Source organism: Lissotriton helveticus, chromosome 7 (assembly GCF_964261635.1).
Source record: "Lissotriton helveticus chromosome 7, aLisHel1.1, whole genome shotgun sequence".
NCBI lineage: Eukaryota > Metazoa > Chordata > Amphibia > Caudata > Salamandridae > Lissotriton > Lissotriton helveticus.
In genome coordinates, this window is record NC_136068.1 from 33,632,057 (window position 1) to 33,704,145 (window position 72,089).

The 72,089-nt window shown below is 48.9% G+C and overlaps 1 protein-coding gene across 1 annotated transcript; it reads right to left on the reverse strand.

Moving 5' to 3' along the window:
* Positions 1 to 3,463: 3,463 nt before the first annotated feature.
* Positions 3,464 to 47,187, reverse strand: LOC144767960 (cornifelin homolog A-like). Its single transcript, XM_078651314.1, has 4 exons — positions 46,319 to 47,187; positions 22,241 to 22,351; positions 12,689 to 12,825; positions 3,464 to 7,238 (listed from the first exon to the last, which is right to left on the reverse strand). Exons 2-4 carry the CDS (start codon positions 22,341 to 22,343, stop codon positions 7,149 to 7,151), a joined length of 330 nt encoding a protein of 109 aa, XP_078507440.1. The 5' UTR covers positions 22,344 to 22,351; positions 46,319 to 47,187; the 3' UTR covers positions 3,464 to 7,148.
* Between the last annotated feature and the right edge of the window lie 24,902 nt (positions 47,188 to 72,089).

The window sequence follows — 72,089 nt, forward strand, 5'->3', positions numbered from 1 at the left end:
CATCTACATGAAGTTGTTACCAGTACTGATCAATAAATATCACCTCACGTTCTATAACTATGCAGATGGCACGCAAATACTCCTTCAACTGGAATGCCCCAAAGACATTGGAAAATCACCAATTTTCAGCTGTTTCCGAGCCGTGGATCAGTGGATGACCTGGAGCTATCTCAAATTAAATGCTTCAAAAACTGAAATACTCACGTGTGGCAATTGGAAACATTACAACCCACTTGCCGCATGGCCTGATGAACTGGGATCACTGCTTAAAGTATCGAAGGAAGTAAGAAACCTCGGAATGACCATAGACTCCAAGCTGTCAATGAATGCCCAATTGGATAAACTAGCAAATTCAAGCTTTGCTACTATAAAACCGCTGCGATAAATTTTTCCAGCATTTGGGATATCCACACAAGGTCCAAGCTACCATCTCCCTTGTTCTGTCCAAACTCGATTACGCCAATAGCCTCTAAAACGAATCACCGTTAACGACCATGAAAAGACTACAACGGATTCAGAACTCGACTGCCAGACTACTCTTGCATATCAAACCACGAGACCACATCTCCCCTGCCTTGAAAGCTTTGCATTGGTTACCTGTTGCCAGAAGATCCACGTTCAAGCTGCTTTGTATCACCCACAAAGCAATAAAAGGAATGGGACCGCTCTTCATCAGGAATAAAATCACCAAACGCATTCAACAAAGGAACCTCCGCTCTAAAGGAACATCTCGCCTCAAAATCCCACCATAGAAGAAAAAAAAAACATGGGTGGCACATCCTTCTCTGTTCAAGCAGCCAAACTATGGAACTCTCTACCCCCAACATAAAGTCTAACGACAACCACCTTATCTTTAGAAAACTACTCAAGATTTCCCCACTTAAACACCATACGCAAACAGAAATTTACAGCATATCCCTCTGTATACAAGCATTTTTTTTCACTATAGATATGTACCTATATTTGTGTATTACTTTATAAAACATGTAAAACAATTATGTTGTTGAGAGAAAATATAATAATAAATACATAGAAATCATCTTTGGTCTACATGTACATACTTCCATTGTGCATCTATGTACCTTGCATGTACTTGGATCTGTGTGTCTGTTACTTTTCTCCTGAAAAAGCATATCCAATGCACTACCCTATTTCTCATCCTGTGCCTCTATCAATATCTTTAATCTACATATACTTACCTCCTTTATGTGTCTATATACTTTCAATAAAATTTATGGATCTATATATTTATCACTTTCTTCTAATTTAGCATTTCCAATGCACTACCCTAATTCTCAGCCTATACTTCGCTCAATATATCTTCTAGCCCAACCTTCTGACTCATCTCAAACTTCTACTACTCCTTCCAATGCACTACCCTATCTCTCATCCTATACATCTATCAATATATCCTCTACATCCACTCTCTCATTTATCCCAAACCCCATACCACTATAATGATTGCCAAAATAACCCTTTCTAGACTCTCTCCTACTCTACCCCTCTTTGCATCATCTGACACCTCTTTTACTAAACCGATCCCCTAAAACAAACCTTTCTAAACTCTTTCCTGAGTCCTCCCCTCCAAAACTTCTTTTTACTCACCCAAAAGCCTCCTCCTATTGCTAAGACCAAAAAAAAATATTTCACTCTTTTATCCCTCCACTATCCTTTTCAATCGAAATTAACAGACTAACATGTTCACTTCTCAAATTCCATATTAAACTATACTAATATACTACGCAAATAACTGAATAACATATCCGCTACTCAAATGACTTCATATTTTTTTTTACTATACTAATTTTTAAGAGTCATACTTTATGGGTTACGGAGTGGCGTGCTACTCACCAGAAAAGCGATTCATCACCCATCAGGGGTAACAAGTGCTATATGAATGCAAATCTTTCTTCCCCTTTTATCCCTCCACTATCCTTCTCTCTCCAAGTAACTGACTAATATCCACCACTGAAATTACTTCATATTTCACCATATTAATTCACCACTAATCCTTTGTAGGCTTCCTGAATAGCGTGCGTCAACAAGCGCTATATAAATACAAACCTTTGTCCTCCTCTATCCTTCTGCTATCATTCCAAATCCAAATAACTGACTAACCTATCCACCACTTAAAATGTACTTGCATGTTTCACTATACTAATTCAACACTAATCCTCTATGTTCCCGGAGTAGCGTGCTACTCGCCGAAAAAGCGCTTTGGCGCCACGTCAAGGGTAGTAAGCGCTATATAAATGCAATTACAATACAATACAAAATTGAGTGAGTTTCCTATATAAGGAAACTGTGTACATCAAGATCCTTACGACCTCAACAATTAGTAGATTTTCAGGAAGTGGAAAGGGTATAAATCCAGCCAGTACGTGTAGTTCCTATGGGCCATATGTATCAAGCCGTTTTTGAATCGCAAAGGCCGAAATTCGCAGAATTTCAGCCTTTGCGACTCGCAAACGGCCGTTTTGCATGTTTTGGGATGTATGAAACATTCCCAAAATAAGGAATTGCACAGTTGTGCGATTCCTTATTTTGCCATAGCATTTAGGAAATCGCAATTTTGCGATTCCTTAAATGCTATGTATGTAGCATTTTTGGCTAGCGAATTATGGTTAAGAATTCGCAAATTACCACCAACTTTTAGTTGATGGTAATTTGCGAATTCTTCAAAAAATGCATATTTTGGCATTTTTTAAGGTGGCATGTGATGCACACACATGCCCATAGGGCATGTATGTGAGCCATATGCACACACATGTACATTTCAGGGGCGCAGCAGGGTGTCTTTGAGACATCCCTGTACCCTTGAAATAATTCTCAAATTGCGATTAGCAAATTGCGAATTCGCAATTTGTGAATTATTTCGCAATCATTCCTATGGGGCTCCTGGCCCATAGGAATGCATTGAAAATTATTCCTTAATTGCGAATTCGCAAATTGCGAATTCGCAATTTGAGAATTATTTCGCAATCATTCCTATGGGGCTCCTGGCCCATAGGAATGCATTGAAAATTATTCCTTAATTGCGAATTCGCAAAATGTGAATTCGCAAATAAGGAAGATTAAGGAATCGCTAAAAAATAGCGATTTTTTTTCATACATACCATTTTGCAATTCCTAAATAGCGATTCCTTAAAATTCGCTATTTAGGAAATGCAGAATAGTTTGTTGATACATATGGCCCTATATTACCCATACAGGACCTGCGCGTTTGGATAACATAAACTGTGGGTTTGGTGGCAGACTGGTTCCGTACACCCCCACTGAGAATGTTAGCCTGTCTGTTTTAGCTAGCTCGCAGTGCCACTAGAATCTCCTCTTATCAGAGAGAGAACAGTTTCTGGCAACCTCAGAACATGACAACCCTGATCCCTCAGCACTATGGAAACAATATACTACTCACTCGTGCTCATTTATTCAGTCTCAGAGAGTTATACAGAAGAAACAGTCGGGCGTGTTACAAAAAGAATTTATTGTACATTTGTTCTTCTAGTGTAAAATAGATGTGCTGCAACAACAGTTAGACAGTAGCAGATGTATATGATCAGCAGTACAATTAAAATAAAAGCATAGTACATTCTACCATCTTGCAATAAGCATGAATACAGACATGAATATAAAATGCAGGACAAAAGTGTGCATACTCCTACGATGCCTATCTAGATGTGCCTAAGTGTATCTACCAGGTGAATAGGTGTGAAGCCAAGAATCCCTCTAGGATTTAGTCAAACTCCATTTCCTGAAGTGAGAGAGCATGAGACCCAGTCCTGGTCTCGAGTTGGACACCCACAAGGGATGTGTTAGACCACTGTCAGCTGGAGCGTCTGCTAGCAGGAGCCTCCGCGTCTTTGGTCAGTGTGTCGGTCTGAGAGTCTTGGTTCCTTCTACCAACCCTAGCAAGATGTGCAGTATTTATACAAAAAGTATCTAGGGTTTCTTTGTCCCTTGTTTCATGTATAAGCCATTGTTGGATTTGAGGATGACGTATGGGATGAACCTTGTAGGTAGATAAGGTGGGGTAGGTGGTGTAACCCCTGCCTGGGTTCCAAGAACCCTAATGAATATTCATTCATACTGTATGAGTCCATTGGACGCTATTGTTCAGGAAAAACCCTCCTTCTGCACCTAGGTCTAGAACTAGGTAAAGGTTCAATCCTAAAGGCTCGTCACTGTGTAGTATTAGGGAGATAATGTAGGTGAAGGTGTATGATCTTACCCGGGCCTGTATTAGGGTACCTATATGAAACATAACAGTACTAGCCACGTAGCCCCTTCATTACTAAAGGAACCCACTCTAGCGTGTGTGTGTGTGTGTATGTGTACGGAGGTAGCATACCAGCAAACCAATGTTGGTGCTCATGGTAAATCAAAGGGGCTACCAGATACTGGCATGCCCTATATTCAGGGCCACTGGAATTATGCGATTGTACGTCAGCGGCAATTTCTGCATATTATAGATTTGCCACATAATCCATCATCTGCCTCATAACCTGCAGATTTTAACAATAAAAATGTTGGTCCTAGCTTAAACAGTTCAAAAGTTACTAAAAACGCAGGAACACATGTTGCCCTGTAACGGAAGACTCTTTCTAAAGGTTGGCTGGTCACCTTTCGGTTGCGTATTACTATATTAGTCATAATTTGCCTTTTTTTGCAACATAATTTACATAACACGGCCACATAATTTGACCTCCCCCTGCTGCATAGTTCCAGTGTTGCTGCCTATAATGTGCGGGTGGTGCTGTCGGTTTCGCTGCATATGCAGCTGTTACATATGGAACTGTTGCCCCCCGTATCGGGACACCTCTATTCCTGAGAAGTTGTATTATTGTCTCGCTGCAGTTTACTCCTATCACAACAGGAGTCGCCATTTTAATCAAACAAATTAAAAAACATCTGATTCAAAAGGCACACAAACCAGTAGGTGGGGAATAACCGTTTAATATTCAAGCTTAAAAAAAATACAGCAATAGCAGCTCCCTTATTGCTTGTAGAAGGCAACAATAACTACTACAGACGTCTCCGTGTAAGTGTAATGGTGGTTTTCTCGCGTGTGCGTATTTAAACAACTACTCAAAGGTCCAACGCATTTTAATGCTGGAGTTGGGCGTCATGTTGCATAAATTGAGACTTTGGCTTAGTTCTACAGGGTTTGACTTTCCCACCCAGGGGTTCCTGTACTTGGTTCAGGGCACCAACACTTGAGCGTGAAAATCCAAGTCATTTAGGCCCGCACAACCCCACTCAACACGCTTGTTGATGTGGTATCCTTGCTTTTTGGGTAACCAACAGTTCTCTTAAAAGGGGGTCAGGGACTCCTTGGTTATTCACATCCAATTTGGCTCAACTTTTTGTGTAAATTTCTTCATTGAGTTTTTTAAGTCAGTCACAGGTTAGTCCTTTAAAAAGGAGGCACTGGAAGATCAAACTCATTTTTTTTTGCTATATATTATCACCCACAAGTTCCGCACTAAGAAAATCCACTTTATGCTTAAATGTTTAATTCAACAGGCTCATCCTGTTGCTTATCACATGAATATTAACCACACAGAATATTATTAAAACAGCACTAACGCATGTCACTAACAATGAAACTAATATGCACAACTCTAATATAGTTGGAATGTCATTCGGCAACCTAGCACCGCAGGACTACTTCTATGTGCTATACTATGAGAGCATGGAGGAGCTTAGCTTGCATTTAGAGTTTATTGGGATTTAGCGCACTGCATGACTATTTACAGCATGAAGCCGTAATATTCCGAAGAGAGTGTTCCCTCGAAAGGAAAACTCACATCAGCGGGGCTCAGTTCTTCTTCTGCCGCCATTGGATCAGTGTCGGCTCTCAGGATAGGGATGCGGCTGCCGCATTTTGGCAGCCTCCGGCAGGACCTCGTGCGGTTACCTGGCACAAAGACTTCTCTGAGTTAGTGGGGTTCTTATAGTACTGGCCACTGATCTTTACCCCACATGGGGGAATTTTCATCAAATTCTAGACATACCTTGTAGGTGTCCATGTGACAGTCTTTAGACAAACCAGTATGACAAAAGTATGTCAATTCAGACTACATTGTTTGCGTCATATTTACTGTCTGAACTTCAAGAATAGATAAAACAGAACTTGTCCCAGATGGATGTCGCATTAGGTGTTTGCCAAGGTCATCTGGATGATTTGACACTTTCACAGGTTCAAATGTCGGCTGGCCAATGACAGAGCAGAAAATGAAGCCTCGTCAACATAGTATGGAGTCTGGCCTTTGGGTCTTTATGAGACTACGGAGGCGATTAAAAAGTAGTGTCTCCGTTACCAGCAAAACACAGACATGGTTCTTCCAAAAAAGCTTATTCACATGAATAAAGAATAGTTGTAAAGGCAAATAGTGACGTCACTCAGGACATGTGACAACAGTTTTGCATAAAATGACAGTAATACCAGAACCTGTCCTAGTCGGGCTCCCTAAGCCGTTGCGGGGGTCTCCATACATGGGGTGTAGGGCAGGCGGTTTAGGGGGTGAGGCAGGTGAGGAACTTGTAAGCAGCTCTATATCTTAAGGGAGAACAACCTTTACAACGCAGTTGTTACACTGCGATAGCTTTGCAACTCGGTTATTACAACGCAAGTCATTACAACGACTTGCGCTGGATGGCGCTCTACACTAAGGAGTAGTATGATTTACTATTCCATCACCTTCCCTACTGTTCCACACACTGGAGCTGGAATAGTAAATCATGTAACGACTTGCGTTGTAACGAACGTGCTGTAAAATACTACGTTGTGAATGTATGCGATGTAACATCGTACATTCATCTTAAGGGTTACTAGTAAAGCACAAACTTGTATAAAGTCCTTATCTGCATGTTAACGAGGTAGGGGTACTAGAGAGAGAGCACGGAGGTAGCAGAGGCTTGAAAACCAGGCCTTAATTGGTATATAATGGACCTGCAGAGGCTTACATGGTATGTATCTGTACATTAAAGCAGTAGGGCTGCTTCAATTAATCTTTGTTCATTTGTTCATTACGATGAAGGACCCGCATAGCAAGCCGTGGCACAGTGGATGTTGTGGATCAGAAATCCGGAGCAGACCCATTCTTTGGGAAGAGTTGGCCAAGCACCCCGTGGCCTTTTGGGGTGCCTCACTGCCTTGTCTTCAGCTCCCTCGCCATCTGGCACAGCATGCAGTGCCCGCAGAAGCACTGGCAGCAGAAGTCATGACAGATGGTGCCCTGTGGAAGGAAAGAGAGGAAGTGAGCAAGTGTGCCCGACTGATGCCACCCCTCCTGTTGCATCTTACTGGGTGTGCCCCCTGCTGCCACCCCTTTAGCTGCATCTCACTGGGTGTGCCCCCTGCTGCCACCCTGCTCCAGCTGCATCTCACTGGGTGTGCCCCCTGCTGCCACCATGCTCCAGCTTCATCTCACTGGGTGTGCCCCACTGTTGCCACCCTAATGCAGCTGAGTCTCACTGGGTGTGCCCAACTGCTGCCACCCCCTGCAGCTGCATCTCACTAAGTGTGTCTCACTGCTGCCACTGTGCTTCAGCTGCCTGTCACTGGGTGTGCTCCACTGCTCGAAAACCACCCCTGCTGCATCTCACTGAGTGTGCCCAACTACTGCCACCCCGCTCCAGCCTCGTCTCACTGGGTGTGCCTCACTGTCTCCAACCCCCTCCTGCTGCATCTCACTGGGTGTGTCCCACTGTTGCCACCCTAATCCAGCTGAGTCTTACTGGGAGTGCCGCACTGCTGCCACCCCCTGAGGGGGTCTCCTGATGCCACTGTGCTTCAGCTGCCCATCACTGGGTGTGCCCCACTGCTGCCACTGTCTTCCAGCTGCGTCTCCCTGGGTGTGCCCCACTGCTGCCACTGTCTTCCAGCTGCGTCTCCTTGGGTGTGCCCCACTGCTGCCACCCTAATGCAGCTGAGTCTCACTGGGTGTGCCCCACTGCTGCCACCCTAATGCAGCGGAGTCTCACTGGGTGTGCCCCACTGCTGCCACCCTAATGCAGCTGAGTCTCACTGGGTGTGCCCCACTGCTGCCCCCCCTCCTGCTGCACTTCACTGGGTGTGCCCCACTGCTGCCACCCCTCTTCCAGCTGCGTCACCCTGGGTGTGCCCCACTGCTGCCACTGCCTTCCAGCTGCGTCTCCCTGGGTGTGCCCCACTGCTGCCACGCCCCCTCCTGGTGCACCTCACTGGATGTGCCCACTGCTGCCACCTCCCTCCAGCTCAGTCTCACTGGGTGTGCCCCATAGTTGCCACCCCCTTCCTGTTGCATCACTCTTGCTGTGTCCCACTGCTGCCACCCACCCTTCAGCTGTCTCTCACAGGGTGTGCCCCCTGCTGCCACCCCTCCTCCAGCTGCACCTTACAGGGTGGGTCCCATTGCTGCCACCCCATTCCAGCTGCACCTCAGTGGGTGTACTCCACTGCTGCAACCCTCTCTCTAGCTGTGTATCACTGGGTGTGCCCCACTGCTGCCACTGTGCTTCAGCTACCTGTCACTGGGTGTACGCCACTGCTCGAACACCACCCCTGCTGCATCTCACTGGGTGTGCCCCATTGCTGCCACCACTCCTCCAGCTGCATCTCACTGGGTGTGATGTACTGCTGCAACCCTCTCTCTAGCTGTGTATCCCTGGGTGTGCCCCACTGCTGCCACCCTGCCTCCTGTTGCGACCCCCCAATTCAACTCCACTTCCCACAAACCAAGCTGATTCTTGCTAACGAGACTGACCAACCCCTGCTCACAAAAGTCTCAAACACACTGCAACGTCCACCCCTTCCCTCCTCATTTTACTGCCCAAGATAGATTCTCTAGTTCTTCCACGTGCCGACCTCTCACCCCTCTGACTCCATCACACTAATTAGACCATCACCACATGATGCTGCTCAACCCCAACCCTACACACAATCGGCCGAATCACTCTGACTTTAATCCCCTTATCCTCTCTTGCTACACCCCCTCTGCATTTGACTCCCCCCAATAGCCACTCCTCGCCGCTTCTACGCCATGCAATATCCTCCCTTTGTGAAGAAATCCCCCAGACCTTCTTCAGTCCCCTTACACACCACACGCACTTGTCCTAACTCACTACCTCAATCCATATGCTCTCGACTCACAACTGCGACTCCTCCCCCCATCTGCACTATTTGAGCCCCCTTGCATGCCATCAATACTCACTTACACCCGACAAACCACACCTGTCAGTATACCCTCCACCCCACGATCTGATACTCTCCCACACCACTACACTTTCCTCCCCTCCCTAATCTTCCATGCAAATAGAACTGTAATCACAAATTGACTGTCCTCCCAGACAAACATTTCCTCCCACTCTCCCCGCTCCCACTCTTGAAGCATTCTCATCGCGTATGACCAAGACCCCACCTCATGCATGCACCGTAAACCCACCCATCGTAACCCATTGTCATCCCACTTCACCAAGACCCAACCTCATGCATGCACCATGTACCGTAAACCCACCCATCGTAACCCAGTCTCACCTCACTTCACCAAGACCCAACCTCAAGCATGCACCATAAACCCACCCATCGTAACCCAGTCTCACCTCACTTCACCAAGACCCAACCTCATGCACACCCCATGCACCGTAAACCCACACATCGTAATACATTCTCTTCCCACTTCACCAAAACCCAACCTCATGCACATCCATGCACCGTAAACCCACCCATCGTAACCCATTCTCATCCCACTTCACCAAGACCCAACCTCATGCACATCCCATGTAAAGTAAACCCACCCATCATAACCCATTCTCATCCCACTTCACCAAGACCCAACCTCATGCACACCCCATGCACCGTAAACCCACACATCGTAACACATTCTCATCCCACTTCACCAAAACCCAACCTCATGCACACCCCAGGCACCGTAAACCCACCCATCGTAACCCATTCTCATCCCACTTCACCAAGACCCAACCTCATGCACATCCCATGTAAAGTAAACCCACCCATCATAACCCGTTCTCATCCCACTCTACCAAGACTCAACCTCATGCACACCCCATGCACCGTAAACCCACCTATCGTAACCCATTCTCATCCCACTTCACCAAGACTCAACCTCATGCACACCCCATGCACCGTAAACCGACCGATCGTAGCCCATACTCATCCCACTTCACCAAGACCCAACCTCATGCACACCCCATGCACCGTAAACCCACCCATCGTAACCCATTCTCATCCCACTTCACCAAGACCCAACCTCATGCACGCACCATGTACCGTAAACCCACCCCTTGTAACCCAGTCTCACCCCACTTCACCAAGACCCCACCTCATGCATGCACCATAAACCCACCCATCGTAACCCATTCTCATGCCACTTCACCAAGACCCAACCTCATGCACACCCCATGCACCGTACACCCACCTATCGTAACCCATTCTCATCCCACTTCACCAAGACCCAACCTCATGCACATCCCATGTAAAGTAAACCCACCGTTCGTAACCCATTCTCATCCCACTTCACCAAGACCCAACCTCATGCACACCCCATGCACCGTAAACCCACCCCTTCCCTCCTCAACCTCCCACTACCCCCTCGGGTACCCATTCCCCCTCGGGCACTCCTTCCCTCCTCAGCCTCCCTCTACCCCCTCGGGAACCCACCCATCGTAACCCATTCTCATCCCACTTCACCAAGACCCAACCTCATGCACATCCCATGTAAAGTAAACCCACCGTTCGTAACCCATTCTCATCCCACTTCACCAAGACCCAACCTCATGCACACCCCATGCACCGTAAACCCACCCCTTCCCTCCTCAACCTCCCACTACCCCCTCGGGTACCCATTCCCCCTCGGGCACTCCTTCCCTCCTCGGCCTCCCTCTACCCCCTCGGGAACCCACCCATCGTAACCCATTCTCACCCCACTTCACCAAGACCCAACCTCATGCACACCCCATGCACCGTAAACCCACCCATCGTAACCCATTCTCATCCCACTTCACCAAGACCCAACCTCATGCACAGCCCATGCACCGTAAACCCCCCCATCGTAACCCATTATCATCCCACTTCACCAAGATCCAACCTCATGCACACCCCATGCACCGTAAACCCACCCCTTCCCTCCTCAACCTCCCACTACCCCCTCAGGTACCCCTTCCCTCCTCAACCTCCCCTTTCCCCCCCGGGCACACCTTCCCTCATCAACCTCCCTCTACCCCCTCGGGAACCCCTTCCCTCCTCAACCTCCCCTTCAGTCACCCCTTCCTCCCTTTCCCCCCCCGACACCCCTTCCCTCCTCAACCTCCCTCTCCCCCCTCGGGCACCCCTTCCCTCCTCAACCTCCCTCTCCCCCCTCGGGCACCCCTTCCCTCCTCAACCTCCCTCTCCCCCCTCGGGCACCCCTTCCCTCCCCAACCTCCCCTTTCCCCCTCGGGCACCCCTTCCCTCCTTAACCTCCCTTAAACACTCAAAGTCTCAGACATACCCCCAAAAATACTGGGATGCCTAAACACACACAACATATTGATACACCTAAACACACCCCAAAACACACTGAGACACCTAAACACGTGCACGCAGACACAGACTGATACACCTAAACATACACGCAAACACAGTGATATACACACACAAATACAACTGACAGGCCTGAAAACACACACAGACATGCCGATACATCTATACACCCAGCCAAACACATCCCAAAAACATACTGAGAAATCTAAACACACGTACACAGCATAATGATACACCTAAAAACACACACCCAAAGACACTCCAGAACATACGGAGACATCTAAACACACGTACACAGCAGAATGATACACCTAAAAACACCCCCAAAACATTCAGAGATGCCTATGCACATACACACTCCCTACACATGCTTCTGAACCCATTCTGACACCCCAAAACAAATAAAGAAACGGAAACACTTGAACACTCACCCAAACACACCCCAAAACATACAGACGCCTAAATACATGTGTGCGCACACATACAGATACACCTAAACATACACTCAAACACACCCGAAGCACTCGTAGATGCCTAAACACATGTGTACACACACACATACTGATACACCTAAATATACACCCAAACACACCCCTAAACATTCGGAGATGCCTAAGCATGTTTGCACACACACGCACACATCCAAACACACACACACACATACTGATACACCTAAACACAGCCCAAAAACACTCAGACATGCCTAAACACATATGTATACACACTCGCACACATACTGATATACTGAAACACCCATCCAAACACACCCCAAAACACTTGGAGATGCCTAAACAAACATACAAACATTCTAAACAAACACCCTACATACTTTTCCAAACACATTCTAAAACCCCTAAACACACAGAGATACTGAAACACCTAAACACCCATGCAAGCACATCTCAAAACATGCTGATACACCTGAACATGTGCACGCACACACACAGGCATACTGGCACACCTAAACACACACTCAAACATGTAGTGATACCCAAATACATATAACTGACAATCCTGAAAATACACACACACATGTTCACCATTCTGTTTTGACCCATTTCCCTCCACTCCTTCTTCTTATGCCAGGCCTTGTATACCCAAAAATATATTGTCCAACTCAGAATATCAGCCCCTGAGAAGCCAGTAGCAATCATAGCACCCTCTTACCTCAATGCGCCATCGCTCCCTCATTGCGGCTCGCAGGGCGAGGAAGGCCCCAGGCAGACATGGCAGGCAGAAGTGCTCCCCAAAGTCCTTGGAGACCCGGCACATCAGGATGCAGGGTACGAAAGTGCCACACAGACCTGGAAAGAGAGAGGGGGTTAGGACAATGCAAAGAAGTAACTTCCTGTACTAGTCTTCCAGACGCCCTTCCATTCTACCCAACCCATTTACAGATGGAGGGGGGATTCACCAAACATGCTACAGCTTCACTGTGCCCCCTCTCTCTTGTGGCCTTTCCAGAAGGCGCCAGACTAGTTTGTCTGTGAGGCCTCAAGAGGTTGGATCTGCATCAAACCAAGGGCTCAGTAGCCCCCGGGGTAAATCCACAACCTTGGCGCAGTCCAGCGGTCAGCAGGGTAGAAAAGTGGGCTGAGCCAATACTGTTGCAACTGTACCCAAGCTACCAAAATCCGCTTCCCAGTAGCAAAGCAGAGGCCATGTGCACTATCGATGGGTCACAATGTATTGGTCACTATTTGCAACCAGTAAAGTAATCTAAGAATCGACTTGTGCACTAGTAGGTCAGTTCGAAAAATTCCAAATCGTAGTAGTGCAGTGAGGTACTTCAGTGCCTCCTCTGAGTCTCCATTTTAGTTTCCATTTTAGTTTCACGTTTGACTTGACATCTTTTTCTAATGGTGACTTTTTACATGGTTTACACTTACACGACAATGTACTGAGAATCTATTATACATGCAGTTAATTTCTTAGTAAGTATTATTATCATGTTCTTTGTACACTCTGTACAAGGCTAGGCACATAGAACGTGATGTCCTTGTATTTGGTTGTCCGGTTGGAGACATGTCCAAGGCTCCAGACAAACAACTGTATCAGCTCTGCACCTTTGACACAGTGTGGTTGGAATGGTGTTTTTATTATATAAACAGCCTCTGTGCAACATTTGGCAGAGGAGCACTTCTGCCGGGATGGTCCCGGAATACGGTGCAGTGTGACTGCTTCTGACCTCTATCCTGAAAAAGAGGGTTGTCTGCTCTCCATCAGACCTGCTTCCTGGCACATCGTACCCAGGTATGTGGGGGTTAGGCTATCCCAATGGATCTGGCACAGAGTACTCTCACTAGGCTCTCAACAGTATAGGTAGTACTAGATAGGTGGATAAGAATAATCACATAGTAACGATATGATGGTTGAATTGTTTATCCTTTTCACCATTCTAGTACTGCTGGTTACAATGCTTTAGTTTCATCTGCCTAATAATTGCAGCTCACGCTTCCTATACAAGAATGCGATTGTTTCAAGAATTGTTTGAAAAGCCATATTCGTATCTTTCTTGTGTTTTACCTTGGGCATGTGAAAGTAAACAATGAAAGGGTAGATCTGTTTCCACCATTTCCTTGGGGAATAAGAGTGGTCATGTTTGAGGTTGCTGATACCATCTGGTACCCTGGTAAGGTTATGGGGTTCAGATGGGGCACTTGAGCCAGCTAGAAATTGAGCCAACATCTTGTGATGATCTGTGTGAACTGAGCTCCCCTGTTCCGAAGTTTATGTTGCCCAGATACAGAGTTCTACTTAATTAGTAGGAATTGTATAACAGTAGGTCATTATATTATTACGGTTGGACTCCAGATTCCAACTCCCTGTAATTGGAGGCCATCACAGGGATGGCAGCCTGCTGGGGTCAGCCGACCACCATGTCTGTGATTGTTTTTTTAGTAAGACAAACTTTTTTTTTCTTTAATGCAGCTCATTTTTCTTAAAAGAAATGGGATTGCATTTACAAATGATAGTACATTTTATTCATGTTTGTTCAAGAGAAGGCAGTGCTAATGTAGTCCCCTGCCTACTATTTTTTAGTTTTTTACATTCATCTTTGCAAATGGATTAACACCTCCTTTGATGTGTCAGTTAAATATCAATGTTTTGCTAATGGGGTTTGGCCACAGAACATTGCTATATTAGGCAGAGATTGGTATTTGGAAGGGACGCCTTACAGCCTGTCCTTTCCAGATACTGTATCAACATCCATTCAGAATCTCATTTCAGGAGTCTGAGAAACTTTTCCAATTACTAAAATAGGATAAGATAATAAGAAAAAGCTTTGTAACAGTTGCATGTGCCAAACCGTAGCATTTGCGACCATTACAATGCTTAGTGCATCCGGCCCTAGGACCCCAGCTAAACTGGAAAACAAACAGCGATTCCTCGTTGGCAGTTGGTTGGTGTCTGGTACAGCGGGGGCTATGAGATGGTGAGGGAACAGAGGTGTGTCTGTGTGTGCGCCTGAGTGAAGATATGCCTCTGTGTGCACAACCTGTGTGTGCACAAAGTGTGTGTACGGGATGTGACTTATTGATGCCCGTGTGTGTTCCTGAATGCATGTGTCTGTATGTGTACAGTGTGAAATATTCAGATACCTGTGTATGTGTGCCTGTGTGTGCACGTCATGTGTGTGCATGTCATGTGTGTATGGGGTGTGATACTTATAGATGTCTGTCTGTGTTCCTGAATGCATGTGTCTGTATGTGTACAATGTTAAATACTCATAGACACTTATGTATGTGTGCCAGAGTGCAAGTGCGCCTGTGTGTAACGTGTGTTGCAATATGTGATACTGCATTATGCCCATGTGTGTGTGACTGAGTTGTTGTGTGCCTGTGTGTGCTGTTTGTGTGGACTGTGTAAAGCTCACAGATGTCTGTGTGTGTGTATGCTTGAGTGCACATGTGCCTGTGTATGTGTGTGCAGTCTGTGATGGTCATACATGTGTGTGTGAGTGCACAAGCACTTTTGTTTGTCATTTGTGTTGCAATGTTTAATTATCCCAGGTGACCATGTGCCCAGATGTGCAGTGTGTGATACTCATAGATGCCCAAACATGTGGAAGACTTCACATGTACTTGTGTGACATGTGCAGTGTGTGATACTGCCGGATTCCCATGTGTGTGTGCCTGAGTGTGTTGTTTGTGTGCAGTGCATATTAATCAGCAGAAGTCTGTGTGTGCAGTGTGTGATACTTGTAGATGCCCGTGTGTGTGCTGAAGTGCACGTGTGCATGTGTGCATCATGTGTGTGCAGTCAGTGATGCTCACCGATGTCTATGTGTGTGTGCCTGTGTGCATCATGTGTGTGCAGTCGGTGATGCTCACTGATGTCTATGTGTGTGTGCCTGTGTGCATCATGTGTGTGCAGTCGGTGATGCTCACTGATGTCTATGTGTGTGTGCCTGTGTGCATCATGTGTGTGCAGTCGGTGATGCTCACTGATGTCTGTGTGTGTGTGTGCCTGTGTGCATCATGTGTGTGCAGTCGGTGATGCTCACTGATGTCTGTGTGTGTGTGCCTGTGTGCATCATGTGTGTGCAGTCTGTGATGCTCACTGATGTCTGTGTGTGTGTGCCTGTGTGCATCATGTGTGTGCAGTCGGTGATGCTCACCGATGTCTATGTGTGTGTGCCTGTGTGCATCATGTGTGTGCAGCCTGTGATGCTCACCGATGTCTATGTGTGTGTACCTGTGTGCATCATGTGTGTGCAGCCTGTGATGCTCACTGATGTCTATGTGTGTGTGCCTGTGTGCATCATGTGTGTGCAGTCGGTGATGCTCACTGATGTCTATGTGTGTGTGCCTGTGTGCATCATGTGTGTGCAGTCGGTGATGCTCACCGATGTCTATGTGTGTGTGCCTGTGTGCATCATGTGTGTGCAGTCTGTGATGCTCACCGATGTCTATGTGTGTGTGCCTGTGTGCATCATGTGTGTGCAGTCGGTGACGCTCACCGATGTCTATGTGTGTGTGCCTGTGTGCATCATGTGTGTGCAGTCTGTGATGCTCACCGATGTCTATGTGTGTGTGCCTGTGTGCATCATGTGTGTGCAGTCGGTGATGCTCACCGATGTCTATGTGTGTGTGCCTGTGTGCATCATGTGTGTGCAGTCTGTGATGCTCACCGATGTCTGTGTGTGTGTGCCTGTGTGCATCATGTGTGTGCAGTCTGTGATGCTCACCGATGTCTATGTGTGTGTGCCTGTGTGCATCATGTGTGTGCAGCTCTGTGATGCTCACTGATGTCTATGTGTGTGTGCCTGTGTGCATCATGTGTGAGCAGTCGGTGATGCTCACCAATGTCTATGTGTGTGTGCCTGTGTGCATCATGTGTGTGCAGTCTGTGATGCTCACCGATGTCTATGTGTGTGTGCCTGTGTGCATCATGTGTGCAGTCGGTGATGCTCACCGATGTCTATGTGTGTGTGCCTGTGTGCATCATGTGTGTGCAGTCGGTGATGCTCACCGATGTCTGTGTGTGCCTGTGTGCATCATGTATGTGCAGTTGGTGATGCTCACCGATGTCTATGTGTGTGTGCCTGTGTGCATCATGTGTGTGCAGTCGGTGATGCTCACCGATGTCTATGTGTGTGTGCCTGTGTGCATCATGTGTGTGCAGCCTGTGATGCTCACCGATGTCTATGTGTGTGTACCTGTGTGCATCATGTGTGTGCAGCCTGTGATGCTCACTGATGTCTATGTGTGTGTGCCTGTGTGCATCATGTGTGTGCAGTCGGTGATGCTCACTGATGTCTATGTGTGTGTGCCTGTGTGCATCATGTGTGTGCAGTCGGTGATGCTCACCGATGTCTATGTGTGTGTGCCTGTGTGCATCATGTGTGTGCAGTTGGTGATGCTCACCGATGTCTATGTGTGTGTGCCTGTGTGCATCATGTGTGTGCAGTCGGTGATGCTCACCGATGTCTATGTGTGTGTGCCTGTGTGCATCATGTGTGTGCAGTCGGTGATGCTCACTGATGTCTATGTGTGTGTGCCTGTGTGCATCATGTGTGTGCAGTCGGTGATGCTCACTGATGTCTGTGTGTGTCTGCCTGTGTGCATCATGTGTGTGCAGTCGGTGATGCTCACTGATGTCTGTGTGTGTGTGCCTGTGTGCATCATGTGTGTGCAGTCGGTGATGCTCACCGATGTCTATGTGTGTGTGCCTGTGTGCATCATGTGTGTGCAGCCTGTGATGCTCACCGATGTCTATGTGTGTGTGCCTGTGTGCATGATGTGTGTGCAGTCTGTGATGCTCACTGATGTCTATGTGTGTGTGCCTGTGTGCATCATGTGTGTGCAGTCGGTGATGCTCACCGATGTCTATGTGTGTGTGCCTGTGTGCATCATGTGTGTGCAGTCTGTGATGCTCACTGATGTCTATGTGTGTGTGCCTGTGTGCATCATGTGTGTGCAGTCGGTGATGCTCACTGATGTCTATGTGTGTGTGCCTGTGTGCATCATGTGTGTGCAGCCTGTGATGCTCACCGATGTCTATGTGTGTGTGCCTGTGTGCATCATGTGTGTGCAGTCGGTGATGCTCACCGATGTCTATGTGTGTGTGCCTGTGTGCATCATGTGTGTGCAGTCGGTGATGCTCACCGATGTCTATGTGTGTGTGCCTGTGTGCATCATGTGTGTGCAGTCTGTGATGCTCACTGATGTCTATGTGTGTGTGCCTGTGTGCATCATGTGTGTGCAGTCTGTGATGCTCACTGATGTCTATGTGTGTGTGCCTGTGTGCATCATGTGTGTGCAGTCGGTGATGCTCACCGAAGTCTATGTGTGTGTGCCTGTGTGCATCATGTGTGTGCAGTCTGTGATGCTCACCGATGTCTATGTGTGTGTGCCTGTGTGCATCATGTGTGTGCAGTCGGTGATGCTCACCGATGTCTATGTGTGTGTGCCTGTGTGCATCATGTGTGTGCAGTCTGTGATGCTCACCGATGTCTATGTGTGTGTGCCTGTGTGTGTGCCTGTGTGCATCATGTGTGTGCAGTCTGTGATGCTCACCGATGTCTATGTGTGTGTGCCTGTGTGCATCATGTGTGTGCAGTCTGTGATGCTCACCGATGTCTATGTGTGTGTGCCTGTGTGCATCATGTGTGTGCAGTCGGTGATGCTCACCGATGTCTATGTGTGTGTGCCTGTGTGCATCATGTGTGTGCAGTCTGTGATGCTCACCGATGTCTATGTGTGTGTGCCTGTGTGCATCATGTGTGTGCAGTCTGTGATGCTCACCGATGTCTATGTGTGTGTGCCTGTGTGCATCATGTGTGTGCAGTCTGTGATGCTCACCGATGTCTATGTGTGTGTGCCTGTGTGCATCATGTGTGTGCAGTCGGTGATGCTCACCGATGTCTATGTGTGTGTGCCTGTGTGCATCATGTGTGTGCAGTCTGTGATGCTCACCGATGTCTATGTGTGTGTGCCTGTGTGCATCATGTGTGTGCAGTCTGTGATGCTCACCGATGTCTGTGTGTGTGTGCCTGTGTGCATCATGTGTGTGCAGTCTGTGATGCTCACCGATGTCTATGTGTGTGTGCCTGTGTGCATCATGTGTGTGCAGTCTGTGATGCTCACCGATGTCTATGTGTGTGTGCCTGTGTGCATCATGTGTGTGCAGTCGGTGATGCTCACCGATGTCTATGTGTGTGTGCCTGTGTGCATCATGTGTGAGCAGTCTGTGATGCTCACTGATGTCTATGTGTGTGTGCCTGTGTGCATCATGTGTGAGCAGTTGGTGATGCTCACCGATGTCTATGTGTGTGTGCCTGTGTGCATCATGTGTGTGCAGTCGGTGATGCTCACCAATGTCTATGTGTGTGTGCCTGTGTGCATCATGTGTGTGCAGTCCGTGATGCTCACCGATGTCTATGTGTGTGTGCCTGTGTGCATCATGTGTGTGCAGTCGGTGATGCTCACCGATGTCTATGTGTGTGTGCCTGTGTGCATCATGTGTGAGCAGTCTGTGATGCTCACTGATGTCTATGTGTGTGTGTGCCTGTGTGCATCATGTGTGAGCAGTTGGTGATGCTCACCGATGTCTATGTGTGTGTGCCTGTGTGCATCATGTGTGTGCAGTCGGTGATGCTCACCGATGTCTATGTGTGTGTGCCTGTGTGCATCGTGTGTGCAGTCCGTGATGCTCACCGATGTCTATGTGTGTGTGCCTGTGTGCATCATGTGTGCGCAGTCGGTGATGCTCACCGATGTCTATGTGTGTGTGCCTGTGTGCATCATGTGTGTGCAGTCGGTGATGCTCACCGATGTCTATGTGTGTGTGCCTGTGTGCATCATGTGTGTGCAGTCTGTGATGCTCACCGATGTCTATGTGTGTGTGCCTGTGTGCATCATGTGTGAGCAGTTAGTGATGCTCACCGATGTCTATGTGTGTGTGCCTGTGTGCATCATGTGTGTGCAGTCGGTGATGCTCACCGATGTCTATGTGTGTGTGCCTGTGTGCATCATGTGTGTGCAGTCTGTGATGCTCACCGATGTCTATGTGTGTGTGCCTGTGTGCATCATGTGTGTGCAGTCTGTGATGCTCACCGATGTCTATGTGTGTGTGCCTGTGTGCATCATGTGTGTGCAGTCGGTGATGCTCACCGATGTCTATGTGTGTGTGCCTGTGTGCATCATGTGTGTGCAGTCTGTGATGCTCACCGATGTCTATGTGTGTGTGCCTGTGTGCATCATGTGTGTGCAGTCGGTGATGCTCACCGATGTCTATGTGTGTGTGCCTGTGTGCATCATGTGTGTGCAGTCTGTGATGCTCACCGATGTCTGTGTGTGTGTGCCTGTGTGCATCATGTGTGTGCAGTCTGTGATGCTCACCGATGTCTATGTGTGTGTGCCTGTGTGCATCATGTGTGTGCAGTCTGTGATGCTCACCGATGTCTATGTGTGTGTGCCTGTGTGCATCATGTGTGTGCAGTCGGTGATGCTCACCGATGTCTATGTGTGTGTGCCTGTGTGCATCATGTGTGTGCAGCTCTGTGATGCTCACTGATGTCTATGTGTGTGTGCCTGTGTGCATCATGTGTGAGCAGTCGGTGATGCTCACCAATGTCTATGTGTGTGTGCCTGTGTGCATCATGTGTGTGCAGTCTGTGATGCTCACCGATGTCTATGTGTGTGTGCCTGTGTGCATCATGTGTGCAGTCGGTGATGCTCACCGATGTCTATGTGTGTGTGCCTGTGTGCATCATGTGTGTGCAGTCTGTGATGCTCACCGATGTCTATGTGTGTGTGCCTGTGTGCATCATGTGTGCAGTCGGTGATGCTCACCGATGTCTATGTGTGTGTGCCTGTGTGCATCATGTGTGTACAGTCGGTGATGCTCACCGATGTCTATGTGTGTGTGCCTGTGTGCATCATGTGTGTGCAGTCTGTGATGCTCACCGATGTCTGTGTGTGTGTGCCTGTGTGCATCATGTGTGTGCAGTCTGTGATGCTCACCGATGTCTATGTGTGTGTGCCTGTGTGCATCATGTGTGTGCAGTCGGTGATGCTCACCGATGTCTATGTGTGTGTGCATCATGTGTGCAGTCGGTGATGCTCACCGATGTCTATGTGTGTGTGCCTGTGTGCATCATGTGTGTGCAGTCGGTGATGCTCACCGATGTCTATGTGTGTGTGCCTGTGTGCATCATGTGTGTGCAGTCTGTGATGCTCACCGATGTCTATGTGTGTGTGCCTGTGTGCATCATGTGTGTGCAGTCGGTGATGCTCACCGATGTCTATGTGTGTGTGCCTGTGTGCATCATGTGTGTGCAGTCTGTGATGCTCACCGATGTCTATGTGTGTGTGCCTGTGTGCATCATGTGTGTGCAGTCTGTGATGCTCACCGATGTCTATGTGTGTGTGCCTGTGTGCATCATGTGTGTGCAGTCGGTGACGCTCACCGATGTCTATGTGTGTGTGCCTGTGTGCATCATGTGTGTGCAGTCTGTGATGCTCACCGATGTCTATGTGTGTGTGCCTGTGTGCATCATGTGTGTGCAGTCGGTGATGCTCACCGATGTCTATGTGTGTGTGCCTGTGTGCATCATGTGTGTGCAGTCTGTGATGCTCACCGATGTCTGTGTGTGTGTGCCTGTGTGCATCATGTGTGTGCAGTCTGTGATGCTCACCGATGTCTATGTGTGTGTGCCTGTGTGCATCATGTGTGTGCAGTCTGTGATGCTCACCGATGTCTATGTGTGTGTGCCTGTGTGCATCATGTGTGTGCAGTCGGTGATGCTCACCGATGTCTATGTGTGTGTGCCTGTGTGCATCATGTGTGTGCAGTCTGTGATGCTCACTGATGTCTATGTGTGTGTGCCTGTGTGCATCATGTGTGAGCAGTCGGTGATGCTCACCGATGTCTATGTGTGTGTGCCTGTGTGCATCATGTGTGTGCAGTCTGTGATGCTCACCGATGTCTATGTGTGTGTGCCTGTGTGCATCATGTGTGTGCAGCCTGTGATGCTCACCGATGTCTATGTGTGTGTGCCTGTGTGCATCATGTGTGTGCAGTCTGTGATGCTCACTGATGCCTATGTGTGTGTGCCTGTGTGCATCATGTGTGTGCAGTCGGTGATGCTCACCGATGTCTATGTGTGTGTGCCTGTGTGCATCAAGTGTGTGCAGTCTGTGATGCTCACCGATGTCTATGTGTGTGTGCCTGTGTATGCATGTTGCTCTTGCGCAGTGTGGTAATACTCACACACGCCCATGTCGTCAAAACAGTCCGTCATCTCGGAGCTCCAGTTGCTCTTCTGTGAGCTGTAGCCCAAGCTCTGAGGCTGGCTGTTGATTGGCTGACTCATGTCGGATTCTGAAAAAAGACACAAGGATAACACAAACTTGTTAACTGTAACTCCTCTGTCACAATGGACATATTGCCTCAAATGAAAGCAGGTCTGGGCGAAATGTGTGAAGCTTCCTTTGCAGAAATGATGTAAAATGCCAAACAAGTATGCAAAATGGCAGTCTGACATTTCACAATACTTTTTAGTGTGAAGTGCATCTATGTTTGTGATGTGAGGACGTATTTTGTGTCAGAGAATAACACAAAATCTCATGTGATGTGAATAACAGTTGCTTGTGTGCTGATTGTTCACACTGTGCGCCTCCAATGTGTTTTTTTTACTCACTCGATTATGTGACACGCATTCCAATCTCAGAAAATACATGTTACAACAGTAACATAAAATGCTGGAAATGAGGCAAGATCAAGGTGCATTGTGGCAGAGTAAACACGTTTGTGCATGGGTCTAGACTAGAGGATAGACAAGAATTGTATCCCAATGTACATGCATCCAAACAGTTAGGACCAAACTTGAGTAACACACAGAAGCACACACATCCACCCAAGAAGTCCACTTCACACTACACCTCCAAAGAGGGGACGCGCCCCATGTGTGCACCCACAAACAAACAACAGAAACACAAGACTCAAGTTAATTCTCCAGTTCCAATCACTTCTCAAACACATTCACTTCCCTGTTCCTACAATTGGCCACTCCTACTTTCACCTCAAAGACTTAGGGGTCCATTATGATGTCGGGCGGATTTCCACCGCCAGGCTGGCGGTGACTACCGCCAGCCTGGCGGAGGAAATCCGCCCGACATCATCAGCACAATTCCCCTCCGCCATATTAGGATGGCGGAGGGGACCTTGGCGGTGCGAAACACCGCCCGCCTGTTTTCCGCCCCGGTCGCCTAGAGGCCGGGGCGGAAAACCTGTAACATGGTGGCGGTGTCTTGTAGACATCGCCCGCCATATTACAATGTGCTTTTCACTATGCATTTCCGTGGCGGCAATGCCGCCACGGAAAGGCATGCGGAGACTCCCTGCGGGGGCCCGTTGCGGGCCCCCTGGGAGTCCGTGGCTTGGGGGGTTGCACATGGGGGGTACCTATGGTACCCCCCCTGCATTTCAAAGTGCATCATGGCAGGCACCGCGCGATGCCTGTCATGATGCACTTTGAAAAGCAAAACGTGCACTTTTCACATAGCAGCGGGCGGAGATTTCTGCTCCGCCCGCCGCAATGGCAACCATACAGGATGCGCCCGCCTGTGTGGCGGGCGCATCCTAATGCCCTGATCGGGACCCCCGCCCTTATGGCGGGCGGTCCCGGGTCCCGATGTGATGGCGGGCGGACTAAGTCCGCCCGTCTTCATAATGGACCCCTATATGTCCAAAGACGCCAAGGCGAATAACCCCATCAGACTCAATGGGGCTCACAGCTAAAGGCCATAATATTAAATGTCTCTTTGTAATGCACACTCCATCCTATTAGGCATCTTGGCACAGAATAACAGTTATTTCTTTTTTGTAAGCTCAGAAATATGTATTAATTGTAAGTATAATATACAGTGAACGCAGTAAAAACAACAATACTGTAATAGTTGAAATATTATAGCAATTACTTGAGAAAAATATGAACGTCAACATACATCAATATACTGAACCATATCAATAATTAATTAGAAACAGAGGAATTAAATCAAAGAAGGGCTACAATAAGAAACAGGAAATATAATAAAATAAAATAGTATACAGTTTATAATGAGTTACATGTATTAATATGTGAGTCCAACGTACGTCACATATTGGGCCTAATAACAGAACAGCCTTTACGAGTATGTATTAATGAGGTTTGTCCATGTCTCAGGAAAATAATCCATTCCCATCAAGCATTTACCAATAATAGCTTTTTATCCTTCCAATTTGAAATAATGGATTTAATCGCAGTAGTAATAAGAAAATCCAAATTTTAACAATCATTAGGAGATAATACATTTTAAAAGAATAGGATTTGTAAATTAATAAATGAAAGGATAAAGGTCATTGGATTTTAAATAGCTGGGTAATAATATTCTAAACATCAGACCAACATTTAAAAGTGATAGGACAAGTGTATATTATATGCTGTAAATTTCCAGTAGCAGCTTTACAATGCTAATAGTTTGGTGCATCTAAGAGTTTAATTGTGAATAATTTAACCGGGGACCAAAAACATTGATATAAAAGATAGATATTAGTTTGTATAAGCGTGACCGGTAGATAACGATCGATATTGGATATCCAGATAGATTTAATTTGTACATTTGAAGATAGTATATTTATACCTGAAGACCATTCTTGATGTAGAGGCATAAAAGGTTGGATGAACACAGAGTTTTTATATACTTTAGAAGCTATGCCCCGTTCGGCTGAACAGGTCTAGATAGAATTCCATATTAGATACCTTATTAGAAGGTAGCAAATTAGAAAAAGTATTAAAGACGGTAGTTTAAAGAAATTCATATTTAGGTAATTCAATTGAGGTAAATGGAACTTGCCGCTTAATTTGATGAATTAATTAAATCTATTTCCCTGACAAATTTCAGTAACATTCAAAATATCAGCATTAATACTTGAACTCCCGAAATAAATATTCTTATTCAATTTGAGTTTGGGGTTAAACCTAAGGAGAACTATTTTAGATGATTTCATGTTAATAGGAAAATGTTCATCAAAAGATAGGAAGGCCATTTTAAAGGCTGCAATAGTGGGTAACATTGACCAACTTCTCTGTTGGCCATTGTTAAAAAAGCTCGTAAAGAAAAAGCTGTAGTAGGATTTTTTTCTGTAAGTAATTAAGGGGAGTTTCAAGGATCAATATTTTAAAAGCATAGTAAGCTTTGTGCGAAAAGATATGTGGTTTTTCTTTAAAAAAAGGCCAACTCCTCCTTCAAGTTTCGGAATTTGTAAAGTTTTAAGACTAAGGGACTGATTTACATCTCGGCGGACGGGATATCCGTCACCGTTACGATGGCGTAGCCCGTCCACTGAGCTCTACATCAGGACCCCCTGGCGCGCTGGTTTGTTGTTCCAAACAAACTTAGTCATTCATTTATATATAGTTTGGCAAACAAAGTAGAGGGTACACCTAAGGATAGCATAAATAAATTGTAAAGAAGTTGTGGGGTACCAGTCCTTTTAGGTGCTTCAATATGTATCCACCAATTTAAATGAAGGGTTGACCATTTATCCAAGTTCTCTTTCGTGGTAGTTAGCATTTTAGAACAAATTTTTTTGTTTTGTTTTACTTTTTTTAATTAATAATTGATTTCAATTGTATTTTTAATAGAATCTGCAAAAGGAACCCACAAATACTTTAGCATTGATGGCGACCGCAAAACTTTGGTCTTTGCTATCATTGTAGAATTAGATAAAATAAGAAAAGCCAAATATATATGCATACCGTTTGAATAATATCAAGTATAACAAGTAGAGAAGTAACAGGCGCATTTGCATATAATAAAACCTCATCCGAATAGGTAAAAACTTTGACGATAGTATTTCTAAAAACAACACCACTATATTGTAGGTTAATAAAGAAAGAGCATAAGAGAGGTGTAATGCCAACAAGAAATAATAGAGGGGTTAGTGGGCCACCTTGGTGTATACCTCTACAGAGATTGAATGGAGTAGAAAGGGTACCATTGATATAAATGGAAGCAGATGGTGCTGAGTATAGTGCTTTAACTATTATTTTTTTTTAATACGGGACCGAAATGAAAGGTTTCTAGTGTTTTCAATAAGAATTGCTAATTTACTCAAATGCCTTCTCTGCATCCAAGGCCAACAAATGCACCGGGTAATTGAGATATTCATGCAGTGTGGAACGTTGATTCTGGCCGTGGCTGTGTTGTCCATCAGGGAGAGGATGAGTTGGGTGTCATTGGCGTAGGGGATAATGGTTATGTCATGTGATGGGATTATGTTGGTGAACAGTGCCATGTGTATATTGAAACTAGTGGGGCTGAGGGATGATCCCAGCATATCAATTTCTTGGTCTCTGATGTGAAGAGTGGCAGCCTGACTTTGGGTTCTTCATGTGAGGAAGGAACAGATCCATCTGAGAGCGGATCCTTGTGTGCCAATCTCGTGGGGTCTTCTGATGAGGGCATCAAGGGAGACAGTGTCAAGGAGTGTGGGGAGGTCAAATAGGATGATGGCCACTGTTTCTCCTCAATCCAAGATGACTCAAATGTCATCAGCGGCCGCAAAGACTGCTATTTCGGTGCTGTGGTTCTTTCTGAAGTCTGATTGATTGTTGTCTAGGAGATGGTGAAGTTCGAGGTGGGTTGTGAGTTCCTTGTTCATGGCCTTCTCAGTGACTTTGGCTGGATAGGGCAGCATAGAGATGGGTCAGAAGTTGCTCGGTTGATTCGGGTTGGCTGTGGATTCTTGAGGAGGGCGTTGATTATTACAAGTTTCCATTCATCCGGAAAAGTGGTGGACGTGTTGGAGGTATTGATGATTTGGGTCAGGGTGGTTCTGATTGGTGATGTTTCCAGGGTGTAGATGTGGTGGGGGCATAGTTCCAATGGGTAGGCCTAAGTGGATGGGCCACATTATTGCTGCTGTCTCATTTCTGGTGAGGGTTGTTGTTAGACCTGGCATCCATGACATGGTTTCCCCTAACTTGTTGCCTTCTGAACTCTGTTTTTGAATGTTTTGCTGAATTTTTGCTGGTTATAGAACACTGCTGGAACTGAAGACATTCTGCCAGGAAGAAGAGCTGCTGTGCTGTAGGAGGGACTGCCACTTTGCTAATTGCTTTGCTGTGCTGGCATGCTCCCTTCTGATTGCTGTGCTGTAGAAGGGACATCCACTTTGCTACCTGCTATGCTGTGTTGGACTGCTGTCTGCCGCTTATTGCCAGAAAGGGAGAAGGACTGGGCCTGCTCTCTACATCCTTAGGGTTTATGTTTCTCTAAGGGCTTGTTGGATTGCCTCCTGTTGCTGAAATTTCAGGAATATCAAAGTTTTCACCTTTCAACTTCATCCCCACACCTGGACCTAACTTTTTGTAAGTCTTGCTCTGCCAAGTGGTGCCAACGCAGTTCAGGGCCCTTGAAAGTGAGTTTCAAGTGCTGCATCTGCTAGAACCTGCGCTTCGACATCTCTGTGCCGACCGGACATCTTTACAAATCACCTGCTGCAACATCGGGGTCGGCTGCATCATCGCTGCTGCAAAGTCTAGACCCAGTGTACTGCAGTCAGCACTGCCACAGTGCCTCCGGTATCACCGTTTTGGGCATTAACGCATCACCACCAGTGTGGATTAACACGGCACCTCGTCCTCATGTTCCGTATTCGGCATTTCACCCATTGAATAGAAGCCCCACCACTACTACATTTCGTTCGGCAACAAGGATCAGGATACTTTGCTCAGAAGGCATTGGATGGGTCTTGTAATCGGCCAGCGCGCCGTTGAAAACCCAATGTGCTATTTTGTTCTCATTGTTTTTCTTCACTTATTCTTTAAAAAGCACAGGTGATCTTTTAGTGTGGACCTCACTTCCCTTGATTTGGATTGTGGGTCCTGCTTGACAAGGGTGCATACCTCTGCCAACCAGAAACCCGATTTCCAACAGGTATCCACATCTCTATCACCACTGTACCATTTCCTGATGCCTAGAAACACGCTAAACTCAGGCCACTACTCAAAAAAAACATCACTGACCCCAGCAAACGCAAAAACTACTATCCAATCTCCCTTCTTCCAGTCTCAGTGACGGTACTGGAAAAAATCATCAACAAGTAACTCATGACACACCTGGACCAGACCTAGCTACTCGACGCCTCCCAATCCGGCTTCCACAGAACGGATACAACCCGGATCCCAGCCACGAGTGACACCCGAAGCCTCCTCGACCAATGAGAAACAACAACTCTCATCCTCCTGACCTCTCGGCAGCCTTCAACACTGTATCCCACTACACAGCCGTGTGCCGGTTTTAACCAAACTACACTAATAAAGATAAGACTTTTGGATAACGCTCGCTTCCCGGCTGACCTCACTTCGATTGCACCTTCCCTTATTTGTGGATACCCTTGCAGCTGTTGAAGTTTCCTTCGATTCGGCCCTCTAGTGCTTTTTTCTTGGCATCTCTAATTTGCTGGTGATAGCGTCTGAGTGCAGCCTTGTAGGAAGTTCTGTTGATGGTGTCGTGGCTGGCTCTCCATTTACTTTCTAGCTGTTTACAGTGTCATTTGGTGGCTCGGAGGTCTTCAGTGCACCAGCTGGCCTGCTTGGATTATCTACTATGCCTATTGGGTTTGATAAGCGCGAGGAACTTCCCACATTTATTGATACAGCTGCAGGAAATTGATAATATCGTTGTCGAGGTTGTCTGTGAGGTTAGATTGATCCGTGCTGAGGGAGCGGAGCCGGTCTCCTTCTGTGATTTTGCCCCAGCTGTGACTTGGAATACTGAACCTGTTAGGGGTATTGGCTTAAGGTGTGTCGATTTAGAAGGAGATGATGGAATGGTTGGTCCATATGAGCGGTGTGGTGGAGTTGTCTTTGATGCTGTCGCTTTGGGTGCAGATGGGGTCCAGTGTGTATTATGCTATGTATTTTGGTTCTGAGATGAGCAGGGCGAGTTGCTCAAGCTTTCAAGGAGTACTGTGGAGAAGGGGTTGTTTGTGTCTTCCAGTTGAAACTTGAGGTCACGGAGGAGAATGAAGGAATTGTAGTCAATGGTTAGTGGTGCAAAAAAGTTGGTGATGAGGTTGGTTGAGGTGGCTTGTAGTATAGGTGGTCAGTAGGCGAGGGTCCTATTTACAGTGAAGTTTTCTGACATTTGAAGCTTGAAGTGCAGGTATTCCATGAATGGTGTGGTGTTCTCTGTAATGCTGTGCATTGATGGATTCCTTGTATATAGGGAGTCCTCCTCCTTCTGGCTTGTGAAGGTACTCTTGTCGAGAAATCTTGTAGCCCACTGGGATTGCTGTGGTGATGTCAAGAGCCAATGAGGGGTTTAACCAAGTCTCTGTGATAAAGAGGATGCCAGGTGCTTCGTTAGTCAGCAGGTCCCGTATTGCGGTTGTGTGTTTGCTGAGTGATCGTGTGTTGAAAAGCATGCATGCGAGTGGGCGTTGACGTGCATGTTTGGTGTGTGTGTGATGAAGATTGGAGGTGTAGGCGTTTTGGTGCTTGTGTGGTGTGTGTTGGGAGGGGTGTTGAGGGCATTGCTAGTATTTGAGTGGGGGGTGCGAGTGTGGCTGCTGGAGAACCAGTAGTGGGTGAAAGTGAAAGCTCCTAATGTGGTGGGAAGCCCTACATTGCAGCAGTTGGAAGAACAGCATCGGGGGGCCTAGCAACCTAAAGAGTCCTGCGAAGTATCGCTGGGCTTTATTCGGACCCGAAGTCCTGGTGCTTGGCGCAGTCAAGCTGTTAGTCCGTGTTGCAGCTGCCATTAAGTCCCTGGGAGGGGGGAGTAGTGCATGGTGCCATGATGTAATTTCCTGTGCCAATGGGTGATGGGAAATAAAGTCCTTTTGCTTGACTTCTTTTTATATAGGTAATTTTTTCAGGAACATCAGTAATGTCCCTTCCTGTCCAGGTGGATGATGGGAAATTCAATGATGTCACTTCCTGTGTATGTGGATAATGAGTTGTCCAGTGATGTCACTTCGTGTGTTATTTCAGCGAACCACTGACATAATATCGAAGTCAAAAATTTTGAAGACAAAAATATTGGTGTGAAAAAATATCGATAGTCAAAATATCGACATGCTACCTTTAAAATGTAAATTACAAAAATACGGGGCAAAAAATATAGATGTAAAAAATATTGATGTCCAATATATCTTTTTTTTTTTTTAATATATGAAAAAAATGTTAAAACAATTATATTATAAAATTAACTAAAAATAAATTACTTAGATAGAGAGTTCAACAGTAGAGAAAGTGTTGGATAGCTTAGGTGTAAAAATTACTATTCCCACTCCAGAGAGTTCAACAGTAGGGAAAGTGTTGGATGGCATAGGTGTAGAAATTACTATTTCCACTCCAGTGAGTGCAACAGTAGGGAAAGTGTTGGATAGTGGAGGGGAAAAAATTACTATTCCCACTCCATAGAGTTCAACAGTAGAGAAAGTGCTGGATAGCGTAGGGGTAAAAATTACTATCCCAATCCAGAGAGTTCAACAGTAGGGAAAGTGTTGGATAGCGTAGGGGTAGAAATTAGTATTCACACTCCAGAGAGTGCAATAGTAGGGAAACCGTTGGAGAGTGGATGGGTAGAAATTACTATTCCTACTCCAGAGAGTGCAACAGTAGGGAAAGTGTTGGCAAGCTTAGGGGTAAACATTACTATTCCCACTCCAGTGAGTGCAACAGTAGGGAAAGTGTTGGATAGCGGAGGGGTAAACATTACTATTCCCACTCCAGTGAGTACCACCGGAGAGAAATTATTATATAGCGGCGGGGTAAAAATGAATATTCCCACTCCAGAGAGTGCTACAGTAGGGAAAATGTTGGATAGCATAGGTGTAAAAATTACTATTCCCACTCCAGTGAGTGCCACAGTAGGGAAAGTGTTGTATAGTGTAGGTGTAAACATTATTATTCCAATCCAGAGGGTGCTACAGTAGGGAATGTGTTGGATAGCAGAGGGTTAAAATTAATATTTACTAAAAATTTAAGTTAAGATAAAAAATAAACAAAATACCAACTATAATACAAAAATTGTTAATAACACAAAAGTAAAAAACATAAAAATATAAAGAATTACAAAAGATTGAAATATATTTTAATGTTAAAAAGAACTAAAAATTAACAAAAATTCTGAATTCATAAAAAAATTTTTTTAACCATGTTACAAACAAAATAACTAATATAAATATATTAAAATATAAAAAAAATTGTATTCATGATTTTTAACTAAATTACTTTGCACTATATTCCCCTACAAACACACAAACAACTCCTTCATAATTGACACAATTAATAAAGTTACCAATTATTTAATTATAATTATCAAACAATTAATAACTAATTAATAATAAATGAATTACCACAAACACTATAAAATCAAAATGTAAAATAAATACTAATAAATAAAAATGAATAATTACTTTGTTCAAATTAAATTGCTTCCCATCCTATTCCCATATAAACCGACAAATCGCTCCTTAAAAAAATACACAATTAACATATTGATCAATTAAACAATTAATAAAATGTGATAACGAATTAACAAATAATTAAAAATGAATTATAAATCCTAATAAATACAATTATTAATTACTTTCTTATAATTAAATTACTTCCCACCCTATGCCCTATAAACCCACAACCCGCTCTCAAAAAAATTAACATAATTATCAATTAATGGATTCATATAATTTGATAACCAATTAATAATTAATTAATAAAAATGTATTAAAAATAGTCAATAATAAAAATTAATTCTTTTATTCAAATTAAATTACTTCCCACCCTATTCCCCTATAAACCCACAACCTGTCCCTAAAAAAATAGCACAACTAACATAATGATCAATTAGTTAATTAATTAAATGTGATAACCAATTAATAAGGAATTAAGAAATAATTATAAATACTAATAAAAAAAAACTAATAATTACTTTCTTTTAATTAAATTACTTCCCACTCTATTCCTCTATAAACCCACAACCCGCTCCTAAAAATAATTAACACAATTAACATAATTATCAATTAATTAAGTTAAAAAACATCAATTAATAAAAAATACTAACAAACAAAAATTAATAATTATTTTATTAGAATTAAATTACATCCCACCCTATTCCCCTATAAACCCACCTCCCGCTGCAGAAATTAAATACGCAAAATTGTCATTAACATAAATGTAATCACTTCTAAAAACTTCACACAAACATTAAAAAAACAGCTATACTTTGGCAAAAAAAATGAGATCACATACTTTTAGCATACATACATATCTATATTATTAACAATGATATTTTTACAAACGATATTACTGACTTCGATATTACTTACCTTCAAGTCGATATTCTCGTCAACAATATTCTTGAAGTCGATATTCTGGCACTTCGATATACACAACTCGATATTCTGTCTGTGCATCATTCCAGCCCCCCAACCTATAAGAATGGCATGCACTGCAAGTGTTGATAATTTTTAATGTATATTCAATTATTAAACACTGTTGTTCTTTCGCAGCGCAAAATTAGATAGACTCCGCTACCATGTGGTGGGCTGTGATTAGTGCCGGTGTTGAGAACGAAGTGCCTGTGCGAGCACTTAAAACAAGGCCTGGGCGGTAAATTCCGTTCCGCTCGCGGAAATTGCGGAAATTGGGTAATTTCGCGTTCAGCGGAGAACGCAAAATGGCCCAAAATTCTGCGTTCCGTGACTTTGTGAAATTATTGGCTTGTTCGCGTTTCTCAAATGCGTGTTCGCGAGATATTTCCCCCCGAGCATGCAAACAGCGATTGCGAACAGTAAAAAAGCATCGTGAACAAACAATTCTGCGTGTTCGCGGAATTTCTGCGTTTTTCGCTGAGATTTTTTACTGTTTTGCGGAGATTTGCGTAACGCGATTAATCCACTGCTCAAATGAAGCGCTGAAAATCATTTGCACAACAGTGGTCCATCTCAAGCTAAAAACAACTTGAAAAGACTAAGGCAACAGTACATTAATGAATCCACTGCACAGTTTGACATTTGTGAGTGCTCTTTACGTGCCCCACCCCCGACAAGCTGGTCCTCTCGTAGAACCTGCCGGCCCTGTATCCGCGCCCACCACCAAATATTAGCCTTTCGCAGCTCGACCAGTGGTAGTCAAAGTAGGCCCGCGCATTTTGAACACAGTATCTCTTCAATGTCTATACAACTTGTAGGCTAAATCATGTGATTGACAATGTGCATATTTAAACCTATATCCTAGCGATCTACTGTGTCATGTGATCAAGCGCTCTGGGTAGCACGAAAACACGTCATGGCGATCTGAAGCACTAACAAGCATTAGAAATGCAATAGGGCTCGGATTTATTTGAGTTTGAGCTAATGGCATTGTAAATGCCAATGTATTGTTGCTATGTGTTATGGAGTGTGTTCATGTGGTGTGTACTGCCAGTGATCTCCTTGTGAGTGTGAGAATATTGCACCGTTACTGCCTGTGATGTCCTTCTTGTAAGTGTGAGAAGCTTGCACCTCTGCTGCCTGTGGTCTCCTTGTGAGTGTAAGAAGCTTGCACTGCTGCTGCCTGTGATGCCGTTCTTGTGAGTGTGAGAAACTTGCACTGCTGCTCTTTGTGATGTCCTTCTTGTGAGTGGGAGAAGCTTGCACCTCAGCTGCCTGTGGTCTCCTTGTGAGTGTAAGAAGCTTGCACAGCTGCTGCCTGTGATGTCCCACTCACTACTCTACTCTACTCACTACTCTACTCACTACTCTACTCACTACTCTACTCTACTCACTACTCTACACTCACTACTCACTACTCTACTCACTACTCTACTCACTACTCTACTCACTACTCTGCACTCACTACTCACTACTCTACTCACTACTCACTACTCTACTCACTACTTTACTCACTAATCTACTCACTACTCTACTCACTACTCACTACTCTGCACTCACTACTCACTGCTCTACTCACTACTCTACTCACTACTAACTACTCTACTCACTACTCTGCACTCACTACTCTAATCACTACTCTACTCACGACTCTACTCACTACTAACTACTCTACTCACTACTCTACTCACTACTAACTACTCTACTCACTACTCTACTCACTACTCTACTCACTACTCTGCACTCACTACTCTACTCACTAATCTACTCACTACTCTACTCACTACTAACTACTCTACTCACTACTCTACTCACTACTCTACTCACTACTCAACTCACTACTCAACTCACTACTCACTACTCTGCACTCAATACTCTACTCACTACTCTACTCACTACTCACTACTCTACACTCACTACTCACTACTTTACTCACTACTCACTTCACTACTCACTACTCTACTCACTACTCTACTCACTACTCACTACTCTGCACTCACTACTCACTACTCTGCACTCACTACTCACTACTCTACTAACTACTCTACTCACTACTCTACTCACTACTCACTACTCTACTCACTACTCTACTCACTACTCTACTCACTACTCTACTCACTACTCACTACTCTACTCACTACTCACTTCGTGGTGACGTAGGCCGAGCCCTAATAAGAGCTCGGAGCTCCGCCCCACTTCGTGGTGACGTAGGCCGAGCCCTAAAAAAGTACTATGACACTGTAAACACTGACCGGGTCATTTTTCCCTTTACTTTCAGCCATTTTGCCAGCAGACCTCACTGCTATGCAGCATGTCTTAAAGTAAAAAACACTATGACGCAGTCAACACTGGCCATTTCATATTTGATTTTTTTATTGACTTTTAGGCACGTTGCGCAGCATGTTCTAATATAGATCTAGATGCCTCGTGTAATAGTCGTCTCTAAGACCCTAACTCGGGAGAGGGGCTTTGACATGCTATATAATGCTAGCAAGCGGGCCATCTGTAACCGCACAACACCCAAGTCTTTCAAGCGTCTGAGTTTCTGTGTGCAATTTTAGAGGTAAGACTGAGGGAGTGCACCTGGTACTTCCTGGATAGGATGTCCGTAGTTGAGCAGTACGCAGTTGAAATGTGTGCCCTCTGCCTTGTGTGAATTGAAAGTTCTTAATTATGTTCCTGTGTTAACGTGTTAATGTGAGCAGTCACATCCTGTGTAAGCGGACCTTTGAAAAAACGCAGTTTGCGTACTAAAGAGTAATTATGCGGAGAGAAATGATTTGGAACTAACATAAAGTGCTCTTGCCTCGTGCGAAGACGAACACTACTCACATTTCCTTCTTTCTCCGACAGCTGGTGTGAGCGGCCTCGTGCACCTGTCTACAGTCCCAGCAGAACTAGCCAACCCCTCCGTGTCCTCACAGCCCATACTAACAAACCAATTGTACGTTTGGCATGTCGCTCGTGCTTACTGTCCGGTTTCCTGACTTCAGGAATGTAGAAGTAGCAGATGTCCGCTGTGTAGTAAATGTGGCATGGAGTCATCGTGCTCAGCTCTCGGCCTCGCACGCGCGCCACTGCAGGCATATGCTTTCAATTATCTCCGCCGTGAACGCGGCACCCTGACAGCTCCTAATTAAAATGAATGGACTGCCGTGCGCGAAAGGTACATGTTACACGCGCGCCTGATACATGCAATGTAATGGTGAACGCGCTCCCACCATCTGGATTGCATTAAAGGGGCACTCTGACAGCTCCTAATTAAGATTAATAAACTGCCGTGCGCGTAACCACACAGAAAATGCCATGAAAATTACTAAAATGGCCGACTAAATTAAATATGGCCTATGGCGTCAAGACTACTAAAAATACTGCACAGCGAAAACGAATCACTAGGCAGATGCCAAAAAAAAGGCGCGCGCACTAAGGAATGTTGCAGCCCGGACCCCTAAAGAAACTTTTTTTTTTTTTTCTTTCACATTAGGATCTCGGAGCTCCGCCCCGAGCCCTAAAAATAAAATTCACCAGCACTTATTTTGGGTCCATATCCGTTTCTTTTCACTGGATTGCAGTTTGGGAGATCGGAAATTCTTGGAATATGTATATGTATATATATATAAAAGGGTAAAATAAACTTGAAACATGTGCCCTTCTATATTAACTTTATTTTCATTCGTTATTTAGCAATGTTTGGTTGGTTTTCCCCTTCTGCACACTGTTTTGGGGTTCCTTTGGGGATAGAAATCTGTTGTTTTTCTGTTCTTCATCCTGGACGATAAGGTACTTGTTACCAGTTGCAGGTAGTGGGTTTGTGTCTTTGATATATCCCCTGTTCCCCTGCCTAAGTATCAGTTCAGGGGCCCCTTGTGAGTGATTGTTCTGCTGGTTACTTGACTCAGCACTACAATTAACAAGCATTTGCAGTGTAATAGTTCTCGCATTTGATTGACATTGTAAATGACAATGCCTTTTATTTATGTGACTTGAAAACCTGCAAGACGTGCATGAACACGCATTTTGTACACGCATTCTGTTCTTATGTTTGTAGAAGCAAGGCTGGCAGTAACTGCGCCTCTTTTACCGCCAGCCTTGCTTCTCGTAAGCAAGGACTGTAAGTACAAACAGGAAGAGACGGTCGAGGGTCAGCCACAGCCCTAACCAGGCGCTGCTTCTGAGACATCACGCCCGGCGCGTGAGGAAGAGACAAGAGAGGGTCAGACACAGCCCTAACCAGGCGCTGCTTCTGAGACATCACGCCCGGTGCGTGAGGAAGAGACAGGAGAGGGTGAGGCACAGCCCTGACCAGCAGCTGCTTCTGAGACATCACGCCCGGCGCGTGAGGAAGAGACAGGAGAGGGTCAGGCACAGCCCTAGGCACTGCTCCTGAGACATCACGCCCGGCGCGTGAGGAAGAGGCAAGAGAGGGTCAAGCACAGCCCTAACCAGGCGCTGCTTCTGAGACATCACGCCCGGCGCGTGAGGAAGAGACAAGAGAGGGTCAGACACAGCCCTGACCAGGCGCTGCTTGAGACATCACGCCCGGCGCGTGAGGAAGAGACAGGTGAGGGTCAGGCACAGCCCTGACCAGGCGCTGCTTCTGAGACATCACGCCCGGTGCGTGAGGAAGAGACAGGAGAGGGTCAGACACAGCCCTGACCAGGCGCTGCTTCCGAGACATCACGCCCGGCGCGTGAGGAAGAGACAGGAGAGGGTCAGACACCGCCCGAATCAGGCGCTGCTTCTGAGATATCACGCCCTGGGCGTGAGGACGAACACAGAAGCGACTGGACCTAGAGAGAGCGGTCCCACCAAGAGGCGGCCGTTGGCTCGTGCGAGCTGGGCCCCCGCCCAGGGCGCCGACTACCAGAGGGGCGCCGAGGAAAGGCAAACTCAGGGCCCATCCTTCTACACTTCGGCCACAACTAACCCCCCTACAGACGCTGGAGAAGGAAATAAAGATGAACAGGTAACAGAGACTCTTGTAGACGGAGTTATCGTCAGGGAGACCTGCGTTCCTGCGTCCGGATTTATGCAGCGAGTGCTTAACCCGCTGAGCAATCTACCCCTATTTATGCAGCGAGTGCTGACCCGCGGAGCTATCTCATCTGTGCGCAAGGAGTGTTGAGTCCCATAAATTGAACGGAATGCGTAAACAACACCATACATTAAAACATTAACACGAAAGAGGGGTGAGTAAAGAGAGGGTGGGAAGAGGAAGAAACACTGGGGGAGGAGAAGAAAGGAGTACAAATAAAAAGAAGTGAGATGAGTCAGTGCGCTCACGAACAGGAGATGTGTAGAGCCAACCTACCTTTCTCGTGTGTTCCCATTTTTGGAGGGTGTAGTCTTCTGTTCGGGGACGGTGTAGTTTTCTGTTCGGGGACGGTGTAGTTTTCTTTCTCTGGACGGTGTAGTTTCGTCTCCTCTCTGGAGGGTGTCGTTTTTCTTCTCTTTTACGAAAGTCGCGGTTATTCCCTCCCTGGACCTCCTCTGGGTGTGTCTTCCCTCCTTGCGAGTGGCGCTGTTTTACCTCCCTGTTTAAGATGCTCCTTCATCTGTTGTGCAGGGTCCGGGGGCCTCTCTCTCCTGTAGGGGGCGCTGTTCCTTCCTCCCTTGGGGGGCGCTCTTCCTCCCTCCCTTGGGGGCGCTGTTCCTTCCTCCCTTGGGGGGCGCTGTTCCTTCCTCCTGCAGGGGGCGCTGTTCCTTCCTCCCTTGGGGGGCGCCCTTCCTTCCTCCCTTGGGGGGCGCTGTTCCTTCCTCCCTTGGGGGGCGCTGTTCCTTCCTCCTGGGGGGCGCTGTTCCTTCCTCCTTGGGGGGCCTCTCTCTCTCCTTGGGGGGCGCTGTTCCTTCCTCCCTTGGGGGCGCTGTTCCTTCCTCCTGGGGGGCGCTGTTCCTTCCTCCTGGGGGGCGCTGTTCCTTCCTCCTTGGGGGGCGATGGTACCTCCGCTCCTCCGGTGCTGCCTCCACTCTGCGCAGGTGAACCCTCAGAGGTGACACTTATACCCCACGCCCCTCACGCATGAATCCACCCGCACAGGCTGGGGTTTTACTACAGGGCGCAGCCCCTGCCCCAGGGGTGGGGGAGGGGCGGGCCCAGGCCCGTCTCGGATCACAACCAGGCCCGGGGCCCTCGCACAACAAGGGGGCCGCATTCCTGGGCCGCGCCCTCTCCTCAGACACGTGTTCGCCTCCTTCTCACACAATTTTAGAGAAATGTTCGGTAAATTAAGCATTGTTGAGCTCACGCCCTCTCTATCATCTGAAGGAAGACCTTTCATTATAGAGAATCCTACTCTCCATGACTATGGAGGCGCCTTCCCAGTGTCCTCTGCCAGTTATTGCTGTATTATCCTTTTACCTGTGTTTGGTTCTCTTCTGTAACTTGCACACGTCACTTGTTTCTTGTAACTCACTGTTTGCTCCTCTCACATTTTGTTTGCTTTTGATACTTGCACAAGTGCCACCATTGCCTATGTAAGTTTGTCCTTGTGCTGGAGTGTCTGCCATTTATTGCAGTACTATACCTCTACTTGTACTTTGTTCGCTTTTGTAACCTCCACACATGTCACTTTTTCTTCCTGTAATGCACCGTTTGCTCCTCTTGTATTTTGTTTGCTCACAATTGTCACTTTCTCATGTAACGTAACGTTTGCTCTTGTAATGTGTTCACTTGTAATGTTCTCTTGTATCAGTTCTGTTCCTATCGTGAAGCCTCTGACGCCTTCGGGTAATGTCCCCGCTATACAAAAATGCATCAATAAATAAATAAATTAACATCGGCGAAAACTGGAGGCATTTTAATGTGTCCAGGTGGGTGGGGCCACCCCCTGACGAGGCTGGGGGGGGGCAGCATTAATGTCTTGACTGGTACAGATGTCATCGCTGGGGACTTTAAAGGCAAAAGCTCAGTGCGTTCTCAAGCTGCCTTATAACTTGCCGAGGGTCACGGGATGGGGAGGAAGCCGGGACTCCGGACTCGTCAAACCTGATTCCCAGTGCGGAAGTCGGCAGCTCCGACCTCAGCGCCACATCCTCTCTTTTCTTGTTCCTCAGGGACAGGTCTTGTTGCAGCGGGCCTCGGGAAATAACAACCCCTCCCCCCCCCCTTTCCCGCCAATCCTCCAAGGGCAAGGCAGGAAAGACATTTGGGTAAAAGTGACGGGGGGAGGGGTCGGAATAAGCGCAGAGCTGCTCCAGCAACAGGAAGGAGGGGTCCCCCAGCGAGGGGCAAGGGGGGGGGGTATCAGGAGAAGCGCATAGCTGCAGCTTCTGGGAGCTGAGGTGAAGGTGGCCCTCTGCTTCTGGACAGGGCGGGGCCAGAGCAACACCAGGTCTTGGGGGCCCCATCTCAGACCCCCCCCCTCCCCAACCAATCACAGCCGGAAGGGCCAGGGCCTGTCAGGGGAGGAAGGAAGCGAAGGGCAGGCCCCGGCATGTGGTGGGTCGTATAACAGAGGCCCTAACAAAGCAGCCGCCACCCCTCCCCCACTCCCCAAGACAGGCTGGGATTGGTAAAGCGGGCCATGGCCGAGGGGCTGGTATCCGAGATCCAGCTGAAGACGGCTTTTTGGGGCAGCCTGGGCCGGTTTGGGCGGTGTCTGTGTTCGGATGCCGCCTGGGGCCCCGAGGGGCCTCTCTGGATGCAGACTGGCCTCTCTGGGTGCAGACTGGCCTCTCTGCGTGCAGACTGGCCTCTCTGGGTGCAGACTGACCTCTCTGGATGCAGACTGGCCTTTCTGGGTGTAGACTGGCCTCTCTGGGTGCAGCCTGGCCTCTCTGGGTGTAGACTAGCCTCTCTGGATGCAGACTGGCCTCTCTGGGGGTAGACTGGCCTACTTGTCTCTCTGAACGCAGACTGGCCTCTCTGGGTGCAGTCTGGCCTCTCTGGGTGCAGACTGGCCTTTCTGGGTGCAGACTGGCCTCTCTGGGTGTAGACTAGCCTCTCTGGATGCAGACTGGCCTCACTGGATGCAGACTGGCCTCTCTGGGTGCAGACTGGCCTCTCTGGATGCAGACTGGCCTCTCTGGATGCAGACTGGCCTCTCTGGGTGCACACTGGCCTCTCTGGATGCAGCCTGGCCTCTCTGGATGCACACTGGCCTCTCTGGATGCACACTGGCCTCTCTGGGTGCAGACTGGCCTCTCTGGATGCAGACTGGCCTCTCTGGGTGCACACTGGCCTCTCTGGGTGCACACTGGCCTCTCTGGATGCAGACTGGCCTCTCTGGATGCAGACTGGCCTCTCTGGATGCAGACTGGCCTCTCTGGGTGCACACTGGCCTCTCTGGATGCACACTGGCCTCTCTGGGTGCAGACTGGCCTCTCTGGGTGCAGACTGGCCTCTCTGGGTGCAGACGGGCCTCTCTGGATGCACACTGGCCTCTCTGGGTGCAGACTGGCCTCTCTGGATGCACACTGGCCTCTCTGGATGCACACTGGCCTCTCTGGGTGCACACTGGCCTCTCTGGATGCACACTGGCCTCTCTGGATGCAGACTGGCCTCTCTGGATGCAGACTGGCCTCTCTGGGTGCACACTGGCCTCTCTGGGTGCACACTGGCCTCTCTGGATGCAGCCTGGCCTCTCTGGATGCACACTGGCCTCTCTGAGTGCAGACTGGTCTCTCTGGGTGCACACTGGCCTCTCTGAGTGCAGACTGGTCTCTCTGGGTGCACACTGGCCTCTCTGGTTGCAGACTGACCTCTCTGGATGCAGACTGGCCTCTCTGGATGCACACTGGCCTCTCTGGGTGCAGACTGGCCTCTCTGGATGCAGACTGGCCTCTCTGGGTGCAGACTGGCCTCTCTGGGTGCAGACTGGCCTCTCTGGGTGTAGACTGGCCTCTCTGGGTGCAGACTGGCCTCTCTGGGTGCAGACTGGCCTCTCTGGGTGCAGCCTGGCCTCTCTGGATGCACACTGGCCTCTCTGGGTGCAGACTGGCCTCTCTGGGTGCACACTGGCCTCTCTGGGTGCAGACTGGCCTCTCTGGATGCAGACTGGCCTCTCTGGGTGTAGACTGGCCTCTCTGGGTGTAGACTGGCCTCTCTGGGTGCACACTGGCCTCTCTGGATGCAGACTGGCCTCTCTGGGTGCAGACTGGCCTCTCTGGGTGCAGCCTGGCCTCTCTGGGTGCAGACTGGCCTCTCTGGGTGCAGCCTGGCCTCTCTGGATGCACACTGGCCTCTCTGGGTGCAGACTGGCCTCTCTGGGTGCACACTGGCCTCTCTGGGTGCAGACTGGCCTCTCTGGGTGTAGACTGGCCTCTCTGGGTGCAGCCTGGCCTCTCTGGGTGCAGACTGGCCTCTCTGGATGCAGACTGGCCTCTCTGGGTGCAGACTGGCCTCTCTGGGTGCAGCCTGGCCTCTCTGGATGCACACTGGCCTCTCTGGGTGCAGACTGGCCTCTCTGGATGCACACTGGCCTCTCTGGATGCACACTGGCCTCTCTGGGTGCAGCCTGGCCTCTCTGGATGCACACTGGCCTCTCTGGATGCAGCCTGGCCTCTCTGGGTGCACACTGGCCTCTCTGGGTGCAGACTGGCCTCTCTGGGTGTAGACTGGCCTCTCTGGGTGTAGACTGGCCTCTCTGGGTGTAGACTGGCCTCTCTGGGTGCACACTGGCCTCTCTGGATGCAGACTGGCCTCTCTGGGTGCAGACTGGCCTCTCTGGATGCAGCCTGGCCTCTCTGGATGCACACTGGCCTCTCTGGATGCAGACTGGCCTCTCTGGATGCACACTGGCCTCTCTGGGTGCAGACTGGCCTCTCTGGGTGCAGACTGGCCTCTCTGGGTGCAGCCTGGCCTCTCTGGATGCACACTGGCCTCTCTGGGTGCAGACTGGCCTCTCTGGGTGTAGACTGGCCTCTCTGGGTGCAGCCTGGCCTCTCTGGGTGCAGACTGGCCTCTCTGGGTGCAGCCTGGCCTCTCTGGGTGCAGACTGGCCTCTCTGGGTGCAGCCTGGCCTCTCTGGATGCACACTGGCCTCTCTGGGTGCAGACTGGCCTCTCTGGGTGCACACTGGCCTCTCTGGGTGCAGACTGGCCTCTCTGGATGCAGACTGGCCTCTCTGGGTGTAGACTGGCCTCTCTGGGTGTAGACTGGCCTCTCTGGGTGCAGCCTGGCCTCTCTGGGTGCAGACTGGCCTCTCTGGATGCAGACTGGCCTCTCTGGGTGCAGCCTGGCCTCTCTGGGTGCAGACTGGCCTCTCTGGGTGCAGCCTGGCCTCTCTGGATGCACACTGGCCTCTCTGGGTGCAGACTGGCCTCTCTGGGTGTAGACTAGCCTCTCTGGGTGCAGACTGGCCTCTCTGGGTGTAGACTGGCCTCTCTGGGTGCAGACTGGCCTCTCTGTGTGCAGAATGGCCTCTCTGGGTGCAGACTGGCCTCTCTGGGTGCAGACTGGCCTCTCTGGATGCAGCCTGGCCTCTCTAGATGCCGACTGGCCTCTCTGGGTGCAGACTGGCCTCTCTGTGTGCAGAATGGCCTCTCTGGGTGCAGACTGGCCTCTCTGGGTGCAGACTGGCCTCTCTGGGTGCAGACTGGCCTCTCTGGGTGCAGACGGGCGTCCTTTACCTCCCTTTCAGCAGTACCGCGCAATTCTTTTATTTTTATTTATTTATAAAGTTTTATATAGCGCTAGCTAGACCCCGGGCATCAGAGCGCTTTACATACACAAGAAAATAAGAAGTTGCAATACATCGTAGAACATGAGGAATCATAAAATATATAAGCAAATAAAGCACGAAGGGAGCCTGTCTGAAGCTGGCCAACGCTGCGGACCCATTTACACCCAGAAGTTTCAGCACGTACTTATTTTTTTCACAGTTCTGTGTAACACTTGTGCCACATATTCCTTCATTTACAGACACTTGAGATTGTTTAAAAGTTGTGCAGTAGCAGAAGCAACCGAGCTGCTGCGGTCTGTAGCGCACACGTTGGGGTGTTCGTATTTTAGGAGCTGCAGACTGCAGGGAAAGTTCTTAAGTGCAGCTGAACACGTGATCAAAGTGCTGCATGCCTTGCTAATAATTTAATGATGCATCTGGGTTTCATCTTAACATTTTTAATAACCAACGAAAGGTAACAAGTAGGCCTTTGTGATTAAAATCTGAATAAATACATACACATGCCCGTTGCTAGCCCAATGTTGCCTGAGGTGCTACAGAGTCTAGCGCCTGGAGTTTGCAGCTCAACTAACTGGCACTTTATTAGGCTGAACTATGTCTAGATAAATCGAATGCCTCGAAAGCTCCCCCGGTGAAGCCTCTGCCCACACATTCCTGAGTTTAAACCACGGGGCGTGGGAGAGAGGGTGGCAGCGATGTACGAAAAGGCAATATGCAAATGTGGGCCACTTTTTTTAGCGTGCCCGGTCGATTTGTAATCCCACTCCAACTCTCCCCCAAAGACACCGGCCATCCCCAGGGCCTGGCTGCCCACCGACCCTCTGGCGCAGACCTCAGCGGGCACGCTCCTATCACGGCTTCTGAGACTTCACGCCCAGTGCGTGAGGAAGAGACATGAGAGGATGAGGCACAGCACTAACCAGGCGCTGCTTCTGAGATGTCACGCCCAGCGCGTGAGGAAGAGACAGTCGAGGGTCAGGCACAGCCCTAAACAGGCGCTGCTTCTGAGTGGAAGAGGTGTGGCGCCGCGGCCAGGGCGACTGACTCCGGAATCGGGGGACCACGGTTCGATTCCCGGCTCCGGCGGCAGGTTAGCCCAGCACCATGTGACTCTGGGCAATAGCTCGCTTAATCTTCCCGACGGCCCCCAGCGCCTAGAGACCCTTACGGGTGATTGTGCGCTTTACAAATGTGGACTTTACTATGTGGACTTTTAGACATCACGCCCGGCGCGTGAGGAAGAGACAGGATAGGGTCAGACACAGGCCTAACCAGGCGCTGCTTCTGAGACATCACGCCCGGCGCGTGAGGAAGAGACACAGCCCTGACCAGGCGCTGCTGCTGAGACATCACGCCCGGCGCGTGAGGAAGAGACTAGCCCAGTCTGGGGGCTCCACGGGGAGGTCAGGGGTGAAGAACTGGGGTGGTCCCTGATGGGGCAGATACAGTGATCCTGCACGTGCTCCAGGGGCCCCGATACGAGCCTGAGTTGTGGCCCTCGGTGGTGCAGTAAACGCATCCACTACTGGCTGTAGTAGTGGGGTCCGAAAACCCCTTGTAGTTAGGTACCTGCAGCTAAGGGTGGGGGTGCGACCAGTCGGAGGAGGCCTATCCCGGGGGCTGGGCATGCAGGTCGCAGCCTGTGGGGCTGGTGGGTCGTAGCCTGAGGGGCTAGGGTCGCAGCCTGTGGGGGTGGAGGTCGCAGCCTGTGGGGGTCGCAGCCTGTGGGGCTGGGGGTCGCAGTCTGTGGGGCTGGTGGGTCACAGCCTGTGGGGCTGGGGGTCGCAGTCTGTGGGGCTGGTGGGTCGCAGCCTGTGGGGCTGGCAGCCTGTGGGTCTCAGCCTGTGGGGCTGGTGGGTCGCAGCCTGTGGGGTGGGGTCGCAGCCTGTGGGTCTCAGCCTGTGGGGCTAGGGGTCGCAGCCTGCGGGGCTGGGGGTCTCCGCCTGTGGGGCTGGGGATCGCAGCCTGTGGGGCTGGTGGGTCACAGCCTGCGGGGCTGGTGGGTCGCAGTCTGTGGGGCTGGTGTGTCGCAGTCTGTGGGGTGGGGTCGCGGGCTGGGGGTCGCAGCCTGTGGGTCTCAGCCTGTGGGGCTAGGGGTCGCAGCCTGCGGGGCTGGGGTCGCAGCCTGTGGGGCTGGCAGCCTGTGGGTCTCAGCCTGTGGGGCTGGTGGGTCGCAGCCTGTGGGGTGGGGTCGCAGCCTGTGGGGCTGGGAGTCGCAGCCTGTGGGTCTCAGCCTGTGGGGCTAGGGGTCGCAGCCTGCGGGGCTGGGGGTCTCAGCCTGTGGGGTTGGGGATCGCAGCCTGCGGGGCTGGTGGGTCACAGCCTGCGGGGCTGGTGGGTCGCAGTCTGTGGGGCTGGTGGGTCGCAGTCTGTGGGGTGGGGTCGCAGCCTGTGGGGCTGGGGGTCGCAGCCTGTGGGTCTCAGCCTGTGGGGCTAGGGGTCGCAGCCTGCGGGGCTGGGGGTCACAGCCTGCGGGGCTGGGGTCGCAGCCTGTGGGGCTGGCAGCCTGTGGGTCTCAGCCTGTGGGGCTGGTGGGTCGCAGCCTGTGGGGTGGGGTTGCAGCCTGTGGGGCTGGGGGTCGCAGCCTGTGGGTCTCAGCCTGTGGGGCTAGGGGTCGCAGCCTGCGGGGCTGGGGGTCTCAGCCTGTGGGGCTGGGGATCGCAGCCTGTGGGGCTGGTGGGTCACAGCCTGCGGGGCTGGTGGGTCGCAGTCTGTGGGGCTGGTGGGTCGCAGTCTGTGGGGTGGGGTCGCAGCCTGTGGGGCTGGGGATCGCAGCCTGTGGGGCTGGTGGGTCGCAGTCTGTGGGGCTGGTGGGTCGCAGTCTGTGGGGTGGGGTCGCAGCCTGTGGGTCTCAGCCTGTGGGGCTAGGGGTCACAGCGTGCGGGGCTGGGGTCGCAGGTCCCATCCTTCTACACTTCGGCCCCAACTAACCCCCCTACAGGCGCAGAAGAACGAAAGAAAGAAGAACTGTAACAGAGACTCTTGTTGACGGAGTTATCGTCAGGGAGACCTGCGTTCCTGCGTCCGGATTTATGCAGCGAGTGCTTAACCCGCTCAGTTATCTCTTCCGAATTTATACAACGGGTCCTTCACCCGCGGAGCTATCTCATCTGTGCGCAAGGAGTGTTGAGTAACATAAAGTGAAAGGAATGTGTAAGCAAAACCATACATTAAAACATTAACACGAAAGATGGATGAGTAAAGAGAGGGCGGGAAGAGGAAGAAACACCGGGGGAGGAGAAGAAAGGAGCAAAGAAAGTGGGGTGGCGCCCCGGGATGTTGAGACTCCGGCTGCCCCTACCTTGCTCGTCTGTCGGGTGCTGAGTGCCTTCTCGTCCGTGCAGCTCTCTCTCTCTCTCTCTCCTCTGTGGATGGCCTGTTTTCCCCCCCTCGGTGGGCGATGTAGGTTCCTCTCTGTGGAGGGTGGAGTATTCCCTCTGTGGGGGGTGGAGCTTTCTTCCCTCCGTGGACGGGGTCCTTTTCTGTCCTCTCCTCCGTGGACGGCGTAGTTTCCTCTCTGTGGAGGGTGGAGTTTTTTTACTCCTCTGGAGAGGATGTTGTTTTCTATCCTGTGTGGACGGTGTAGTGTTCTGTCATCAGCCCTGAGGGAGGGGGGGGTGTATTTTTCTTTTTGTGGAGGGTGTAGTATTATTGTCTCCTTGGTGGACGGTGTAGTTTCGTCTCCTCTCTGGAGGGTGTCGTTTTTTTCTTCTCTTTTACGAAAGTCGCGGTTATTCCCTCCCTGTATCTTCTCTGGGTGTGTCTCCCCTCCTTCTGTCCGGCGATGTTTTACCTCCTTTTAAAGATGCTCCTTCATCCGCCGTGCGGGGTCCGGGGACCGCTCTCTCCTGCAGGGGGCGCTGTTCCTTCCTCCTTGGGGGGCTCTGGTACCTCCGGTGCTGCCTCGACTCTGCGCAGGTGAACCCTCCGAGGTGACATTTATACCCCCCGCCCCTCGCGCAGGAATCCACCCCGCGCAGGCTGTGGATTTCCCACATGAAGCAACCCCTGCCCCAAGGGCGGGCCCAGGCTGCCGAGGATCACACAATGAGCCCCTGTATTCCCCAGGTGTTCACAATTTATTATTTATTTATTTATATTATGCGGTTTTCCTATAGCGCGGACTTTCCCCGAAGGTGTCAGAGGCTTCACAATAGGAACAGAAGTGATACATGAGGAAACATTACAAGTGAAGAAATTACAAAAGCAAACGTTACATGAGGCAATAGTGACAATTGTGAGCAAACAAATACAAGAGGAGCGAACGGTGCATTACAGGAGGAAAAAGTGACGTGTGCAGGTTACAAAAGCGTACAAAGTACCAGTAGAGGTAAAATACTGCAATAAATGGCAGACACTCAAACACAAGAACAAACGTTACGTAGGCAATGGTGGCACTTGTGCAAGTATCAAAAGCAAACAAAATGTGAGAGTTAGCAAACAGTGAGTTACAAGAGAAAAGTGGCGTGTACTTGTTACAAACGAGAACCAAATACAGGTACAAAGATAATACTGCAATAAAAGGCAGACACTCCAACCACAAGAACACACTGGGAAGGCACTTCCATAGTCATGGAGAATAGGATTTCCCATAATGAAAGGGCTTCCTTCAGATAATGGAGAGGGCGTGAATAAACTTTGGAAGTGTCTTTGAAGGAGGCTCCCCCCCGAGGCCAAGCGCTGGAAGGTGGGGGCCCCTGCACGAATAACAAGGGGTTCAAGCTACGCCCAGTGCCCGGATCTGGCTTGTCTATGGGCAGAAAAGAACAGTTTATGGCGCCGGCTCCATCGCAAAGGACGCCGTAAAACCACAGCAGCGACAGAGTGAGACACAGAGGCCAGCGGCGGTGGCACCCCGCAGGGGGGGGGGGTTCCCAGCATCCCCCCGAGGACACCAAAGGGCGCCCACCGCACATGGAGACCCTTCCTGGGCGTCTAAGGCGCGTCCACCGCACATGGAGACCCTTCCTGGGCGTCTAAGGCACGTCCACCGCACATGGAGACCCTTCCTGGGCGTCTAAGGCGCGTCCACCGCACATGGAGACCCTTCCTGGGCGTCCTGGCGTCCAGGGCATGGACCACCGCCGCCTTCAAAGATCCCTTTGGGGCCATGTACTATCAGTCCGAGGCAGCAACACCCACTAATGCGGGTCTGATCAGTGAGCATGTGATGGTCACCCCCCCCCCCCCTTGCTGCCTCTAGAGGACAAACCAGTGGGGCGACACCACTCCTGCACCAGCCGCCACAAACCCCCTCAGTGGGGGGCCCTCTATACGGACCGGTTCTCATCTGTAAACACATGCTATACACTACATGCGTTACACACCATAGGAGCCATTATCAGCAGCCGCATCGACCCCGCCATCTTTAGGCGCGAGTTGTACACTATTGTGGCCCTTACTGTTAGCCGCATAGCCTACTCCATCCTTAGCCGCATATTCCACACCATTGTACCCCTAATCCTTAGCCGCATAACCTACTCCATCCTTAGCCGCATAACCTACTCCATCCTTAGCCGCATATTCCACACCATTGTATCCCCTATCCTTAGCCACATAGCCTACTCCATCCTTAGCCGCATATTTTACCCCATTGTATCCCTTATCCTTAGCCGCATAGCCTACTCCATCCTTAGCCGCATATTCCACACCATTGTACCCCTATCCTTAGCCACATAGCCTACTCCATCCTTAGCCGCATATTCCACACCATTGTAACCCCTATCCTTAGCCACATAGCCTACTCCATCCTTAGCCGCATATTCCACACCATTGTACCCCTATCCTTAGCCACATAGCCTACTCCATCCTTAGCCGCATATTCCACACCATTGTAACCCCTATCCTTAGCCACATAGCCTACTCCATCCTTAGCCGCATATTTTACACCATTGTATCCCTTATCCTTAGCCACATAGCCTACTCCATCCTTAGCCGCATATTTTACACCATTGTATCCCCTATCCTTAGCCACATAGCCTACTCCATCCTTAGCCGCATATTTTACACCATTGTATCCCTTATCCTTAGCCACATAGCCTACTCCATCCTTAGCCGCATATTTTACACCATTGTATCCCCTATCCTTAGCCACATAGCCTACTCCATCCATAGCCGCATATTTTACACCACTGTATCCCTTATCCTTAGCCACATAGCCTACTCCATCCTTAGCCGCATATTTTACACCATTGTATCCCCTATCCTTAGTCACATAGCCTACTCCATCCTTAGCCGCATATTTTACACCATTGTATCCCCTATCCTTAGCCACATAGCCTACTCCATCCGTACCCGCATATTTTACACCATTGTATCCCTTATCCTTAGCCCCATAGCCTACTCCATCCTTAGCCGCATATTTTACACCATTGTATCCCCTATCCTTAGCCACATAGCCTACTCCATCCTTAGCCGCATATTTTACACCATTGTATCCCCTATCCTTAGCCGCATAGCCTACTCCAACCTTAGCCACATATTCCACACCATTGTATCCCCTGTCCTTAGCCGCATAACCTACTCCATCCTTAGCCGCATATTCCACACCATTGTCTCCCCTGTCCTTAGCCGCATAGCCTACTCCAACCTTAGCCACATATTCCACACCATTGTATCCCCTTTCCTTAGCCGCATAGCCTACTCCAACCTTAGCCGCATATTCCACACCATTGTATCCCAGGTCCTTAGCCGCATAACCTACTCCATTCTTAGCCGCATATTCCACACCATTGTATCCCCTGTCCTTAGCCGCATAACCTACTCCATCCTTAGCCGCATATTCCACACCATTGTACCCCTAATCCTTAGCCGCACAGCCTACTCCATCCTTAGCCGCATGTTTTACACTGCTGTATCCATTATCATTAGCTGCATAACTTACTCCACCCCTAGCCACATGTTCCACACAATTACATCCCTTATCATTAGCTCCATAACTTACTCCACACCTAGCTGCATGTTTTACACCATTGTATCCGTTATCCTTAGCCGCACAGCCTACTCCATCCTTAGCCGCATATTTTACACTGCTGTATCCCTTATCCTTAGCCGCATAGCCTACTCCATCCTTAGCCGCATATTTTACATCATTGTATCCCTTATCATTAGACGCATAGCGTACTCTATCCTTAGCCACATATTTTACATCATTGTATCCCCTATCCCTAGCCGCATAGCCTACTCCAACCTTAGCCGCATATTCCACCCCATTGTATCCCTAATCCTTAGCCACATAGCCGTCTCCACCCCTAGCCGCATATTTTACACCATTGTATCCCTTATCCTTAGCCACATAGCCTACTCCATCCTTAGCCGCATATTCCACACTATTGTATCCCCTATCCTTTGCCGCATAGCCTACTCCATCCTTAGCCGCATATTCAACACTACTGTATCCCCTATCCTTTGCCGCATAGCCTACTCCATCCTTAGCTGCATATTCCACACCATTGTATTCCCTATCCATAGCGGCATTGCCTACTCCATCCTAAGCCGCATATTCCACACAATTGTATTCCCTATCCTTAGCCGCATAGCCTACTCCATCCTTACCCGCATATTTTACACCATTGTATCCCTTATCCTTAGCCCCATAGCCTACTCCATCCTTAGCCGCATATTTTACAACATTGTATCCCCTATCCTTAGCCACATAGCCTACTCCATCCTTAGCCGCATATTTTACACCATTGTATCCCCTATCCTTAGTCGCATAGCCTACTCCAACCATAGCCACATATTCCACACCATTGTATCCCCTGTCCTTAGCCGCATAACCTACTCCATCCTTAACCGCATATTCCACACCATTGTATCCCCTGTCCTTAGCCGCATAGCCTACTCCAACCGTAGCCACATATTCCACACCATTGTATCCCCTATCCTTAGCCGCATAGCCTACTCCAACCTTAGCCGCATATTCCACACCATTGTATCCCCTGTCCTTAGCCGCATAACCTACTCCATTCTTAGCCGCATATTCCACACCGTTGTATACCCTGTCCTTAGCCGCATAACCTACTCCATCCTTAGCCGCATATTCCACACCATTGTACCCGTAATCCTTAGCCGCACAGCCTACTCCATCCTTAGCCGCATGTTTTACACTGCTGTATCCATTATCATTAGCTGCATAACTTACTCCACCCCTAGCCACATGTTCCACACAATTACATCCCTTATCATTAGCTCCATAACTTACTCCACACCTAGCTGCATGTTTTGCACCATTGTATCCCTTATCCTTAGCCGCACAGCCTACTCCATCCTTAGCCGCATATTTTACACTGCTGTATCCCTTATCCTTAGCCGCATAGCCTACTCCATCCTTAGCCGCATATTTTACATCATTGTATCCCTTATCATTAGACGCATAGCCTACTCTATCCTTAGCCACATATTTTACATCATTGTATCCCCTATCCTTAGCCGCATAGCCTACTCCAACCTTAGCCGCATATTCCACCCCATTGTATCCCTAATCCTTAGCCACATAGCCGTCTCCACCCCTAGCCGCATTTTTTCACACCATTGTATCCCTTATCCTTAGCCACATAGCCTACTCCATCCTTAGCCGCATATTCCACACTTTTGTATCCCCTATCCTTTGCCGCATAGCCTACTCCATCCTTAGCCGCATATTCCACACTACTGTATCCCCTATCCTTTGCCGCATAGCCTACTCCATCCTTAGCTGCATATTCCACACCATTGTATTCCCTATCCATAGCGGCATTGCCTACTCCATCCTTAGCCGCATATTCCACACAATTGTATTCCCTATCCTTAGCCGCATAGCCTACTCCATCCTTAGCCGCATATTCCACACAATTGTATTCCCTATCCTTAGCCGCATAGCCTACTCCATCCTTAGCCGCATATTCCACACTATTGTATTCCCTATCCTTAGCCGCATAGCCTACTCCAACCGTAGCCACATATTCCACAAAATTGTATCCCCTATCCTTAGTCGCATAGCCTACTCCATCCTTAGCTGCATATTTTACACCATTGTACCCCCTATCCTTAGCCGCATAGCCTACTCCATCCTTAACCGCATATTCCACACCATTGTATCCCCTATCCTTAGCCGCATAGCCTACTCCAACCTTAGCCACATATTCCACACCATTGTATCCCCTATCCTTAGCCGCAAAGCCTACTCCAACCTTAGCCACATATTCCACACCATTGTATCCCCTATTGTGAGAAGTTGGCCTGGTAGGGGATGTTTCCAATTCTGGAACCACCTACTACCTGACCAAACAATCCCCTTATGGTGTCTGGTTGTAAGTCAACCTTATTAGACAAGCTATCCTAGTGGTAGCATGGACTAAGCAGCCTAAAGGCTTAACTTAAGAGGTCGTGTTAAGCGAGCTGTTTTACCACATACAATCCTGTAATACCAAATGAAAGGACACCACACAAGTATATATTATAAAAATATATGTGTTTATTACTAAAAACAATCCCCAGTATTCTTTATGAATAAAGGGGCACAAGCGTTAAATCAAAAGCACTGTTTAAACATACAAAGTTGCACAATTATGGATGAGGGCAGGGGGCCACTCAAACCATATACTAAACAAGTGGTATAAGAAAGGCCACTCGAGCAGTGGTTAGGCCTAGGGCCTAGGGAATCGCTGGGAGCAGTCAGGACAAGCAATGCTGAAGTCGGGAATGGCCCTCGGGATTCGGGAGATGTGCGGAAAGCGCACGCATGCACCAATGTTAACCAATGGTGCGTAAAAGTCAAATAGTTAAAGTTTAAGGACACTTCCGCTGAACCTAGAGGAACAAAACTTAACACACAGACCCTAGAGGTGTGCACCAGTGTGGGAACACCGGCGGAGCAAAGTTACCTCACCCACAGGAAGTGGGTGCACAGGGTCGAAGTGGCGTCGGGTTTTGACACGCAGGCTCTTGGTGCTTGAAGCTGAAAGGGCTGCAGGCAGGGTGAAGACGAAGTGTCCGGTGGAGTCCAAGGGTGGACTCAAGTTGTAGAGTACCTGAAAGCAGAGGGGACAGAGTCTGGGTCACTCAGCAGTGACCAGGGTGGAACCAGGACGGAACCAGGCAATGTCGGGCGCAATCAGGTGGTCGTCGAGGCGCTTCTCTTCGCTGTCACGTGGGCTCTGGGGCATCTGCGACGTCCAGGAGCAGGTCACGATCTGTCCCACGCAGGCTCTCACCGTCGGTGCAGTCGGCTTCCGGTTTGGAGCAAACAAGCCTTGGTAAGAGCAATCCACGCGGGATTGGAAGATGGCGTCTCACTCGGACCAGGAAGGTCAGAGTCGGGGCTCCCTTTCAGGGGAGCTGGTGTGGATCTGGAGCAACCAGAATCACGAGTCTTTCTTTGTAGTTCGTCGGCACAGGGACCACAAGCCAGCTGGCAAGTGACCGGGCCAACGCGTTGAGCCAAATCGTGCCAAAGGGCCCCACGCAGCACTCGTCGAGTGTGGAGGGCTGAACTTCGGCTCAGGAGTAGCTCAGGGTGGGGGCTTCTCAAACCCCGGTGTACAGCTTCGAGGGTCACTCGTGGGCTGCACGGTCAGCGTCTCGTGGTCACTTCAAGATGGCGTGCCCCACGCTTCCGGTCGCCTCCACGGGTCTCAGCTTTGCAGGGACTGTGGATCGGGCTGTTAGAAGCTGGGCAGGCTTGATCTCGTCGATCTCAGTCGCTCGAGTTCCGGCGGGAACTGCAACTAAGTAGACGTCGAGGGCTGGATGGTGCCTGCTGCTGCAGGGTGGTCACTCCTTGACCACAAGGGAGATTCTTCGGGCTTCCACGTTGAGATGGAGGGCGAAGGGTCCAGAATATCGTTTCAAAATGTTTCTTCCAGGAAATCTGATGTGCATTGGCACTGCTCCCACTCTTATTCGAATCTGGTGGGCGTGATTACCTGCTAGGTCCCCTCCTATGGGTGGGACCCAGGAAGTGGGTGGATACACCCCCTTCCTTTGATCCAGGCCGCCCTGGCACGAGGGCTGGAGTGCCCCAGAACCGGTTTGGCCGGATTATGCAAGGGGCAGCCTTGTGCGCCCCAGGCAGTGTCTGGTTTCTTTCAAACCTCCCTGCTACAATACACTATCTCCTGTCTGGAGGGCGGTGACACCCTCCTGTGACAGGAAACCCTTTGTCCAGGACCCCCTTGACTGGGTTTCGGTCAGCTCCAGGGGTCCAGACATTTGTCTGTGGCAGAGGCATCCATTTTGGGGATCTTAAGGCCTTTGGAGAAATCAACCGCATTAAAGTGAAGTAACATGTCTTACCCCTCTAGAGGGGTGGAATGCCATCCCCGTCGCCAGAACTGGCGAGGGGATGGTATTCCAAAGCGTATGACACCTTACACGACATGTTTTGATAAAGCCAAACCAGAGTTGCTAAATAACCGCGAGGATTATAAGGCACTTAATAGTATATGGTATGGCATTATCCTGAAACAGCTTAGGGATTTGTTCCCGACGGCTGCAGACAGGCTCAGCTCATGCTAGAGCTCCATCTCACATAAAAACCATGCACCCAGCCTCCAGGATTGGTGAGGCCTGTCTATAGGAGTGGCTCACAGGTTTACATGTGTCCAGATATAGGTTTAGACATAGGTATACTATATCTAAGCAAGGGGTGTGTACACCACCTTACCCCAGCTGAGTGATCAGCCAGTTGTGTCAATTTAAGAACCAGCCAGGGGTGGCAAAAGATATGCTGCAGCCCCTGGTAGGCCTTAGTGGCTCCTGTGCCCTGTGCACCTATAGTGCATTCTACAGGGGCTGACAAGGAGTCCATTTCCAATTGGTATGTGCCTATAGCACATGTGTCATTAATTTAGTGAGAGAACAGCAGGCTGGGGGTCTGATCAGCAGGCCCACAGCCTCAGTAGTCGAAAACCAGTGAAGCAAAAAGCAAAAATTTGGGGTGACCATAGGATAGCAGACCCTACTCTCCTACACAACCCCCCCCCAAACGCAGGGACATTAAACTAACCTTGACCAGATAAGTCTTCATGTTCTAAGTGGAAGTACCTGGAGAGACCATCTGCATTACCATGGTCAGTCCCTGGGCGGTGCTCCACTGTAAAGTCCATCCCCTGTAGGGAAATGGACCACCTGAGCAGTTTGGGATTTTCACCCTTCATCTGATTAAGCCATAAGAGGGGCTTATGGTCTGTTTGCACCAGGAAGTGAGTTCCAAACAAGTAGGACCTCAACTTCTTTAATGCCCAAACCACAGCAAAGGCCTCCCTCTCAATGGCTGACCAACGTTTTTCTCTTGGGGTTAGCCTCCTGCTAATGAAAGCAATTGGCTGGTCTTGACCATCTTGATTAAGTTGTGAGAGTACAGCTCCCACCCCCAACTCAGAAGCATCTGTCTGAACAATGAACTGTTTGGAGTAGTCAGGACTCTTTAGGATAGGTGCAGAGCACATGGCCTTCTTCAGGTCTTCAAATGCCTTCTGACAGCTAACTGTCCACTGAACCTTTTTTGGCATCTTCTTGGATGTCAAGTCATTTAATGGTGTCACTATAGACCCATAGTTTTTCACAAACTTTCTGTAATACCCAGTCAGGCCCAAGAAGGCTCTGACTTGTGTCTGGGTAACTGGAGGAGCCCAGTCCTGTATGGCCTGGATTTTGCTTTCCAGTGGCTGAACCTGGCCTCCACCTACTAGGTGGCCCAGGTATACAACCTTACTCTGCCCTATCTGGCACTTTGTGGCCTTGATAGTTAGGCCTGCCTTTTGCAGGGCCTCCAAAACTTTCTTCAGGTGGATCAGGTGATCCTCCCAGGTGGAGCTAAAGACAGCAATATCATCCAGATAAGCTGCACAAAAGTCATCCAACCCAGTAAGGACTTGGTTCACCAACCTTTGAAAAGTGGCAGGTGCATTCTTCAAACCAAAGGGCATTACCACAAACTGATAATGTCCACTAGGGGTAGAGAATGCTGTTTTGGCTTTTGACTCCTCAGCTAGTCTGATTTGCCAGTAGCCAGCTGTCAGATCAAATGTGCTCAGAAACTTGGCAGAAGCCAATCTGTCAATGAGCTCATCTGCTCTTGGAATGGGGTGAGCATCTGTCCTAGTGACAGCATTGAGACCCCTGTAATCCACGCAAAACCTCATTTCTCTCTTACCATCTTGGGTATGAGGTTTTGGCACCAGGACTACTGGGCTGGCCCATGGGCTCTCTGATGGCTCAATCACTCCAAGCTCCAACATCTTTTGCACCTCAGCCTTGATGCAATCCCTGACATGATCAGGTTGCCTGTAGATCTTATTCTTGACAGGCAGACTGTCACCAGTGTCCACAACATGGGTACACCAGTCAGTTTGGCTGGGTGTGAGTGAAAACATTTGCCTGTGAGCCTGCAAAACTTGTCTGCAGTCCCTCTGTTGCTGGTCAGTGAGGCTGCCTGCCAAGGCTACTCCATCAACTGAACCATCATCAGGGTTCTGGGAAAGCAGGTCTGGGAGAGGGTCACTCTCTTCCTCCTGTTCCCCATCTGTGGCCATGAGCAAGCTCATGTCCTCCCTGTCTACAAATGCTTTCAAGCGATTCACATGGATTACCCTGTGGGGGCTCCTGGGTGTTCCAAAGTCTACCAAGTAGGTGACTTCCCCTTTCTTCTCAATAATAGGATAGGGTCCACTCCATTTGTCTTGGAGTGCTGCTGGAGCCACTGGCTCCAGTACCCATACCTTCTGTCCTGGTTGGAACTCTACCAGCACAGCCTTTTGGTCATGCCAAGCTTTCTGCAATTCTTGGCTGGCCTCCAGGTTTTTGGATGCTCTTTCCATGTACTCAGCCATCCTGGAGCGGAGACCAAGTACATAGTCCACTATGTCTAGTTTGGGCTTTTTGAGAGGTAACTCCCATCCTTCCTTCACCAAACACAATGGACCTCTCACAGGGTGGCCAAACAAAAGTTCAAAAGGGCTGTAGCCAACCCCCTTCTGTGGGACCTCTCTGTAAGCAAAGAGCAGGCAGGGTAAAAGAATGTCCCATTTCCGCCTGAGCTTCTCTGGTAATCCTTTTATCATGCCTTTAAGGGTCTTGTTAAATCTCTCCACAAGCCCATTGCATTGTGGATGATATGGGGTGGTAAACTTGTAGTTTACTCCACATTCCTTCCACATTGCTTTTAGATAGCTGGACATAAAATTTGTCCCTCTATCTGATAGTACCTCCTTAGGAAAGCCCACTCTTGAGAAAACTGCAATGAGGGCTTTTGCCACCACAGGTGCTGTGGTGGTCCTTAGGGGAATAGCCTCTGGGTACCTGGTGGCATGATCCACTACCACCAGTATGAATCTGTTCCCAGATGCTGTTTGGGGGTCCATTGGACCCACAATATCAATTCCAACTCTCTCAAAGGGGACCCCCACCACAGGTAGTGGTATTAGGGGGGCCTTTGTTGTGCCACCTGACTTACCACTGGCTTGGCAAGTGACACAGGAGCGACAAAACTCCTTGACATCCTCTGACATGTGAGGCCAGTGAAAGTGTGGAACAAGCCTGTCCCACGTCTTGTTCTGGCCTAAGTGTCCTGCAAGGGGAATATCATGGGCCAAGGTAAGGAGGAATCCCCTAAACTGCAGAGGTATCACCAACCTCCTGGTCATGCCAGGCTTGGGGGCTCTAGCCTCTGAGTAAAGGAGTCCCTCATCCCAATACACAGTATGGGTACCTTGGGCATCCCCAGCAGCCTCAGCAGCAGCCTGCTGTCTGAGGGGTTCAAGGGAAGGGCAATCTAATTGAGCCTGCCTCAGGTCTGCCCTTGAGGGTCCCCCTGTCCCCAGAAACTCAACCTGGTCAGGTTCAAGCTCCTCAGAGACAGTCTCCTCTTGGACTGCAGAATCAGTTTCCTCTGAAACCTGATCCTCAACCTGGGGCAAGGTGGAAGGCGAGGCCTTTCCTCTCTTGCTCCTTCTCTTGGGTTGTGGCTGGTCTATTGTCTCAAGATCCACCACTGGTTCAGGAAGGCACTTCTTAGCCTGAGCCCTTGTCATGGCAAGGACATGCTCTGAAATCCCTAGCATTTCTGCATGAGTCCTGTACTCCACTTCTGACCATGCTGAGCTTTCAAGGTCATTGCCTAACAGACAGTCTACTGGTAGGTCTGCACTCACCACAACTTTCTTTAGGCCATCAACCCCTCCCCAGGAGAAGTTCACAACTGCCACGCTATGGGAGGTAGTGGAGTTGCTTGCATTGGTTACTAGGTAGCTCTCTCCTAGTACAATCTGTCCAGGGTCCACAAAGCCAGGGGTCACCATGGTGACACTAGCACATGTGTCCCTGTAAGCTTGAGCCAGTTTCTCATTTATTAAGGGAGTCTGCCTGTATTTGCCCAGGTTAGTGGGGCTTACTGCAGTGGGCAACTCAATGTCCACATCATACAGGAGAACTGCCTGTGTAGGGACTCTGACTAGGCCAGATCCTACTTCAATACCCAGGGTCAACCCAGCTACACCCTTGGACTGTGTTCCACCACTGCTTACTGTACTTGGGGTTGCAGTTGCTTTAGGAGCTGTAGTGGTGGGAACTGGATTTGCCTTGGTGCACTCACTGCCCCAGTGTGAAACTGATTTGCAGGTATTACACCAAGGTGTCTTTGGACCTTTGTTCTTCTTCTTCTTGTTACCATTTTGGGAACCACCCTCCTTACTATTAGTTTGGGGGCCTGAAGACTTCTGGTCTTTTTCTTTATCTTTCTGATTCTGATTACCACCCTTCTGGTCTGTTTTCTTCTGGTCACCACCTTGGTTCTGGGGTTTCTGCTTAATCCTTGTTCTGACCCATTTGTCTGCCTTCTTTCCCAATTCTTGGGGAGAGGTCAGATCAGAGTCAATAAGGTATTGATGCAACAGCTGGTTTGTACAGTTATTAAGGATCTGTTCTCTCATCATAAGATTGTACAATCCTGTATAGTCTGAAACTTTACTTCCCTGTAACCAACCCTCCAAAGCCTTAGTGGCACACTCCACAAAATCAGTCCAGTCTTGAGTCTGTGCTTTCTGGGTGTCTCTGAACAACAACCTGTATTGCTCAGTGGTTAGGCCATACCCTTCAATGAGAGCACTCTTCAAAACAGAGTAGTTTTTGGCATCCTCAGGTCTAACTGTGAGGAGCCTGTCTCTCCCTTTCTCAGAAAAGGAGTACCACAAAATTGCAGCCCACTGATTCTCAGGAACCTGCTGTACCATGCAGGCTCTCTCAAGAGCAGTCATCCATTTGTGGATGTCATCCCCTTCTTTAAAGGGGGGCACAATTTTGGTCAGGTTTCTATTATCATAGGCCCTGTCTTTTTCTCTTGGAAAATTGCTGCCACCAGTGACATCTAAGCCACTTAATTTCTGCTCTCTTGCCAAGGCAAGTTTAGCTTGAGCTAAGGTAAGCTTAGCTTGACTCAGGGCTACCTCCTCTCTCTCTATCTGGAGTCTGACAGCCCTCATTCTAGCCCTATGCTCAGCTTTCTGAGAAGCACTCATGCCTCTCTCTGATTCTCTGGAGGCACTAGAAAGATGAGAGTCCCCTGAGGGAGATCTCACTCTTCTGTTGCCTGGGAGAATCATTTGTTGGGATCTGGGGAGGTGCTGGCCCTCTCCATTTCCCAGTAGGTCCAAGTTGGCCTGGCTAAGCCTACCAACTGGAACCTGGCTACCCTGATCCTGTACTTCTAAGTCCCCAGCATCTGAGTCCTCATCCAAGTCATCATCATCCTCCTCTTCAGGGGGATCAACTGCAGGGGGGTTCCCTCCAGTTCCTGTATCTAGGGAAGCTGCTTTTGCCTTCTCTAAGTCATCCTGTTCTAGGAGTTCTACCAGAATTAGGCAGGTGGGGCTTCTGCCCCTTTTTAACCCTCTTGCTTTGCACAAGACAATCAAGTCTCTGCGGGTTAGTTTGTCATATCCAGAAGTTGCCTGGGTAGGGTCAACTGTCACAGGACTAGACCCTGAGGCCTTTCCTGTGTCGGACATGGTTACTAGTGAGGTGTAAGTGGTGCACTTACCTACACTAAGTGTTTTCCTACTGGACCTTGCTAGTGAGTTGTAGTCAGGGGTGTGCTACTCCCTTCAACCTACAACTACTAAGTTCAGTAGAACTTAATATGCTAAGCTTTTGATTTTATATGTACCTAGAGGTACTTGATGTGATCTTTCAATTTGATATAAAGATTGCAATGGTAAAACAACAGCAAGCTCAAATCCGCACCGCTGCTCACCAATGTGAGAAGTTGGCCTGGTAGGGGATGTTTCCAATTCTGGAACCACCTACTACCTGACCAAACAATCCCCTTATGGTGTCTGGTTGTAAGTCAACCTTATTAGACAAGCTATCCTAGTGGTAGCATGGACTAAGCAGCCTAAAGGCTTAACTTAAGAGGTCGTGTTAAGCGAGCTGTTTTACCACATACAATCCTGTAATACCAAATGAAAGGACACCACACAAGTATATATTATAAAAATATATGTGTTTATTACTAAAAACAATCCCCAGTATTCTTTATGAATAAAGGGGCACAAGCGTTAAATCAAAAGCACTGTTTAAACATACAAAGTTGCACAATTATGGATGAGGGCAGGGGGCCACTCAAACCATATACTAAACAAGTGGTATAAGAAAGGCCACTCGAGCAGTGGTTAGGCCTAGGGCCTAGGGAATCGCTGGGAGCAGTCAGGACAAGCAATGCTGAAGTCGGGAATGGCCCTCGGGATTCGGGAGATGTGCGGAAAGCGCACGCATGCACCAATGTTAACCAATGGTGCGTAAAAGTCAAATAGTTAAAGTTTAAGGACACTTCCGCTGAACCTAGAGGAACAAAACTTAACACACAGACCCTAGAGGTGTGCACCAGTGTGGGAACACCGGCGGAGCAAAGTTACCTCACCCACAGGAAGTGGGTGCACAGGGTCGAAGTGGCGTCGGGTTTTGACACGCAGGCTCTTGGTGCTTGAAGCTGAAAGGGCTGCAGGCAGGGTGAAGACGAAGTGTCCGGTGGAGTCCAAGGGTGGACTCAAGTTGTAGAGTACCTGAAAGCAGAGGGGACAGAGTCTGGGTCACTCAGCAGTGACCAGGGTGGAACCAGGACGGAACCAGGCAATGTCGGGCGCAATCAGGTGGTCGTCGAGGCGCTTCTCTTCGCTGTCACGTGGGCTCTGGGGCATCTGCGACGTCCAGGAGCAGGTCACGATCTGTCCCACGCAGGCTCTCACCGTCGGTGCAGTCGGCTTCCGGTTTGGAGCAAACAAGCCTTGGTAAGAGCAATCCACGCGGGATTGGAAGATGGCGTCTCACTCGGACCAGGAAGGTCAGAGTCGGGGCTCCCTTTCAGGGGAGCTGGTGTGGATCTGGAGCAACCAGAATCACGAGTCTTTCTTTGTAGTTCGTCGGCACAGGGACCACAAGCCAGCTGGCAAGTGACCGGGCCAACGCGTTGAGCCAAATCGTGCCAAAGGGCCCCACGCAGCACTCGTCGAGTGTGGAGGGCTGAACTTCGGCTCAGGAGTAGCTCAGGGTGGGGGCTTCTCAAACCCCGGTGTACAGCTTCGAGGGTCACTCGTGGGCTGCACGGTCAGCGTCTCGTGGTCACTTCAAGATGGCGTGCCCCACGCTTCCGGTCGCCTCCACGGGTCTCAGCTTTGCAGGGACTGTGGATCGGGCTGTTAGAAGCTGGGCAGGCTTGATCTCGTCGATCTCAGTCGCTCGAGTTCCGGCGGGAACTGCAACTAAGTAGACGTCGAGGGCTGGATGGTGCCTGCTGCTGCAGGGTGGTCACTCCTTGACCACAAGGGAGATTCTTCGGGCTTCCACGTTGAGATGGAGGGCGAAGGGTCCAGAATATCGTTTCAAAATGTTTCTTCCAGGAAATCTGATGTGCATTGGCACTGCTCCCACTCTTATTCGAATCTGGTGGGCGTGATTACCTGCTAGGTCCCCTCCTATGGGTGGGACCCAGGAAGTGGGTGGATACACCCCCTTCCTTTGATCCAGGCCGCCCTGGCACGAGGGCTGGAGTGCCCCAGAACCGGTTTGGCCGGATTATGCAAGGGGCAGCCTTGTGCGCCCCAGGCAGTGTCTGGTTTCTTTCAAACCTCCCTGCTACAATACACTATCTCCTGTCTGGAGGGCGGTGACACCCTCCTGTGACAGGAAACCCTTTGTCCAGGACCCCCTTGACTGGGTTTCGGTCAGCTCCAGGGGTCCAGACATTTGTCTGTGGCAGAGGCATCCATTTTGGGGATCTTAAGGCCTTTGGAGAAATCAACCGCATTAAAGTGAAGTAACATGTCTTACCCCTCTAGAGGGGTGGAATGCCATCCCCGTCGCCAGAACTGGCGAGGGGATGGTATTCCAAAGCGTATGACACCTTACACGACATGTTTTGATAAAGCCAAACCAGAGTTGCTAAATAACCGCGAGGATTATAAGGCACTTAATAGTATATGGTATGGCATTATCCTGAAACAGCTTAGGGATTTGTTCCCGACGGCTGCAGACAGGCTCAGCTCATGCTAGAGCTCCATCTCACATAAAAACCATGCACCCAGCCTCCAGGATTGGTGAGGCCTGTCTATAGGAGTGGCTCACAGGTTTACATGTGTCCAGATATAGGTTTAGACATAGGTATACTATATCTAAGCAAGGGGTGTGTACACCACCTTACCCCAGCTGAGTGATCAGCCAGTTGTGTCAATTTAAGAACCAGCCAGGGGTGGCAAAAGATATGCTGCAGCCCCTGGTAGGCCTTAGTGGCTCCTGTGCCCTGTGCACCTATAGTGCATTCTACAGGGGCTGACAAGGAGTCCATTTCCAATTGGTATGTGCCTATAGCACATGTGTCATTAATTTAGTGAGAGAACAGCAGGCTGGGGGTCTGATCAGCAGGCCCACAGCCTCAGTAGTCGAAAACCAGTGAAGCAAAAAGCAAAAATTTGGGGTGACCATAGGATAGCAGACCCTACTCTCCTACACCTATCCTTAGCCGCATAGCCTACTCCAACCTTAGCCACATATTCCACACTATTGTATTCCTATCCTTAGCTGCATAGCCTAGTCCATCCTTAGCCGCATATTCCACACCATTGTATTCCCTATCCTTAGCCGCATAGCCTACTCCAACCTTAGCCACATATTCCACACCATTGTATCCCCTATCCTTAGCCGCATAGCCTACTCAATCCTTAGCTGCATATTCCACACCATTGTATTCCCTATCCTTAGCCACATAGCCTACTCCAACCTTAGCCACATATTCCACACCATTGTATCCCCTATCCTTAGCCGCATAGCCTACTCCAACCTTAGCCACATATTCCACACCATTGTATCCCCTATCCTTAGCCGCATAGCCTACTCCATCCTTAGCTTCATATTCCACACTATTGTATTCCCTATCCTTAGCCACATAGCCTACTCCATCCTTAGCTGCATATTTTACACCATTGTATCCCTATCCTTATCCGCACAGCCTACTCCATCCTTAGCTGCATATTTTACACCATTGTATTCCCTATCCTTAGCCCCATAGCCTACTCCATCCTTAGCCGCATATTCCACACCATTGTATTCCCTATCCTTAGCCGCATAGCCTACTCCATCCTTAGCCGCATATTCCACACCATTGTATTCCCTATCCTTAGCCGCATAGCCTACTCCAACCTTAGCCGCATATTTTACACCATTGTATCCCCTATCCTTAGCCGCATATTCCACACCATTGTATCCCCTATCCTTAGCCTCACAGCCTACTCCATCCTTAGCGACATATTCCACAAAATTGTATCCCTAATCCTTAGCGGTATAGCCTACTCCATCCTTAGCCGCATATTCCACACAATTGTATCCCCTATCCTTAGCCACATAGACTACTCCAACCTTAGCCACATATTCCACACCATTGTATCCCCTATCCTTAGCCGCATGGCCTACTCCATCCTTAGCCGCATATTCCACACCATTGTATTCCCTATCCTTAGCCGCATAGCCTACTCCAACCGTAGCCACATATTCCACACTATTGTATCCCCTATCCTTTGCTGCATAGCCTACTCCATCCTCAGCCGCATATTCCACACCATTGTATTCCCTATCCTTAGCCACATAGCCTACTCCATCCTTAGCTGCATATTTTACACCATTGTATCCCCTATCCTTATCCGCATAGCCTACTCCAACCATAGCCACATATTCCACACCATTGTATCCCCTATCCTTAGCCGCATAGCCTACTCCATCCTTAGCTGCATATTCCACACCATTGTATTCCCCATCCTTAGCCGCATAGCCTACTCCAACCTTAGCCACATATTCCACACCATTGTATCCCCTATCCTTAGCCGCATAGCCTACTCCAACCTTAGCCACATATTCCACACCATTGTATCCCCTATCCTTAGCCGCATAGCCTACTCCATCCTTAGCTGCATATTCCACACTATTGTATTCCCTATCCTTAGCCGCATAGCCTACTCCATCCTTAGCTGTATATTCCACACCATTGTATCCCTATCCTTAGCGCATAGCCTACTCCAACCTTAGCCACATATTCCACACCATTGTATCCCCTATCCTTAGCCGCATAGCCTACTCCATCCTTAGCTGCATATTCCACACCATTGTATCCCCTATCCTTAGCCGCATAGCCTACTCCATCCTTAGCCGCATATTCCACACCATTGTATTCCCTATCCTTAGCGGCATAGCCTACTCCATCCATAGCCGCATGTTCCACACAATCGTATCCACTATCCTTAGCCACATAGCCTACTCCAACCTTAGCCACATATTCCACAAAATTGTATCCCCTATCCTTAGCCGCATAGCCTACTCCATCCTTAGCTGCATATTTTACACCATTGTATCCCTTATCCTTAGCCGCATAGCCTACTCCATCCTTAGCCGCATATTCCACACCATTGTACCCCTATCCTTAGCCACATAGCCTACTCCATCCTTAGTTGCATATTCCACACAATTGTATCCCCTATCCTTAGCCGCATAGCCTACTCCATCCTAAGCCGCATATTCCACACCATTGTATCCCCTATCCTTAGCCGCATAGCCTACTCCATCCTTAGCCGCATATTCCACACCATTGTATTCCCTATCCTTAGCCGCATAGCCTACTCCATCCTTAGCTGCATATTCCACACCATTGTATCCCCTATCCTTAGCCGCATAGCCTACTCCATCCTTAGCCGCATATTCCACACCATTGTATCCCCTATCCTTAGCCGCATAGCCTACTCCATCCTTAGCCGCATATTCCACACCATTGTATTCCCTATCCTTAGCCGCATAGCCTACTCCATCCTTAGCTGCATATTCCACACCATTGTATCCCCTATCCTTAGCCGCATAGCCTACTCCATCCTTAGCCGCATATTCCACACCATTGTATCCCCTATCCTTAGCCGCATAGCCTACTCCATCCTTAGCTGCATATTTCACACTATTGTATTCCCTATCCTTAGCCGCATAGCCTACTCCATCCTTAGCTGCATATTTTACACCATTGTATCCCTATCCTTATCCGCACAGCCTACTCCATCCTTAGCTGCATATTTTACACCACTGTATTCCCTATCCTTAGCGGCATAGCCTACTCCATCCTTCGCCGCATATTCCACACTATTGTATCCCCTATCCTTAGCCGCATAGCCTACTCCATCCTTAGCCGCATATTCCACACCATTGTATTCCCTATCCTTAGCGGCATAGCCTACTCCATCCTTAGCCGCATGTTCCACACCATTGTATCCCCTATCCTTAGCCGCATAGCCTACTCCATCCTTAGCTGCATATTCCACACAATTGTATTCCCTATCCTTAGCCGCATAGCCTACTCCATCCTTAGCCGCATATTCCACACCATTGTACCCCTATCCTTAGCCGCATAGCCTACTTCATCCTTAGCCGCATATTCCACACCATTGTATCCCCTATCCTTAGCCACATAGCCTACTCCATCCATAGCCGCATATTCCACACCATTGTATCCCCTATCCTTTGCCGCATAGCCTACTCCATCCTTAGCTGCATATTTTACACCATTGTATCTCCTATCCTTAGCCACGTAGCCTACTCCATCCTTAGCCGCATATTTTACACCATTGTATCCCCTATCCCTAGCCGCATAGCCTACTCCATCCTTAGTTGCATATTCCACACAAATGTATGACATTGTTCGGCATTCTGTCCATCACCTGTTGTTTTTGCTTTTGTCACCCCGAGTGGGATCCTGGCTGATGAGGGCTGAAAGCCCGAAACCGGTCCTTGGATGCTTGTTTCCAGTCCAGGGAGGACCTGGCTTGGCAGTTCGGGCTGGACTGTTTCGATGGGGTACAGGGTCAAGGCTGATTTGCATATAGCTGGGTTCAAACTGGAAAGGCATGGTGAGCAAAAAAACGATGGATTTAGGCCCAGATCACTGCACTGGGGTGAATGTATGACATTGTTCTGCATTCTGTCCATCACCGGTGGTTTTTGCTTCTACTCCAACCATAGCCGCATATTTTACACCATTGTATCCCTTATCCTTAGCCGCATAACCTACTCCATCCTTAGATGCATATTCCACACCATTGTATTCCCTATCCTTAGCGGCATAGCCTAGTCCATCCTTAGCCGCATATTCCACACAATTGTATCCCCTATCCTTAGCCGCATAGCCTATTCCATCCTTAGCCGCATATTTTACACCATTGTATCCCCTATCCTTAGCCGCATAGCCTACTCCATCCTTAGCCGCATGTTCCACACCATTGTATCCCATATCCTGAGCCGCATAGCCTACTCCATCCTTAGCCACATATTTTACCCCATTGTATCCCTTATCCTTAGCCGCATAGCCTACTCCATCCTTAGCTGCATATTCCAGACAATTGTATCCCCTATCCTTAGCCGCATAGCCTACTCCATCCTTAGCCGCATATTCCACACTATTGTATCCCCTATCCTTAGCCGCATAGCCTACTCCATCCTTAGCCGCATATTTTACACCATTGTATCCATTATCCTTAGCCGCATAGCCTACTCCATCCTTAGCCGCATATTTTACACCATTGTATCCCCTATCCTTAGCCGCATAGCCTACTCCAACCTTAGCCGCATATTTTACACCATTGTATCCCTAATCCTTAGCCTCATAGCCTACTCCATCCATAGCCGCATATTTTACACCATTGTATCCCTAATCCTTAGCCACATAGCCTACTCCATCCCTTGCTGCATATTTTACACCATTGTATCCCTTATCATAAGCCACTTTGCCTAGTCCACCCGTAGCCGCATGTTTTACACCATTGTATCTCTTATCATTCGCCGCTTAGCCCACTCTATCCCTAGCCGCATGTTTTAAACCATTGAATCCCTTATCATTTGCTGCATAACTTACTCCACCCTTGGCGGCATGTTTTACATCATTGTATCCCTTATCCTTTGCCGCATAGCCTACTCCATCCTTAGCCGCATATTTTACACCATTGTATCCCTAATCCTTAGCCACATAGCCTACTCCATCCTTAGCCGCATGTTTTACACTGCTGTATCCATTATCATTAGCTGCATAACTTACTCTACCCCTAGCCACATATTCCACACAATTACATCCCTAATCATTGGCTGCATAACTTGCTCCACCCCTTGCCGCATGTTTTACACCATTGTATCCTTTATCATTAGCCCCATAGCCTACTCCACCCCTAGTCGCATGTTTTACACTGCTGTATCCCTTATCATTAGCTGCATAACTTACTCCACCCCTAGCCACATATTCCACACAATTACAACCCTAATCGTTAGCTGCATAACTTAGTCCACCCCTAGCCACATGTTTTACACCATTATTTCCCTTATCATTAGCTGCTTAACCTACTCCACCCTTAGCCAAATGTTTTACACTGCTGTATCCCTTATCATTAGCTGCACAACTTACTCCACCCCTAGCCGCATGTTTTACACCACTGTATCCCCTATCATTTGCCCCATAGCCTACTCCATCCGTAGCCGCATGTTTTACACTGCTGTATCCATTATCATTAGCTGCATAACTTACTCCACCCCTAGCCGCATGTTCCACACAATTACACCCCTTATCATTAGCTGCATAACTTACTTCACCCCTAGCTGCATGTTCCACACAATTACACCCCTTATCATTAGCTGCATAACTTACTTCACCCCTAGCTGCATGTTTTACACCATTGTATCCCTTATCATTAGCTGCTTAACTTACTCCACCCCTAGCCACATGTTCCACACAATTACATCCCTTATCATTAGCTGCATAACTTACTCCACCCCTAGCTGCATGTTTTACACCATTGTATCCCTTATCATTAGCTGCTTAACTTACTCCACCCCTAGCCACATGTTCCACACAATTACATCCCTTATCATTAGCTGCATAACTTACTTCACCCCTAGCTGCATGTTTTACACCATTGTATCCCTTATCATTAGCTGCTTAACTTACTCCACCCCTAGCCACATGTTCCACACAATTACATCCCTTATCATTAGCTGCATAACTTACTCCACCCCTAGCTGCATGTTTTACACCATTGTATCCCTTATCATTAGCTGCATAACTTACTCCACCCCTAGCTGCATGTTTTACACTATTGTATCCCTTATCATTAACCGCTACCCCTACTCTACCAATTGCACATACTCTACACCATTATATCCCTTATCATTAGGCCCATTGCTTACTCCATCCTTTGCCGCATATTTTACATCATTGTATCCCTTATCAATATCCGCATAATCTACGCCAACCCTAGCCACATGTTCCGCACCATTTTCTCCTTTATCATTAGCTGCATAACTTACACCTCTTCTAGCCGCATGCTCCACAACATTGTATCCCTTATCATTAGCCGCATACCCTACTCCATCCTTAGTTGCATGTTTTACCCCATTGTATCCCTTATCAATAGCCACTTAGACTACTCCATCCTTAGCCGCATGTTTTACACCATTGTATCCCTCATCATTAGCCGCATACCCTACTCCATCCTCAGCCACATGTTTTACCCCATTGTATCCCTTATCAATAGCCACTTAGACTACTCCATCCATAGCCCCATATTTTACACCATTGTATCCTTTATCATTAGCCGCTTTGATTACTCCAACCTTAGCCAAAATTCTCTACACCATGGTATCCCTCATTATTAGTCGCATAGCGTACTCCACCCCTAGCCACATGTTTTACCCCATTGTATCCCTTATCATTAGCCGCTTCGCCTACTCCACACCTAGCCACATGTTTTACAACATTGTATCTGTTGGACTTGGCCCTTTTTCCCAAAAAGTTTTCGCTTTTCCCCCTAGCCTTTTACCATATTTGAGGAAATGTCTGCTGCGCAATGGTGTGCACAGATTTATTTGTGCTGTTGTGGAGAAATACTACTTTTAAAATGGATGCCATGGCTGTGTGTTGTGCCGCCTGACTGAGGTGGGTTAGCAGTCTAGTCGTTTGTTTCCCAGCACCCCCAGCTTTTGGAGGGAAGCCTGGCACCCAGGGTGCTCTACACCTCCCCAAAACCAGTTGGGACCGGTTCCCCAGGAAACTTTCCAGAAGCTTCCAGCCCTTTGTGGTAGGTGGGGTGAGGGGCGTATAAGTAGCGGAGCTGGGGTGCCATGTACTCAGACTGAGCGTGGACTTGAATGAGAGGGGACCTACTGCCAGGAGGTACTGCCACATGGGCCTCTGTGCTGGCCCCTGTGCCCAACTGTACCCCTCTGCTGTCCACAGGGCTAGTGAGAGCCCCGCTGCTGGAGTAAAGGCTGCTGTATCAGGAGGAGCGCCACGTTGCAGAGGATGATGGTTCCGAGGACCTACAGCCCTGTTCTGATGAGTGCCCACTGACCGCTGATCTTGCCCAGTAGTGCCTGCTGCTCTCCTACCTAGCGCCTCGTGAGCGCTACAACTGTGCCCTACCTGTACCCTAGCGCCTAGTGGGACTATTCGCTTGATTAGCAGAAGAAAAGCGCTATATGGCCCTGTCCCAAAGAGAAGAGGAGAGCTGTCTTGTGTACCTGAAACTCCTGGTGGGACCTAGCGCCTTGGGGAGTGCTATATCGGGCTTGACTGTATCTTCCTGCCTGGACCTTAGTGCTTGGTGAGTGCTGCATGGTTGCCACCCCGCGTGTGTGCACTCTCCAGCGGGTGCCCACCCTGCATCTACCAATATTCGTGAGCGGGTGCCCACCCCTCGTGGTGTTTCTACATAGGAAGGAGCCTACCCCTCTTTGCCACAAGAAGAAACTCCCCGATATCACCGCCGTGGGCCGCGGGAGAACAGTCCCGGCCTGACCAGGAAGCCAGGCGCGCTTGCCCGACTGTGGGTGGGGCTTGCAGGAACGTCCAAGGCCACGCGGGCTCGTCAACGAAGTCCCGGGTCCCAGGAGGGAGCCTGGGTGAAGTGCGGCGGGATGCTGGCATTGGCGGGGCTCCCGTGTTGCAGAGGGAAGCCTCGCGCCTGCCGCCAGGAAGACCGAGCCGAGACTGGAGGAAGCCGGCAGGAGAAGTCCTGGGAGAGCAGGGGACGGTCAAGGCACATACCGGTGCCTGTCCCCTACTAGAAGGGGTCTGCCCGTGAAGAGTCCCGGTGAGTGAGGACCTCAGTGGGGGACTGTTGGTGGAGGGGAGGGGTAACGGGGCACAGTGTCGGTGCCCGCCCCCCGTTGGTCCGTCTAAGGAGATACAGGGAGTGTCCGTGCTGCCCTTGTTTCTCCAGCTGCCCCGACTGGCAGTGGGCAGCTGCAACGTGCCGCCATAATTGTTGTGAAGCCCCCGTGGGGCTCCACCACGGCCAGGGCCACAGTGGCCCGGGAGCTACACAGCGACGACGCCGTTGCGGGTCGCTGCAATGGAGGAGGTCCTTTGCACGTAGGAGACCCGGAGTGGGGCTCCACTCCGCAGAGTGCTGGTGCTATCGCTTTGGGGCCCACTTTTGTTTCTAGAGACCCGGAGGGGGCTCCCATGTGAAAATACAGATTTTTCTGTACTCAACTGCCCCACCGGACAGTGGGCAGTTGTGAAGTTTTGGGCCAGTGGTAATTTGAGAGTCCCAGAGTAGGGGCTCCCAAGGCGCAGTAGCGCCAGAAGCGAATCTGCAACTTTGGGGCAGCTATCCCAGGAGTATTTATGAAAAGGGTACTGTTAACGTTGCTTATGCCTAATGCATGTGGTTTATAACGCTAATGGTTTATTTCCCCCTAATGCTTACAGGATGCATAGGGTGACCAGGGATGCACCATTATGCCAATGTTCTGTCCTAATGTGCGCAATGACGAAATGCCTCATATGTATGCCGCATTCTAATATGATTAGGCCCCATGTACCGCAGGAGGTGCCTTATGCATCTGCTAATGCATAGGGTGATGTTGCCTAGCGTTTTTACCCTAATGAGAATGCTTCATGCCTACTATGTTTATGCCCACAGGTTGATGCCTAATGCTTTTCCCGCCTAATAGGTTATTCATACTGTTCGCATGCCTAATGCATGAACGCTGGTAATGCTTTTACCCTAAAGCTACCTTGTGGGGGTCCTGCGTCAAGTGCCCAATCTAAGGTGATTTAATGCTCCCACGGTTAAACCTACTACTAATGAGGTCTAGGCCTAATGTTGTGTCTAATGTGCTTTTTTATGGCCCTTGAGATACCTTTGGCCTGTATGTCTAATGTTATATGACACATGCTGAGAAAAGGCGAGAGGTGTTTCTAAGCCTAAGGGTTTCTAGGCCGACTGTGTCCATGCCTACTGTGATGCGAAGGGGGTATGCCTAATGTTCACATGTTTATGCCCACTCTGATCTAGGCTAATGTGATTGTGCTAAGTTAATTATTCTATCCGAAGGTCCGGACTGATTACAATTGTTAATGCTTATGAACTTTCATTTATCCTTGGACTGGTGATGGTTCTGGCAGCGGCCCGATTGGCGCTGCCCTGTAAACAGTCCCAGTGCAAATTGCTACCCAGTGCTGGTTGGCACATTGTATATGCAACTGTGATTATGTTCTGATGTGTTTATTTTACAATACACATACTGTTTTT

Excerpts from the sequence above, each read along its gene's own strand:
- LOC144767960 (XM_078651314.1), bottom strand. The coding sequence starts at position 22,343 with ATGAGTCAGCCAATCAACAGCCAGCCTCAGAGCTTGGGCTACAGCTCA. Across the intron at positions 12,826-22,240 it reads TTTTGACGACATGGGCGTGT|GTCTGTGTGGCACTTTCGTA; the intron begins GTGAGTATTACC and ends CTCTCTTTCCAG. Across the intron at positions 7,239-12,688 it reads GGGAGCGATGGCGCATTGAG|GGCACCATCTGTCATGACTT; the intron begins GTAAGAGGGTGC and ends TTCCTTCCACAG.